This window comes from Oncorhynchus tshawytscha, unplaced genomic scaffold (genome assembly GCF_018296145.1).
Source record: "Oncorhynchus tshawytscha isolate Ot180627B unplaced genomic scaffold, Otsh_v2.0 Un_contig_6576_pilon_pilon, whole genome shotgun sequence".
Lineage (NCBI taxonomy): Eukaryota > Metazoa > Chordata > Actinopteri > Salmoniformes > Salmonidae > Oncorhynchus > Oncorhynchus tshawytscha.
The window spans coordinates 2,422-72,694 of NW_024608651.1; the positions used below are offsets into that span (position 1 = coordinate 2,422).

The following is a 70,273-nucleotide window of genomic DNA, read 5'->3' on the forward strand; positions in this document are numbered from 1 at the left end:
CTTAACTGACTTGCCTGGTTATACAGTGCCTTGCGAAAGTATTCGGCCCCCTTGAACTTTGTGACCTTTTGCCACATGTCAGGCTTCAGACATAAAGATATAAAACTGTATTTTTTTGTGAAGAATCAACAACAAGTGGGACACAATCATGAAGTGGAACGACATTTATTGGGTGATCAAACTTTTTTAACAAATCAAAAACTGAAAAATTGGGCGTGCAAAATTATTCAGCCCCCTTAAGTTAATACTTTGTAGCACCACCTTTTTGCTGCGATTACAGCTGTAAGTCGCTTGGGGTATGTCTCTATCAGTTTTGCACATCGAGAGACTGACATTTTTTCCCATTCCTCCTTGCAAAACAGCTTGAGCTCAGTGAGGTTGGATGGAGAGCATTTGTGAACAGCAGTTTTCAGTTCTTTCCACAGATTCTCGATTGGATTCAGGCCTGGACTTTGACTTGGCCATTCTAACACCTGGATATGTTTATTTTTGAACCATTCCATTGTAGATTTTGCTTTATGTTTTGGATCATTGTCTTGTTGGAAGACAAATCTCCGTCCCAGTCTCAGGTCTTTTGCAGACTCCATCAGGTTTTCTTCCAGAATGGTCCTGTATTTGGCTCCATCCATCTTCCCATCAATTTTAACCATCTTCCCTGTCCCTGCTGAAGAAAAGCAGGCCCAAACCATGATGCTGCCACCACCATGTTTGACAGTGGGGATGGTGTGTTCAGGGTGATGAGCTGTGTTGCTTTTACGCCAAACATAACGTTTTGCATTGTTGCCAAAAAGTTCAATTTTGGTTTCATCTGACCAGAGCACCTTCTTCCACATGTTTGGTGTCACCCAGGTGGCTTGTGGCAAACTTTAAACAACACTTTTTATGGATATCTTTAAGAAATGGCTTTCTTCTTGCCACTCTTCCATAAAGGCCAGACTTGTGCAATATACGACTGATTGTTGTCCTATGGACAGAGTCTCCCACCTCAGCTGTAGATCTCTGCAGTTCATCCAGAGTGATCATGGGCCTCTTGGCTGCATCTCTGATCAGTCTTCTCCTTGTATGAGCTGAAAGTTTAGAGGGACGGCCAGGTCTTGGTAGATTTGCAGTGGTCTGATACTCCTTCCATTTCAATATTATCGCTTGCACAGTGCTCCTTGGGATGTTTAAAGCTTGGGAAATCTTTTTGTATCCAAATCCGGCTTTAAACTTCTTCACAACAGTATCTCAGACCTGCCTGGTGTGTTCCTTGTTCTTCATGATGCTCTCTGCGCTTTTAACGGACCTCTGAGATTATCACAGTGCAGGTGCATTGATACAGAGACTTGATTACACACAGGTGGATTGTATTTATCATCATTAGTCATTTAGGTCAACATTGGATCATTCAGAGATCCTCACTGAACTTCTGGAGAGAGTTTGCTGCACTGAAAGTAAAGGGGCTGAATAATTTTGCACGCCCAATTTTTCCGTTTTTGATTTGTTAAAAAGTTTGAAATATCCAATAAATGTCGTTCCACTTCATGATTGTGTCCCACTTGTTGTTGATTCTTCACAAAAAATACAGTTTTATATCTTTATGTTTGAAGCCTGAAATGTGGCAAAAGGTCGCAAATTTCAAGGGGGCCGAATACTTTCGCAAGGCACTGTATATATATATTTTAAGTCATTTTGTTTCAGGTATTGTTGTCACCCTCACGTCACCTATATTGAGTGTTTAGTGCTTCACTGTATCCTGCTGTAACGTCCAATTACCCTGGTCTGTCTACTAATGGATCCCTGTCTCTCTGAGGCTGCGGTCCAAATGGCTCTGGACGCCCAGAGAGGTTCTGATCAATAGTAAAGGGGAAGGGAAAGGGGGGATACCTAGTCAGTTGTACAACTGAATGCATTCAACTGAAATGTGTCTTCGTGCACTATAAAGGAAACAGAGGGCTATTTGGGACGCAACCTAGATGTCCAGTGATATCACTGATGCCTAGATGATCAGTGCCAGTCGTGTCAGACTCAGTGGTCGTTATGTTGTTGAAACTATTAAAATGTTCAAATGGGCTGAAATTGGAGCTGGCTGACTAATGTTACCACTGACTGACTGACTTTGTCGTCCAGCGGAAATGGACCTGGAACATTCTGGAACATCACACGTCTACTTTATTTATTTATTCATTTTCTTAGGAGGTTTTTGTTCTTGTTGTTTTTCCAACAACCACACAACACACATTTCCATTTCCAGAATTGCGAGAGCCCATTGTCGAATTTCAAAACAGCCAATTAACCAACAACTGATACAACGTCAGTGCAGATCACACATCAAAATTATGACCTGAACTCGTCAGAAATATCAACATTAAATACTGTGTAATGAAGATCAAATTAGTTGGCATCTGTCTCACGGATCAACAAAACAACAATCACATTGTAATGGAGCAGTACAGATGAGAACATCCAGTGACATCCTGAAGAGTTGGAGTAACAGAGGGATGAGAGAGGGATGAGAGAGGGATGAGAGAGGGGTGAGAGAGGGATGAGAGAGAGGGATGAGAGAGAGGGATGAGAGAGGGATGAGAGAGGGATGAGAGAGAGGGATGAGAGAGGGATGAGAGAGGGATGAGAGAGAGGGAGAGAGAGGGATGAGAGAGGGATGAGAGAGGGATGAGAGAGAGGGATGAGAGAGAGGGATGAGAGAGGGATGAGAGAGGGATGAGAGAGAGGGATGAGAGAGGGATGAGAGAGGGATGAGAGAGAGGGATGAGAGAGGGATGAGAGAGGGATGAGAGAGGGATGAGAGGGATGAGAGAGGGATGAGAGAGGGATGAGAGAGAGGGATGAGAGAGGGATGAGAGAGGGATGAGAGAGGGAGAGAGGGATGAGAGAGGGATGAGAGAGAGGGATGAGAGAGGGATGAGAGAGGGATGAGAGAGGGATGAGAGAGGGATGAGAGAGGGATGAGAGAGGGATGAGAGAGGGATGAGAGAGAGGGATGAGAGAGGGATGAGAGAGAGGGATGAGAGAGAGGGATGAGAGAGGGATGAGAGAGAGGGATGAGAGAGGGATGAGAGAGAGGGATAAGAGAGGGATGAGAGAGAGGGATGAGAGAGAGGGATGAGAGAGAGGGATGAGAGAGAGGGATGAGAGAGGAATGAGAGAGGGATGAGAGAGAGGGATGAGAGAGGGATGAGAGAGAGGGATGAGAGAGAGGGATGAGAGAGAGGGATAAGAGAGGGATGAGAGGGATGAGAGAGAGGGATGAGAGAGAGGGATGAGAGAGAGGGATAAGAGAGGGATTAGAGGGGTGAGAGAGAGGGATGAGAGAGAGGAATGAGAGAGGGAAGAGAGAGGGAAGAGAGAGAGAGGGATGAGAGAGGGATGAGAGAGACAGAGACAAGAGACAGAGAGAGATCAAATCTTCAACTCTGTCCGCATCCCCCAAAAAGGGCCCTGTCAAATGGAAAAATCTAATTATATTTGGCACATGCTTCATAAACAACAGGTTTAGACAAACAGTGAAATGCTTGCTTACGGGCCCTTCCAAACAATGCAGAGAAAAAGCTAAAATAACCAACAGCTCTAGCCTTCAACCTCTGACCATCCAGCCCCACAGTTCACAGTGTGACTGGACACAACCTGTCTGCTTCATTGCCTCCCTCTGTGTCTCTTTGTCTTCACGGTGTGGGTCATTTCTGCTCTCCTGTCCAGTCTGACTGATGAAAAGTATTCTCTCATCATTGTCTGATGTGGTGTCAGACTGACTCAGACATTAGTGGAAATATGAGGTAGATTGACTCAGACATTAGTAGAAATATGAGGTCTGACTGTGGTGTCAGACTGACCCAGACATTAGTGGAAATATGAGGTCTGATGTAGTGTCAGATTGACTCAGACATTAGTGGAAAGGTATGATGTAGACTGACTCAGACATTAGTGGAAATATGAGGTCTGATGTGGTGTCAGATTGACTCAGACATTAGTGGAAATATGAGGTCTGATGTGACCTCAGACATTAGTAGAAATATGTCAGGTTGACCCAGACATTAGTGGAAATATGAGGTCTGATGTAGTGTCAGGTTGACCCAGACATTAGTGGAAATATGGGATAACTACTAACTTCAAAGTGGGCACAACACAGGAGGAGGAGCAGGGGAGGAGGACAGGAGGAGGAGCAGGGCAGGAGGAGCCAGACAGAAGGACAGAAGCAGGAGGACAGGAGGAGGAGCAGGGCAGAAGGGGAGGAGCAGGCCAGGAGGACAGGAGGAGGAGCAGGAGGACAGGAAGAGGAGCAGGCCAGGCGGACAGGAGCAGGAGGACAGGAGGAGGAGCAGGAGGACAGGAGGAGGACAGGAGGAAGGAAGGAGCAGGCCAGGGGGACAGGAGCATGCCAGGAGGACAGGAGGAGGAGCAGGCCAGGAGGACAGGAGGAGGATCAGGAGAACAGGAGGAGGAACAGGCCAGCAGGACAGGAGGAGGAGCAGGAGGACAGGAAGAGGAGCAGGAGGACAGGAGGAGGATCAGGAGGACAGGAAGAGGAGCAGGAGGACAGGAAGAGGAGCAGGCCAGGGGGACAGGAGGAGGAAGACAGGAGGAGGAGCAGGAGGACAGGAGGAGGAGCAGGAGGACAGGAAGAGGAGCAGGAGGACAGGAAGAGGAGCAGGCCAGGGGGACAGGAGGAGGAAGACAGGAGGACAGGAGCAGGAGGACAGGAGGAGGAGCAGGAGGACAGGAAGAGGAGCAGGAGGACAGGAAGAGGAGCAGGCCAGGGGGACAGGAGGAGGAGCAGGAGGACAGGAGGAGGAGGGGCAGGTGGGCGGGAAGAAGAGCAGGAGGACAGGAGGTTAAGCAGGACAATAGGGTTAGTGGAGCTGAGCACTTTCAATCTGCATTAGTGTAACACATAGTTAGCCAAATTCAAAACATACCTTGGTACAAAAATTGTTTCCCTCAAAGATGCACAATGGCACAGCAACACCGCAAAAACTCTACACAGGACCTACATGTGACAAAAGCACTCATCTGCATCAGTCTAAGGGATGTTTTCATCCATTCTGACATGGGAAACAATGATCAACACTATGGTTCCTACCCTGTCTGGTTATTAGGGTGCAACTCCATTACTACTGTCCATGGAACGTGGTCTATGAAGGTCAAAGGCCTGACTACATGGAACGTGGTCTATGAAGGTCAAAGGCCTGACTACATGGAACGTGGTCTAGAAAGGTCAAAGGCCTGACTACATGGAACGTGGTCTATGAAGGTCAAAGGCCTGACTACATGGAACGTGGTCTATGAAGGTCAAAGGCCTGACTACATGGAACGTGGTCTATGAAGGTCAAAGGCCTGACTACATGGAACGTGGTCTATGAAGGTCAAAGGCCTGACTACATGGAACGTGGTCTATGAAGGTCAAAGGCCTGACTACATGGAACGTGGTCTATGAAGGTCAAAGGCCTGACTACATGGAACGTGGTCTAGAAAGGTCAAAGGCCTGACTACATGGAACATGGTCTATGAAGGTCAAAGGCCTGACTACATGGAACGTGGTCTATGAAGGTCAAAGGACTGACTACATGGAACATGGTCTATGACTTCATGTTGTCCCCAATGATCACACATGAATGCTCTTTTCATGTTGTCCCCAATGATCACACATGAATGCTCTTTTCATGTTGTCAGTGATCAGTGTAGTGGTGGCTCATTGTGTTGGCTGGTGGGCAGGAAGGACGTGGAAGGGTAGGTGTGTGTGTGTGTGTGTGTGTGTGTGTGTGTGTGTGTGTGTGTGTGTGTGTGTGTGTGTGTGTGTGTGTGTGTGTGTGTGCGTGCGAGAGAGCGTCGCTCTCCACACTCAGAGAAAGAAAAGCATCCTGGCTTCTATCCTCCATCCCACAAGGTTTTCCATGATATGAGAGAGAACCATCACTCACCAGAACTCTGATGTTCTGCCAAGGAGAGATCACCTCTACCGCCACCCACTATGCAGCAGAGAGAGACAAACAGACAGACAGAGTTGGAGAGAGAGAGAGCCACTGAGAGATGCTGTAGAGATTACAACACGGTAGGTGGTTAGTTGTATTTAATTGAATGCATGAGAAGTATGGCTACTTTTGGTCTCTTTCTCTACTCGACCACAGGAAGACTAATATCAGCAGACACTGATGTTTTCTGTTTGGAGGATAACATTAGGAGAAACTATCAGAACCTACAGATACAACTGAAGGGGATGACAACAGAACAGAACAAAGCAGATCAGAGCAGAACAGAACAGAACAGAACAAAGCAGATCAGAGCAGAACAGAACAGAACAACACAGAGCAGAGCAGAACAGAGAAGAACAGAGCAGAACAGAGAAGAACAGAACAGAGTAGAACAGAGAAGAACAGAGAAGAACAGAGAAGAACAGAACAGAGTAGAACAGAGAAGAACAGAACAGAGCAGAACAGAGCAGAGCAGAACAGAGAAGAACAGAGCAGAACAGAGAAGAACAGAACAGAGCAGAACAGAGAAGAACAGAGAAGAACAGAGAAGAACAGAACAGAGAAGAACAGAACAGAGAAGAACAGAGAAGAACAGAACAGAGTAGAACAGAGAAGAACAGAGAAGAACAGAACAGAGTAGAACAGAGAAGAACAGAGAAGAACAGAACAGAGTAGAACAGAGAAGAACAGAGAAGAACAGAGTAGAACAGAGAAGAACAGAACAGACAAGAACAGAGAAGAACAGAGAAGAACAGAGAAGAACAGAGAAGAACAGAACAGAGTAGAACAGAGAAGAACAGAGAAGAACAGAGAAGAACAGAGAAGAACAGAACAGAGAAGAACAGAGAAGAACAGAGAAGAACAGAGAAGAACAGAGTAGAACAGAGAAGAACAGAGAAGAACAGAACAGAGTAGAACAGAACAATGCAGAACAGAGAAGAACAGAACAAAGCAGAACAGAGAAGAACAGAACAAAGTAGAACAGAACAATGCAGAACAGAACAGGGCAGAACAGAGAAGAACAAAACAGAGAAGAACAGAGCAGAACAGAGAAGAACAGAACAGAGTAGAACAGAACAATGCAGAACAGAACAGAGCAGAACAGAGAAGAACAGAGCAGAACAGAGAAGAACAGAACAAAGTAGAACAGAACAATGCAGAACAGAACAGGGCAGAACAGAGAAGAACAGAACAGAGAAGAACAGAGCAGAACAGAGAAGAACAGAACAAAGTAGAACAGAACAACGCAGAACAGAACAGGGCAGAACAGAACAGAACAGAACAGAACAGAGCAGAACAGAACAGAGCAGAGCAGAACAGAGCAGAACAGAGCAGATCAGAGCAGAGCAGAACAGAGCAGAACAGAGCAGATCAGAGCAGAGCAGAACAGAGCAGAACCGAACAGATCAGAGCAGAACAGAACAGAATAAATCAGAACAACGCAGAACAGAACAACGCAGAACCGAGCCAAGCAGTGATAGCTGTGATGATGTCACAGACCAAAACAGCTAGATGCTGAGGGACAGCATGACATATTGAGTTCTATACCAACCTACTGAGAGATGATGCTGAGGGACAGCATGACATATTGACTTCTATACCAACCTACTGAGAGAGGATGCTGAGGGACAGCATGACATATTGACTTCTATACCAACCTACTGAGAGAGGATGCTGAGGGACAGCATGACATATTGACTTCTATACCAACCTACTGAGAGAGGATGCTGAGAGGATGCTGAGGGACAGCATTACATATTGACTTCTATACCAACCTACTGAGAGAGGATGCTGAGGGACAGCATTACATATTGACTTCTATACCAACCTACTGAGAGAGGATGCTGAGGGACAGCATTACATATTGACTTCTATACCAACCTACTGAGAGAGGATGCTGAGGGACAGCATTACATATTGACTTCTATACCAACCTACTGAGAGAGGATGCTGAGAGGATGCTGAGGGACAGCATTACATATTGACTTCTATACCAACCTACTGAGAGAGGATGCTGAGAGGATGCTGAGGGACAGCATTACATATTGACTTCTATACCAACCTACTGAGAAAGGATGCTGAGAGGATGCTGAGGGACAGCATGATGCTGAGAGGATGCTGAGGGACAGCATTACATATTGAGTTCTATACCAACCTACTGAGAGATGATGCTGAGGGACAGCATTACATACTGACTTCTAACCAACCAACTGAGAGAGGATGCTGAGGGACAGCAATACATATTGAATTCTATACCAACCTACTGAGAGAGGATGCTGAGGGACAGCATTACATATTGACTTCTATACCAACCTACTGAGAGAGGATGCTGAGAGGATGCTGAGGGACAGCATTACTTACTGACTTCTATACCAACCTACTGAGAGAGGATGCTGAGGGACAGCATGACATATTGACTTCTATACCAACCTACTGAGAGAGGATGCTGAGGGACAGAATTACATATTGAGTTCTATACCAACCTACTGAGAGAGGATGCTGAGGGACAGCATTACATACTGACTTCTATACCAACCTACTGAGAGAGGATGCTGAGGGACAGCATTACATATTGACTTCTATACCAACCTACTGAGAGAGGATGCTGAGGGACAGCATTACATATTGAGTTCTATACCAACCTACTGAGAGAGGATGCTGAAGGACAGCATTACATATTGAGTTCTATACCAACCTACTGAGAGAGGATGCTGAGAGGATGCTGAGGGACAGCATTACATATTGAGTTCTATACCAACCTACTGAGAGAGGATGCTGAGAGGATGCTGAGGGACAGCAATACATACTGACTTCTATACCAACCAACTGAGAGAGGATGCTGAGGGACAGCATTACATACTGACTTCTATACCAACCTACTGAGAGAGGATGCTGAGAGGATGCTGAGGGACAGCATTACATACTGACTTCTATACCAACCTACTGAGAGAGGATGCTGAAAGGATGCTGAGGGACAGCATTACATACTGACTTCTATACCAACCTACTGAGAGAGGATGCTGAGGGACAGCATTACATACTGACTTCTTTACCAACCTACTGAGAGAGGATGCTGAGAGGATGCTGAGGGACAGATGACATATTGACTTCTATACCAACCTGCTGAGAAGGATGCAAGGGACAGCATTACATATCTAAATGAGAGAGGATTGAGAGGATGCTGAGGGACAGCATTACATACTGACTTCATACCAACCTACTGAGAGAGGATGCTGAAAGGATGCTGAGGGACAGCATTACATACTGACTTCTATACCAACCTAAAACCCCAAGGGACAGCATTACATACTGACTTCTTTACAGGTGAGAGAGGATGCTGAGAGGATGCTGAGGGACAGCATGACAAACTGACTTCTATACCAACCTGCTGAGAGAGGATGCTGAGGGACAGCATTACATACTGACTTCCTATACCAACCTACTGAGAAGGATGCTGAGGGACAGCATGACATATTGAGGAACCAGGCTACTGAGGATGCTGAGGGACAGCATTACATATTGAGTTCTATACCAACCTACTGAGAGAGCATGCTGAGGGACAGCATTACATATTGAGTTCTATACCAAAAAAGGATGCTGAGGGAAAAATATTGAGTTCTATACCAAAAAGAGGATGCTGAGGGACAGCATTACATATTGAGTTCTATACCAACTACTGAGAGAGCTGCTAGGGACAGCATTACAATTGAGTTCTATACCAACCTACTGAGAGAATGCTGAGGGACCATTACATATTGAGTTCTATACCAACCTACTGAGAGAGCATGCTGAGGGACAGCATGACATATTGACTTCTATACCAACCTCAAGGATGCTGAGGGACAGCATTACATATTGAGTTCTATACCAACCTCTGAGAGCATGTGAGGGACAGCATTACATATTGAGTTCTATACACACAGATGAGACATCTAACAAATCAAATCAAATCAAATGTATTTATATAGCCTGTACATCAGCTGATATCTCAAAGTGCTGTACAGAAACCCAGCCTAAAACCCCAAACAGCAAGCAATGCAGGTGTAGAAGCACGGTGGCTAGGAAAAACTCCTAGAAAGGCCAAAACCAAGGAAGAAACCTAGAGAGGAACCAGACTATGTGGGGTGGCCAGTCTTTGGCTGTGCCGGGTAGAGAAAAAAAAAAAAAAAAAAAAAAAAAATGTTGAAAAAGTTCCAGGCTCAACACTCTCTGTAATCAGTACAAACGACGGAATACCCTGAATAGTCTACCAACGACATAGCCAATCAAATAGTTGTCTGTGATTGTGATTAATAGCCAGAAGGCCAGTCCTGGTCCTGGAAGGTTCTAACACATCGCAAACGTGAAAAGTAAATAGTGGGAAAAGAATCAGGTTTCAACCCAGTCATTTGCTGTTGTGAAATAGGAAAGGCCAGGTGAACTACAATCATCAGGTTTTCAACCCAGTCATTTGCTGTTGTGAAATAGGAAAGGCCAGGTGAACTACAATCATCAGGTTTTCAACCTAAGGCCTTCAGAGAGTGTGGACAGAGTTCATTTCTCCTGTCTCTTCCTTCGTGTTCTTCTCTCCTAGCCAAGGAGTCAAGGAACTAGTCTGAGTGCCATCATCCCTATGGTTGGCATGACAACGAGTGACAAGGAGTTGCCATGATGTTAGCATACACAGACTGGCACTCAGGCTACCAAGGAAGCCTGGTGGGAAGCGTTTTAACCAGAAAGGGGACATAATTCACTTAAGACAACCAAGCGAGGGAATGGACAATAATCTATCCCGGTATTAAAGTGTATGTAAATGTCTATCTGTTGTGTCACCATGGAGATGACGTTCAGGTCTACTGTAGACTCTACCAGGGGTAGGCGACCGCGTTCCTGGGAGTACTGCAGGTACTGCAGTATTTCGTCCCAACTAGGCAGCACACTGAGCAACTGACTTAACTGATCAGTTCAGTGATTGACTAAATTCAACACACCTGGTCGTCCAGGTCAGTTCAATCAAAAACATGATGTGGTGGAAGTTTTTTCCCAATTGTCATATTTGAGTAAAAGTAAAGACACTTCAATAGAAAATGACTCAAGTGAAAGTGAGTCACACAGTAAAAGTGTATTTGAGAAAAAGTGTAAAAGTGTTTGGTTTTAAATATACTGAAGTATCAAAAGTAAAGGTATAAATAATTTCAAATTCCTTATATTAAGCAAACCAGACAGCACAAGTTTCTAGTTTTTTTATTTATTTACAGATAGCCAGGGACAAAGTTCAACACTCAGACATAGTTTACAAACTAAGCATTTGTGTTTTGTGAGTCCTCTAGATCAGAGACAGTAGGGATGACCAGGGATGTTCTCTTGATAAGTGCATGAATTTCATGAAAATGTTCCTGTCCTGCTAAGCATTCAAAATGTAACAAGTACTTTTGAGTAAAAGGGGAAATGTACAGGGTAAAAAGTACATTATTTTCTTTAGGAATGTAGTGAAGTAAAAGTTGTCCAAAATATGAATAGTAAAGTACAGATACCAACAAAAACTACTGAAGTAGTACTTTAAGGTATTTAAAGAGCTTGAGAGGATCTGCAGAGAAGAATGGGAGAAGCTTGTAGCGTCATACCCAAGAAGACTCGAGGCTGTAATCGCTTCCAAAAGGTGCTTCAACAAAGTACTGATTAAAGGGTCTGAATACTCATGTAAATGTGATATTTCCATTTTTTTAGTTGTAATAAATTTGCCAAAATTTCTAAAAACCACAGTCATTATTTTTGTCATTATGGGGTATTTTGTCATTATGGGGTATTGTGATGTCATTATGGGGTATTGGGTATTGTGATGTCATTATGGGGTATTGTGATGTCATTATGGGGTATTGTGATGTCATTATGGGGATTGATGATTGTGGGGAAAAAATGATTTAATCCATTTTAGAATAAGGCTGTAATCGTAACAACATGTGGAAAAAGTGAAGGGGTCTGAATACCTTCCAAATGTAAGTACTTTACACCACTGAAAAGATGAAGTACCTGCGGCCCTCCAGGACCAGGCCTGTAGAGGATGTCTGGCAAACAATGTTAATCACAATCACAGACAACTATTTGATTGGCTATGTCGTTGGTAGCCTATTCAGGGTATTCCATCGTTCGTACTTTCTGTGATTACAGAGAGCGTTGAGCCTCAAGGAACTTTTTCAACTTCTGTGTTTGAAGTGAACAAAAATAAACAACTTAAACTGCCAAAGAGTTTGGCTTGAAGCGTAATAAAACTATGGAACCATAAAACTATGGAACCATGAAAAAGCTTCTTTTTTTTTAATGCTCGAAGGGTCTTTTAGGGAAGACCTATTCTACCGTAGTTCAGTAAAACGCGTCGTCATGGAGATGCATTGTTTACCCGTTAAGGAAACGGCACTTTGAGAGAGACGGAGAAGGAAGTAGAAGAACTAGCTATTAGATCAACCTGTGTTCTGTTTCGCAGAGTGTCTGGGGGCTACTTCTATTCTAAGCATAAAAACTGTTCACTAAATTACAAGGTTTTATTGTTTCTCTCCTCAGGTAGAAACCTGAGCTAAGGACAGGAAACATTTCAGAGTGTGGTTACACTTGCTATGTTTCAAAGCTTGAAGCCGACACAAAACGATCAGTCAAGGGGTGGGACAAGGTGGAGAAGACCACCCAAAACAGAGTGTGATTGATGGACAGTCCGGATGGCCTATATGCTCCCTGGCCAGTGATCAACCAATCAATCACATTTATTTATAAAGCCCTTCTTACATCAGCTGATGTCACAAAGTGCTGTACAGAAACCCAGCCTAAAACCCCAAACAGCAAGCAATGCAGGTGTAGAAGCAGGGTGGCTAAGAAATACTCCCTAGAAAGGCCGGAACCTAGGAAGAAACCTAGAGGAACCAGGCTACGAGGGGTGGCCAGTCCTCTTCTGGCTGTGCTGGGTGGAGTTTATAACATAACATAGCCAAGATGTTCAAATGTTCATAGATGACAAGCATGGTCAAATAATAATAATCACAGTGGTTGTAGAGGGTGCAACAGGTCAGCACCTCAGGAGTAAATGTCAGTTATCTTTTCATAGCCGATCATTCAGAGTATCTCTACCATTAGCATGTCCGGTGAACAGGTCAGGGTTTTATAGCCGCAGGTAGAACAGTTGAAACTGGAGCAGCAGCACAACAAGGTGGACTGGGGACAGCAAGGAGTCATCATGCCAGGTAGTCCTGAGGCATGGTCCTAGGGCTCAGGTCCTCATCCGAGAGAGAGAGAGCGAGAGAGAGAGAGAAAGAGAGAGAGAGAGAGAAAGAAAGAAAGAAAGAAAGAAAGAAAGAAAGAAAGAAAGAAAGAAAGAAAGAAAGAAAGAAAGAAAGAAAGAAAGAAAGAAAGAAAGAAAGAAAGAAAGGAGAGAAAAAGAGAGAAAAAGAGAGAAATAGAGAGAGCATACTTAAATTCACACAGGATACCGGATAAGACAGGAGAAATACTCCAGATATAACAGACTGACCCTAGCCCCCCGACACATAAACTATTGCAGCATAAATACTGGAGGCTGAGACAGGAGGGGTCGGGAGACACTGTGGCCCCGTCCGACGATACCCCTGTACAGGGCCAAACAGGCAGGATATGACCCCACCCACTTTGCCAAAGCACAGCTCCCACACCACTAGAGGGATATCTTCAACCACCAACTTACCATCCTGAGGCAAGGCCGAGTATAGCCCACAAAGATCTCCCCCACGGCACAAACCCAAGGGGGCGCCAACCAGGTCAGGAAGATCACGTCATGGGCCTGGCTGAGTAAGGAAGTCATTTTTCAAATCTGGGTTTCTCTCACATCAATAACAATCTAGGAAGACAAGACACACAATGGCCTTTAGGGGAGTTGTTGAGTGCATCGTTGAAGGCACACATATTTATACCCAGCATTCCGTGCAACAGGGATTGACCTAGGAGACCACTCTTCTTCCATCAAGAAGGATCAGAGACTCCGTAGAACTAGAATGACCCACTCAATAGTGAGATAGACTGGGGGAAGAGAGGCTGTGTGTTTAAAAAAGGGATGTGGAGAGGAGGAACGAGTCTAAATCAAGAAGGATCAGAGACTCCGTAGAACTAGAATGACCCACTCAATAGTGAGATAGACTGGGGGAAGAGAGGCTGTGTGTTTAAAAAGGGATGTGGAGAGGAGGAACGAGTCTAAATCAAGAAGGATCAGAGACTCCGTAGAACTAGAATGACCCACTCAATAGTGAGATAGACTGGGGGAAGAGAGGCTGTGTGTTTAAAAAGGTATGTGGAGAGGAGGAACGAGTCTAAATGGAAGGTGGAAGACTTCTCAGTGTTCTTCTCACATCAACAACAACACAAGAAGACACAATGACTTATTGGGAAGATATTGATCATCAATGACCTATTGGGAAGACACACACACAATGACCTATTGGGAAGACACACACACAATGACCTATTGGGAAGACACACACACAATTACCAATTGAGAAGACACACACACAATGACCAATTGAGAAGACACACACACAATTACCTATTGGGAAGATATTGATCATCAATGACCTATTGGGAAGACACACACACAATGACCTATTGGGAAGATATTGATCATCAATGACTTATTGGGAAGATATTGATCATCAATGACCTGTTGGGAAGACACACACACAATGACCTATTGGGAAGATATTGATCATCAATGACCTATTGAGAAGACACACACACAATGACCTATTGGGAAGATATTGATCATCAATGACCTATTGGGAAGATATTTATCATCAATGACCTATTGAGAAGACACACACACAATTACCTATTTCTACCTAACCTCATCCCCACTAGTGTTTCAACCTAACCTCATCCCCACTAGTGTTTCTACTTCATCCCCACTAGTGTTTCAACCTAACCTCATCCACACTAGTGTTTCTACTTCATCCCCACTAGTGTTTCAACCTAACCTCATCCCCACTAGTGTTTCTACCTCATCCCCACTAGTGTTTCAACCTAACCTCATCCCCACTAGTGTTTCTACCTCATCCCCACTAGTGTTTCTACCTAACCTCATCCCCACTAGTGTTTCAACCTAACCTCATCCGCACTAGTGTTTCAACCTAACCTCAACCGCCCTAGTGTTTCAACCTAACCTCATCCCCACTAGTGTTTCTACCTCATCCGCACTAGTTTTTCTACCTAACCTCATCCCCACTAGTGTTTCTACCTAACCCCATCCTCACTAGTGTTTCTACCTCATCCTCACTAGTGTTTCTACCTCATCTTCACTAGTGGTTCTACCTCATCTTCACTAGTGTTTCTACCTCATCTTCACTAGTGGTTCTACCTCATCTTCACTAGTGTTTCTACCTCATCCCCACTAGTGTTTCAACCTAACCTCATCCTCACTAGTGTTTCTACCTCATCCCCAATAGTGTTTCTACCTCATCCTCACTAGTGTTTCTACTTCATCCTCACTAGTGTTTCTACCTCATCCTCATCCTCACTAGTGGTTCTACCTCATCCTCACTAGTGGTTCTACCTAACCTCATCCTCACTAGTGTTTCAACCTAACCTCATCCCCACTAGTGTTTCTACCTAACCTCATCCCCAATAGTGTTTCTACCTCATCCTCACTAGTGTTTCTACCTAACCTCATCCCCACTAGTGTTTCTACCAAACCTCATCCCCAATAGTGTTTCTACCTCATCCTCACTAGTGTTTCTACCTCATCCTCACTAGTGTTTCTACCTAACCTCATCCCCAATAGTGTTTCTACCTCATCCTCACTAGTGTTTCTACCTCATCCTCACTAGTGTTTCTACCTAACCTCATCCCCAATAGTGTTTCTACCTCATCCTCACTAGTGTTTCTACCTCATCCCCACTAGTGTTTCTACCTAACCTCAACTTCACTAGAGGTTCTACCTGATCTTCACTAGTGTTTCTACCTAACCTCATCCCCACTAGTGTTTCTACCTAACCTCATCCTCACTAGTGTTTCTACCTCCTCCTCACTAGTGTTTCTACCTAACCTCATCCTCACTAGTGTTTTTACCTCATCCTCATCCTCACTAGTGGTTCTACCTCATCCTCACTAGTGGTTCTACCTAACCTCATCCTCACTAGTGTTTTTACCTCATCGTCACTAGTGTTTCTACCTCATCCTCACTAGTGTTTCTACCTCATCCTCACTGGTGTTTCTACCTAACCTCATCCTCACTAGTGTTTCTACCTAACCTCATCCTCACTAGTGTTTCTACCTCATCCTCACTAGTGTTTCTACCTCATCCTCACTAGTGTTTCTACCTCATCCTCACTAGTGTTTCTACCTAACCTCATCCTCACTAGTGGTTCTACCTAACCTCATCCTCACTAGTGTTTCTACCTCATCCTCACTAGTGTTTCTACCTCATCCTCACTAGTGGTTCTACCTCATCCTCACTAGTGGTTCTACCTCATCCTCACTAGTAGTTCTACCTCATCCTTACTAGTGTTTCTACCTCATCCTCACTAGTGATTCTACCTCATCCTCACTAGTGTTTCTACCTCATCCTCATCCTCACTAGTGGTTCTACCTCATCCTCACTAGTGGTTCTACCTCATCCTTACTAGTGTTTCTACCTAACCTCATCCTCACTAGTGTTTCTACCTCATCCTCACTAGTGTTTCTACCTCATCCCCACTAGTGTTTCTACCGAACCTCATCTTCACTAGTGGTTCTACCTCATCTTCACTAGTGTTTCTACCTAACCTCATCCCCACTAGTGTTTCTACCTAACCTCATCCTCACTAGTGTTTCTACCTCCTCCTCACTAGTGTTTCTACCTAACCTCATCCTCACTAGTGTTTTTACCTCATCCTCATCCTCACTAGTGGTTCTACCTCATCCTCACTAGTGGTTCTACCTAACCTCATCCTCACTAGTGTTTTTACCTCATCGTCACTAGTGTTTCTACCTCATCCTCACTGGTGTTTCTACCTAACCTCATCCTCACTAGTGTTTCTACCTAACCTCATCCTCACTAGTGTTTCTACCTCATCCTCACTAGTGTTTCTACCTCATCCTCACTAGTGTTTCTACCTAACCTCATCCTCACTAGTGTTTCTACCTAACCTCATCCTCACTAGTAGTTCTACCTAACCTCATCCTCACTAGTGTTTCTACCTCATCCTCACTAGTGTTTCTACCTCATCCTCACTAGTGGTTCTACCTCATCCTCACTAGTGGTTCTACCTCATCCTCACTAGTAGTTCTACCTCATCCTTACTAGTGTTTCTACCTCATCCTCACTAGTGTTTCTACCTCATCCTCACTAGTGTTTCTACCTCATCCTCACTAGTGTTTCTACCTCATCCTCACTAGTGTTTCTACCTAACCTCATCCCCAATAGTGTTTTTACCTCATCCTCACTAGTGTTTCTACCTCATCCTCACTAGTGTTTTACCTCATCCTCACTAGTGTTTCTACCTCATCTTCACTAGTGTTTCTACCTCATCCCCACTAGTGTTTCTACCTCATCCCCAATAGTGTTTCTACCTCATCCTCACTAGTGTTTCTACCTCATCCTCACTAGTGTTTCTACCTAACCTCATCCCCAATAGTGTTTCTACCTCATCCTCACTAGTGTTTCTACCTCATCCTCACTAGTGTTTCTACCTAACCTCATCCTCACTAGTGTTTCTACCTCATCCTCACTAGTGTTTCTACCTCATCCCCACTAGTGTTTCTACCTAACCTCATCCTCACTAGTGTTTCTACCTCATCCTCACTAGTGTTTCTACCTAACCTCATCCTCACTAGTGTTTTTACCTCATCCTCATCCTCACTAGTGGTTCTACCTCATCCTCACTAGTGGTTCTACCTAACCTCATCCTCACTAGTGTTTTTACCTCATCGTCACTAGTGTTTCTACGTCATCCTCACTAGTGTTTCTACCTAACCTCATCCTCACTAGTGCTCCTACCTAACCTCATCCTCACTAGTGGTTCTACCTAACCTCATCCTCACTAGTGTTTCTACCTCATCCTCACTAGTGTTTCTACCTCATCCTCACTAGTGGTTCTACCTCATCCTCACTAGTAGTTCTACCTCATCCTCACTAGTAGTTCTACCTCATCCTCACTAGTGTTTCTACCTCATCCTCACTAGTGGTTCTACCTCATCCTCACTAGTGGTTCTACCTCATCCTCACTAGTAGTTCTACCTCATCCTTACTAGTGTTTCTACCTCATCCTCACTAGTGTTTCTACCTCATCCTCACTAGTGTTTCTACCTCATCCCCACTAGTGTTTCTACCGAACCTCATCTTCACTAGTGGTTCTACCTCATCTTCACTAGTGTTTCTACCTAACCTCATCCCCACTAGTGTTTCTACCTAACCTCATCCTCACTAGTGTTTCTACCTCCTCCTCACTAGTGTTTCTACCTAACCTCATCCTCACTAGTGTTTTTACCTCATCCTCATCCTCACTAGTGGTTCTACCTCATCCTCACTAGTGGTTCTACCTAACCTCATCCTCACTAGTGTTTTTACCTCATCCTCACTAGTGTTTCTACCTCATCCTCACTAGTGTTTCTACCTCATCCTCACTGGTGTTTCTACCTAACCTCATCCTCACTAGTGTTTCTACCTAACCTCATCCTCACTAGTGTTTCTACCTCATCCTCACTAGTGTTTCTACCTCATCCTCACTAGTGTTTCTACCTAACCTCATCCTCACTAGTGTTTCTACCTAACCTCATCCTCACTAGTGGTTCTACCTAACCTCATCCTCACTAGTGTTTCTACCTCATCCTCACTAGTGTTTCTACCTCATCCTCACTAGTGGTTCTACCTCATCCTCACTAGTGGTTCTACCTCATCCTCACTAGTAGTTCTACCTCATCCTTACTAGTGTTTCTACCTCATCCTCACTAGTGTTTCTACCTCATCCTCACTAGTGTTTCTACCTCATCCTCATCCTCATTAGTGGTTCTACCTCATCCTCACTAGTGGTTCTACCTCATCCTTACTAGTGTTTCTACCTAACCTCATCCTCACTAGTGGTTCTACCTCATCCTCACTAGTGGTTCTACCTCATCCTCACTAGTAGTTCTACCTCATCCTTACTAGTGTTTCTACCTCATCCTCACTAGTGTTTCTACCTCATCCTCACTAGTGTTTCTACCTCATCCTCACTAGTGTTTCTACCTCATCCTCACTAGTGTTTCTACCTAACCTCATCCCCAATAGTGTTTTTACCTCATCCTCACTAGTGTTTCTACCTCATCCTCACTAGTGTTTTACCTCATCCTCACTAGTGTTTCTACCTCATCTTCACTAGTGTTTCTACCTCATCCCCACTAGTGTTTCTACCTCATCCCCAATAGTGTTTCTACCTCATCCTCACTAGTGTTTCTACCTCATCCTCACTAGTGTTTCTACCTAACCTCATCCCCAATAGTGTTTCTACCTCATCCTCACTAGTGTTTCTACCTCATCCCCACTAGTGTTTCTACCTAACCTCATCTTCACTAGTGGTTCTACCTCATCTTCACTAGTGTTTCTACCTAACCTCATCCCCACTAGTGTTTCTACCTAACCTCATCCTCACTAGTGTTTCTACCTCCTCCTCACTAGTGTTTCTACCTAACCTCATCCTCACTAGTGTTTTTACCTCATCCTCATCCTCACTAGTGGTTCTACCTCATCCTCACTAGTGGTTCTACCTAACCTCATCCTCACTAGTGTTTTTACCTCATCGTCACTAGTGTTTCTACCTCATCCTCACTAGTGTTTCTACCTAACCTCATCCTCACTAGTGTTTCTACCTAACCTCATCCTCACTAGTGGTTCTACCTAACCTCATCCTCACTAGTGTTTCTACCTCATCCTCACTAGTGTTTCTACCTCATCCTCACTAGTGGTTCTACCTCATCCTCACTAGTGGTTCTACCTCATCCTCACTAGTAGTTCTACCTCATCCTTACTAGTGTTTCTACCTCATCCTCACTAGTGTTTCTACCTCATCCTCACTAGTGTTTCTACCTCATCCTCATCCTCACTAGTGGTTCTACCTCATCCTCACTAGTGTTTCTACCTCATCCTTACTAGTGTTTCTACCTAACCTCATCCTCACTAGTGTTTCTACCTCATCCTCACTAGTGTTTCTACCTCATCCCCACTAGTGTTTCTACCGAACCTCATCTTCACTAGTGGTTCTACCTCATCTTCACTAGTGTTTCTACCTAACCTCATCCCCACTAGTGTTTCTACCTAACCTCATCCTCACTAGTGTTTCTACCTCCTCCTCACTAGTGTTTCTACCTAACCTCATCCTCACTAGTGTTTTTACCTCATCCTCATCCTCACTAGTGGTTCTACCTCATCCTCACTAGTGGTTCTACCTAACCTCATCCTCACTAGTGTTTTTACCTCATCGTCACTAGTGTTTCTACCTCATCCTCACTAGTGTTTCTACCTCATCCTCACTGGTGTTTCTACCTAACCTCATCCTCACTAGTGTTTCTACCTAACCTCATCCTCACTAGTGTTTCTACCTCATCCTCACTAGTGTTTCTACCTCATCCTCACTAGTGTTTCTACCTAACCTTCTACCTACACTGCTGCTACTACCTAGTCAGTGTACAGGGGTACAGGTACCTAGTCAGTGTACAGGGGTACAGGTACCTAGTCAGTGTACAGGGGTACAGGTACCTAGTCAGTGTACAGGGCTACTGGTACCTAGTCAGTGTACAGGGGTACAGGTACCTAGTCAGTGTACAGGGGTACAGGTACCTAGTCAGTGTACAGGGGTACCGGTACCTAGTCAGTGTACAGGGGTACAGGTACCTAGTCAGTGTACAGGGGTACAGGTACCTAGTCAGTGTACAGGGGTACAGGTACCTAGTCAGTGTACAGGGGTACAGGTACCTAGTCAGTGTGCAGGGGTACAGGTACCTAGTCAGTGTGCAGGGGTACAGGTACCTAGTCAGTGTACAGGGGTACAGGTACCTAGTCAGTGTGCAGGGGTACAGGTACCTAGTCAGTGTGCAGGGGTACAGGTACCTAGTCAGTGTACAGGGGTACAGGTACCTAGTCAGTGTACAGGGGTACAGGTACCTAGTCAGTGTACAGGGGTACAGGTACCTAGTCAGTGTACAGGGGTACAGGTACCTAGTCAGTGTACAGGGGTACAGGTACCTAGTCAGTGTACAGGGGTACAGGTACCTAGTCAGTGTACAGGGGTACAGGTACCTAGTCAGTGTACAGGGGTACAGGTACCTAGTCAGTGTACAGGGGTACAGGTACCTAGTCAGTGTACAGGGCTACAGGTACCTAGTCAGTGTACAGGGGTACAGGTACCTAGTCAGTGTACAGGGCTACAGGTACCTAGTCAGTGTACAGGGGTACAGGTACCTAGTCAGTGTACAGGGGTACAGGTACCTAGTCAGTGTACAGGGGTACAGGTACCTAGTCAGTGTACAGGGCTACAGGTACCTAGTCAGTGTACAGGGCTACAGGTACCTAGTCAGTGTACAGGGGTACAGGTACCTAGTCAGTGTACAGGGGTACAGGTACCTAGTCAGTGTACAGGGCTACCGGTACCTAGTCAGTGTACAGGGCTACCGGTACCTAGTCAGTGTGCAGGGCTACCGGTACCTAGTCAGTGTACAGGGCTACAGGTACCTAGTCAGTGTGCAGGGGTACAGGTACCTAGTCAGTGTACAGGGCTACCGGTACCTAGTCAGTGTACAGGGGTACAGGTACCTAGTCAGTGTACAGGGGTACAGGTACCTAGTCAGTGTACAGGGCTACCGGTACCTAGTCAGTGTACAGGGGTACAGGTACCTAGTCAGTGTGCAGGGGTACAGGTACCTAGTCAGTGTACAGGGGTACAGGTACCTAGTCAGTGTACAGGGGTACAGGTACCTAGTCAGTGTACAGGGGTACAGGTACCTAGTCAGTGTACAGGGCTACAGGTACCTAGTCAGTGTACAGGGGTACAGGCACCTAGTCAGTGTACAGGGGTACAGGTACCTAGTCAGTGTACAGGGGTACAGGTACCTAGTCAGTGTACAGGGGTACAGGTACCTAGTCAGTGTACAGGGGTACAGGTACCTAGTCAGTGTACAGGGCTACAGGTACCTAGTCAGTGTACAGGGCTACCGGTACCTAGTCAGTGTACAGGGGTACAGGTACCTAGTCAGTGTACAGGGGTACAGGTACCTAGTCAGTGTACAGGGGTACAGGTACCTAGTCAGTGTACAGGGGTACAGGTACCTAGTCAGTGTACAGGGGTACAGGTACCTAGTCAGTGTACAGGGGTACAGGTACCTAGTCAGTGTACAGGGGTACAGGTACCTAGTCAGTGTGCAGGGGTAAAATGCTTTACTGACAAGCCCTTAACCAACAGTGTAGACCTCACAGTGAAATGCTTTACTTACAAGCCCTTAACCAACAGTGTAGACCTTACAGTGAAATGCTTTACTGACAAGCCCTTAACCAACAGTGCAGACCTCACAGTAAAATGCTTTACTGACAAACCCTTAACCAACAGTGCAGACCTCACAGTAAAATGCTTTACTGACAAACCCTTAACCAACAGTGCAGACCTCACAGTAAAATGCTTTACTGACAAGCCCTTAACCAACAGTGTAGACCTCACAGTGAAATGCTTTACTGACAAGCCCTTAACCAACAGTGCAGACCTCACAGTAAAATGCTTTACTGACAAACCCTTAACCAACAGTGTAGACCTCACAGTGAAATGCTTTACTGACAAGCCCTTAACCAACAGTGTAGACCTCACAGTGAAATGCTTTACTGACAAACCCTTAACCAACAGTGTAGACCTTACTGTGAAATGCTTTACTGACAAACCCTTAACCAACAGTGTAGACCTTACTGTGAAATGCTTTACTTACAAACCCTTAACCAACAGTGTAGACCTCACAGTAAAATGCTTTACTTACAAACCCTTAACCAACAGTGTAGACCTCACAGTGAAATGCTTTACTGACAAGCCCTTAACCAACAGTGTAGACCTCACAGTGAAATGCTTGACTGACCAACCCTTAACCAACAGTGTAGACCTCACAGTGAAATGCTTTACTGACAACCCTTAACCAACAGTGTAGACCTCACAGTGAAATGCTTTACTGACAAGCCCTTAACCAACAGTGTAGACCTCACAGTGAAATGCTTATTTACAAGCCCTTAACCAACAGTGTAGACCTCACAGTGAAATGCTTTACTGACAAGCCCTTAACCAACAGTGTAGACCTCACAGTGAAATGCTTTACTGACAAGCCCTTAACCAACAGTGTAGACCTCACAGTGAAATGCTTGACTGACAAGCCCTTAACCAACAGTGCAGTTCAAGAAGAGTTAAGAAAAAAATATACCAAAAAGACTGAAATAAAAAATAATTATAAAAAAGTAACACAATTAGAATAACAATAATGAAATGATGTACAGGGGTACAGGTACCTAGTCAGTGTACAGGAGTACAGGTACCTAGTCAGTGTACAGGGGTACAGGTACCTAGTCAGTGTGCAGGGGTACAGGTACCTAGTCAGTGTGCAGGGGTACAGGTACCTAGTCAGTGTACACTGGGGTACAGGTACCTAGTCAGTGTGCACTGGGGGTACAGGTACCTAGTCAGTGGACAGGGGTGCCCCTGCACACTGACTAGGTACCTGTACCCCTGTACACTGACTAGGTACCTGTACCCCTGCACACTGACTAGGTACCTGTACCCCTGCACACTGACTAGGTACCTGTACCCCTGCACACTGACTAGGTACCTGTACCCCTGCACACTGACTAGGTACCTGTACCCCTGCACACTGACTAGGTACCGGTAGCCCTGTACACTGACTAGGTACCTGTACCCCTGTACACTGACTAGGTACCGGTAGCCCTGTACACTGACTAGGTACCGGTAGCCCTGTACACTGACTAGGTACCTGTACCCCTGTACACTGACTAGGTACCGGTAGCCCTGTACACTGACTAGGTACCTGTACCCCTGTACACTGACTAGGTACCGGTAGCCCTGTACACTGACTAGGTACCTGTACCCCTGTACACTGACTAGGTACCTGTACCCCTGTACACTGACTAGGTACCGGTAGCCCTGTACACTGACTAGGTACCGGTAGCCCTGTACACTGACTAGGTTCCGGTAGCCCTGTACACTGACTAGGTACCGGTAGCCCTGTACACTGACTAGGTACCGGTAGCCCTGTACACTGACTAGGTACCGGTAGCCCTGTACACTGACTAGGTACCGGTAGCCCTGCACACTGACTAGGTACGTAGCCCTGTACACTGACTAGGTACCGGTAACCCTGTACACTGACTAGGTACCTGTACCCCGACTAGGTACCTGTACCCCTGTACACTGACTAGGTACCGGTAGCCCTGTACACTGACTAGGTACCTGTACCCCTGTACGCTGACTAGGTACCGGTACCCTTCACGCTGACTAGGTACCGGTAGCCCTGTACACTGACTAGGTACCGGTAGCCCTGCACACTGACTAGGTACCGGTAGCCCTGTACACTGACTAGGTACCGGTAGCCCTGTACACTGACTAGGTACCGGTAGCCCTGTACACTGACTAGGTACCGGTAGCCCTGTACACTGACTAGGTACCGGTAGCCCTGTACACTGACTAGGTACCGGTAGCCCTGCACACTGACTAGGTACCGGTAGCCCTGCACACTGACTAGGTACCGGTAGCCCTGCACACTGACTAGGTACCGGTAGCCCTGTACACTGACTAGGTACCGGTAACCCTGCACACTGACTAGGTACCGGTAGCCCTGCACACTGACTAGGTACCGGTAGCCCTGTACACTGACTAGGTACCGGTAACCCTGTACACTGACTAGGTACCTGTACCCCTGTACACTGACTAGGTACCTGTACCCCTGTACACTGACTAGGTACCGGTAGCCCTGTACACTGACTAGGTACCTGTACCCCTGTACACTGACTAGGTACCGGTACCCCTGCACGCTGACTAGGTACCGGTAGCCCTGTACACTGACTAGGTACCGGTAGCCCTGCACACTGACTAGGTACCGGTAGCCCTGTACACTGACTAGGTACCGGTAGCCCTGTACACTGACTAGGTACCGGTAGCCCTGTACACTGACTAGGTACCGGTAGCCCTGTACACTGACTAGGTACCGGTAGCCCTGCACACTGACTAGGTACCGGTAGCCCTGCACACTGACTAGGTACCGGTAGCCCTGCACACTGACTAGGTACCGGTAGCCCTGTACACTGACTAGGTACCGGTAACCCTGTACACTGACTAGGTACCGGTAGCCCTGTACACTGACTAGGTACCGGTACCCCTGCACACTGACTAGGTACCTGTACCCCTGCACACTGACTAGGTACCTGTACCCCTGTACACTGACTAGGTACCTGTACCCCTGCACACTGACTAGGTACCTGTACCCCTGTACACTGACTAGGTACCTGTACCCCTGTACACTGACTAGGTACCTGTAGCCCCTGTACACTGACTAGGTACCTGTACCCCTGCACACTGACTAGGTACCTGTACCCCTGTACACTGACTAGGTACCTGTACCCCTGTACACTGACTAGGTACCTGTACCCCTGTACACTGACTAGGTACCTGTACCCCTGTACACTGACTAGGTACCTGTACCCCTGTACACTGACTAGGTACCTGTACCCCTGTACACTGACTAGGTACCTGTACCCCTGCACACTGACTAGGTACCTGTACCCCTGTACACTGACTAGGTACCTGTACCCTCACTGTGAGGTCTACACTGTTGGTTAAGGGCTTGTCAGTAAAGCATTTCACTGTGAGGTCTACACTGTTGGTTAAGGGCTTGTCAGTAAAGCATTTCACTGTGAGGTCTACACTGTTGGTTGGTTAAGGGCTTGTAAATACAGCATTTCACTGTGAGGTCTACACTGTTGGTTAAGGGCTTGTCAGTAAAGCATTTCACTGTGAGGTCTACACTGTTGGTTAAGGGCTTGTCAGTAAAGCATTTCACTGTGAGGTCTACACTGTTGGTTAAGGGCTTGTCAGTAAAGCATTTCACTGTGAGGTCTACACTGTTGGTTAAGGGCTTGTCAGTAAAGCATTTCACTGTGAGGTCTACACTGTTGGTTAAGGGCTTGTCAGTAAAGCATTTCACTGTGAGGTCTACACTGTTGGTTAAGGGCTTGTCAGTAAAGCATTTCACTGTGAGGTCTACACTGTTGGTTAAGGGCTTGTCAGTAAAGCATTTCACTGTGAGGTCTACACTGTTGGTTAAGGGCTTGTCAGTAAAGCATTTCACTGTGAGGTCTACACTGTTGGTTAAGGGCTTGTCAGTAAAGCATTTCACTGTGAGGTCTACACTGTTGGTTAAGGGCTTGTCAGTAAAGCATTTCACTGTGAGGTCTACACTGTTGGTTAAGGGCTTGTCAGTAAAGCATTTCACTGTGAGGTCTACACTGTTGGTTAAGGGCTTGTCAGTAAAGCATTTCACTGTGAGGTCTACACTGTTGGTTAAGGGCTTGTCAGTAAAGCATTTCACTGTGAGGTCTACACTGTTGGTTAAGGGCTACACTGTTGGTTAAGGGCTTGTCAGTAAAGCAGTAAGCATTTCACTGTGAGGTCTACACTGTTGGTTAAGGGCTTGTCAGTAAAGCATTTCACTGTGAGGTCTACACTGTTGGTTAAGGGCTTGTCAGTAAAGCATTTCACTGTGAGGTCTACACTGTTGGTTAAGGGCTTGTCAGTAAAGCATTTCACTGTGAGGTCTACACTGTTGGTTAAGGGCTTGTCAGTAAAGCATTTCACTGTGAGGTCTACACTGTTGGTTAAGGGCTTGTCAGTAAAGCATTTCACTGTGAGGTCTACACTGTTGGTTAAGGGCTTGTCAGTAAAGCATTTCACTGTGAGGTCTACACTGTTGGTTAAGGGCTTGTCAGTAAAGCATTTCACTGTGAGGTCTACACTGTTGGTTAAGGGCTTGTCAGTAAAGCATTTCACTGTGAGGTCTACACTGTTGGTTAAGGGCTTGTCAGTAAAGCATTTCACTGTGAGGTCTACACTGTTGGTTAAGGGCTTGTCAGTAAAGCATTTCACTGTGAGGTCTACACTGTTGGTTAAGGGCTTGTCAGTAAAGCATTTCACTGTGAGGTCTACACTGTTGGTTAAGGGGTCTACACTGTTGGTTAAGGGCTTGTCAGTAAAGCATTTCACTGTGAGGTCTACACTGTTGGTTAAGGGCTTGTCAGTAAAGCATTTCACTGTGAGGTCTACACTGTTGGTTAAGGGCTTGTCAGTAAAGCATTTCACTGTGAGGTCTACACTGTTGGTTAAGGGCTTGTCAGTAAAGCATTTCACTGTGAGGTCTACACTGTTGGTTAAGGGCTTGTCAGTAAAGCATTTCACTGTGAGGTCTACACTGTTGGTTAAGGGCTTGTCAGTAAAGCATTTCACTGTGAGGTCTACACTGTTGGTTAAGGGCTTGTCAGTAAAGCATTTCACTGTGAGGTCTACACTGTTGGTTAAGGGCTTGTCAGTAAAGCATTTCACTGTGAGGTCTACACTGTTGGTTAAGGGCTTGTCAGTAAAGCATTTCACTGTGAGGTCTACACTGTTGGTTAAGGGCTTGTCAGTAAAGCATTTCACTGTGAGGTCTACACTGTTGGTTAAGGGCTTGTCAGTAAAGCATTTCACTGTGAGGTCTACACTGTTGGTTAAGGGCTTGTCAGTAAAGCATTTCACTGTGAGGTCTACACTGTTGGTTAAGGGCTTGTCAGTAAAGCATTTCACTGTGAGGTCTACACTGTTGGTTAAGGGCTTGTCAGTAAAGCATTTCACTGTGAGGTCTACACTGTTGGTTAAGGGCTTGTCAGTAAAGCATTTCACTGTGAGGTCTACACTGTTGGTTAAGGGCTTGTCAGTAAAGCATTTCACTGTGAGGTCTACACTGTTGGTTAAGGGCTTGTCAGTAAAGCATTTCACTGTGAGGTCTACACTGTTGGTTAAGGGCTTGTCAGTAAAGCATTTCACTGTGAGGTCTACACTGTTGGTTAAGGGCTTGTCAGTAAAGCATTTCACTGTGAGGTCTACACTGTTGGTTAAGGGCTTGTCAGTAAAGCATTTCACTGTGAGGTCTACACTGTTGGTTAAGGGCTTGTCAGTAAAGCACTGTTTTCACTGTGAGGTCTACACTGTTGGTTAAGGGCTTGTCAGTAAAGCATTTCACTGTGAGGTCTACACTGTTGGTTAAGGGCTTGTCAGTAAAGCATTTCACTGTGAGGTCTACACTGTTGGTTAAGGGCTTGTCAGTAAAGCATTTCACTGTGAGGTCTACACTGTTGGTTAAGGGCTTGTCAGTAAAGCAGTAAAGCATTTCACTGTGAGGTCTACACTGTTGGTTAAGGGCTTGTCAGTAAAGCATTTCACTGTGAGGTCTACACTGTTGGTTAAGGGCTTGTCAGTAAAGCATTTCACTGTGAGGTACACTGTTGGTTAAGGGCTTGTCAGGTCTACACTGTTGGTTAAGGGCTTGTCAGTAAAGCATTTCACTGAGGTACACTGTTGGTTAAGGTCATTTACACTGTTGGTTAAGGGCTTGTCAGTAAAGCATTTCACTGTGAGGTCTACACTGTTGGTTAAGGGCTTGTCAGTAAAGCATTTCACTGTGAGGTCTACACTGTTGGTTAAGGGCTTGTCAGTAAAGCATTTCACTGTGAGGTCTACACTGTTGGTTAAGGGCTTGTCAGTAAAGCATTTCACTGTGAGGTCTACACTGTTGGTTAAGGGCTTGTCAGTAAAGCATTTCACTGTGAGGTCTACACTGTTGGTTAAGGACTTGTCAGTAAAGCATTTCACTGTGAGGTCTACACTGTTGGTTAAGGGCTTGTCAGTAAGCATTTCACTGTGAGGTCTACACTGTTGGTTAAGGGCTTGTAAGTCAGCATTTCACTGTGAGGTCTACACTGTTGGTTAAGGACTTGTCAGTAAAGCATTTCACTGTGAGGTCTACACTGTTGGTTAAGGACTTGTCAGTAAAGCATTTCACTGTGAGGTCTACACTGTTGGTTAAGGGCTTGTCAGTAAAGCATTTCCCTGTGAGGTCTACACTGTTGGTTAAGGGCTTGTCAGTAAAGCATTTCACTGTGAGGTCTACACTGTTGGTTAAGGGCTTGTCAGTAAAGCATTTCACTGTGAGGTCTACACACTGTTGGTTAAGGGCTTGTCAGTAAAGCATTTCACTGTGAGGTCTACACTGTTGGTTAAGGGCTTGTCAGTAAAGCATTTCACTGTGAGGTCTACACTGTTGGTTAAGGGCTTGTCAGTCAGCAGTTTATTCGTTCTGTGTGTTCTGTGGCTTGGCTGTGTGAGAGAAATGTGTTGGAAACGACAATTGACAAAGACAGTCTGTTTAAAACTAATAACACATAAACAATTATACATTTTCATTACTTTATTGAACACACCATGTAAACAATCACAGTGCAGGGTGGAAAAAGTCTGTGAACCCCTAGGCCAATGACTTCTCCAAAAGCTAATATTAATGTGATTAATATTAACCCCAGACTGGAGGGTAATCACATTAGTATTAACCCCAGACTGGAGGGTAATCACATTAATATTAACCCCAGACTGGAGGGTAATCACATTAGTATTAACCCCAGACTGGAGGGTAATCACATTAGTATTAACCCCAGACTGGAGGGTAATCACATTAATATTAACCCCAGACTGGAGGGTAATCACATTAGTATTAACCCCAGACTGGAGGGTAATCACATTAATATTAACCCCAGACTGGAGGGTAATCACATTAGTATTAACCCCAGACTGGAGGGTAATCACATTAATATTAACCCCAGACTGGAGGGTAATCACATTAGTATTAACCCCAGACTGGAGGGTAATCACATTAGAATTAACCCCAGACTGGAGGGTAATCACATTAATATTAACCCCAGACTGGAGGGTAATCACATTAGAATTAACCCCAGACTGGAGGGTAATCACAGAATTAACCCCAGACTGGAGGGTAATCACATTAATATTAACCCCAGACTGGAGGGTAATAACATTAGTATTAACCCCAGACTGGAGGGTAATCACATTAGTATTAACCCCAGACTGGAGGGTAATCACATTAATATTAACCCCAGACTGGAGGGTAATCACATTAGTATTAACCCCAGACTGGAGGGTAATCACATTAGTATTAACCCCAGACTGGAGGGTAATCGCATTAGTATTAACCCCAGACTGGAGGGTAATCACATTAGTATTAACCCCAGACTGGAGGGTAATGTGATTGTGCTCCCATGTATTACCTCTGAATTGTGAAGACCAGACCACACACCACGAGCATAGAGAGATAGAGGTTCTCTCATTCTCCAGCCATATTTCCATGTCCAGGTCCGTATTGAGAGAAAAAAAGAGACGCAAGAGAGAGAGAGAGAAAAAGTAGTGAGTTGACCTCTGTGGTATTTTGTATCCAAATTCAACTTTGGACATTCTCATGTATTTTATCTGCCATAGAGTGCTTGATAAAATACAAACCACAAATAATAACCTGCTTCACTGTGACTGGGATTTGGGGAATGAATGAATATAAACTTTTTGCCAATGAGGCACGTTATCTACTTCCCATGAGTCACGTTATCTACTTCCCATGAGGCACGTTATCTACTTCCCATGAGGCACGTTATCTACTTATCTACTTCCCATGAGGCACGTTATCTACTTCCCATGAGGCACGTTATCTACTTCCCATGAGGCACGTTATCTACTTCCCATGAGGCACGTTATCTACTTCCCATGAGGCACGTTATCTACTTCCCATGAGTCAGATGAACGTGTGAATACCATTTCTATGTCTTTGTGTCCAGTATGAAGAAAGTTAGAGGTTGTTTCGTGAGCCAATGCTAACCAGCGTTAGCACAGTGACTGACTGGAAGTCTATGTGTATCTGCTAACATGCTCAGTCAGACTTTCTCCCCTCAGATCTGAGTCACACCGTGGGGCTACTGCACGTTTCTATATCAAGCCCCCACTCCCGTAAAACACAAGCCACAGATGTAAGACCTGCCACAGTGGCCAGGCTCAGAGGAGGAGAGGAAGGCAATCAGTCCAGGAATCAACTGTCTCAGTGGCCAGGCTCAGAGGAGGAGGAGAGGAAGGCAATCAGTCCAGGAATCAACTGTCTCAGTGGCCAGGCTCAGAGGAGGAGGAGAGGAAGGCAATCAGTCCAGGAATCAACTGTCTCAGTGGCCAGGCTCAGAGGAGGAGGAGGAGAAGGCTATCAGTCCAGGAATCAAATGTCTCAGTGGCCAGGCTCAGAGGAGGAGGAGGAGAAGGCAATCAGTCCAGGAATCAACTGTCTCAGTGACCAGGCTCAGAGGAGGAGGAGAGGAAGGCAATCAGTCCAGGAATCAAATGTCTCAGTGGCCAGGCTCAGAGGAGGAGGAGGAGGCTATCAGTCCAGGAATCAACTGTCTCAGTGACCAGGCTCAGAGGAGGAGGAGAGGAAGGCAATCAGTCCAGGAATCAAATGTCTCAGTGGCCAGGCTCAGAGGAGGAGGAGAGGAAGGCAATCAGTCCAGGAATCAAATGTCTCAGTGGCCAGGCTCAGAGGAGGAGGAGAGGAAGGCAATCAGTCCAGGAATCAAATGTCTCAGTGGCCAGGCTCAGAGGAGGAGGAGAGGAAGGCAATCAGTCCAGGAATCAACTGTCTCAGTGGCCAGGCTCAGAGGAGGAGGAGAGGAAGGCAATCAGTCCAGGAATCAACTGTCTCAGTGGCCAGGCTCAGAGGAGGAGGAGAGGAGGCAATCAGTCCAGGAATCAACTGTCTCAGTGGCCAGGCTCAGAGGAGGAGGAGAGGAAGGCAATCAGTCCAGGAATCAACTGTCTCAGTGGCCAGGCTCAGAGGAGGAGGAGGAGAAGGCAATCAGTCCAGGAATCAACTGTCTCAGTGGCCAGGCTCAGAGGAGGAGGAGGAGAAGGCAATCAGTCCAGGAATCAAATGTCTCAGTGGCCAGGCTCAGAGGAGGAGGAGGAGAAGGCAATCAGTCCAGGAATCAAATGTCTCAGTGGCCAGGCTCAGAGGAGGAGGAGGAGAAGGCAATCAGTCCAGGAATCAAATGTCTCAGTGGCCAGGCTCAGAGGAGGAGGAGAAGGCAATCAGTCCAGGAATCAAATGTCTCAGTGGCCAGGCTCAGAGGAGGAGGAGGAGAAGGCAATCAGTCCAGGAATCAAATGTCTCAGTGGCCAGGCTCAGGAGGAGGAGAAGGCAATCAGTCCAGGAATCAAATGTCTCAGTGGCCAGGCTCAGAGGAGGAGGAGGAGAAGGCAATCAGTCCAGGAATCAAATGTCTCAGTGGCCAGGCTCAGAGGAGGAGGAGGAGAAGGCAATCAGTCCAGGAATCAAATGTCTCAGTGGCCAGGCTCAGAGGAGGAGGAGGAGAAGGCAATCAGTCCAGGAATCAACTGTCTCAGTGGCCAGGCTCAGAGGAGGAGGAGGAGAAGGCAATCAGTCCAGGAATCAACTGTCTCAGTGGCCAGGCTCAGAGGAGGAGGAGAGGAAGGCAATCAGTCCAGGAATCAAATGTCTCAGTGGCCAGGCTCAGAGGAGAGGAGGAGAAGGCAATCAGTCCAGGAATCAAATGTCTCAGTGGCCAGGCTCAGGAGGAGGAGGAGAAGGCAATCAGTCCAGGAATCAAATGTCTCAGTGGCCAGGCTCAGAGGAGGAGGAGGAGAAGGCAATCAGTCCAGGAATCAAATGTCTCAGTGGCCAGGCTCAAGGAGGAGGAGGAGAAGGCAATCAGTCCAGGAATCAAATGTCTCAGTGGCCAGGCTCAGAGGAGGAGGAGGAGAAGGCAATCAGTCCAGGAATCAAATGTCTCAGTGGCCAGGCTCAGAGGAGGAGGAGGAGAAGGCAATCAGTCCAGGAATCAAATGTCTCAGTGGCCAGGCTCAGAGGAGGAGGAGGAGAAGGCAATCAGTCCAGGAATCAACTGTCTCAGTGGCCAGGCTCAGAGGAGGAGGAGGAGAAGGCAATCAGTCCAGGAATCAACTGTCTCAGTGGCCAGGCTCAGAGGAGAAACAGAAGGATTTAATCAGTCCAGGAATCAACTGTCTCAGTGACCAGGCTCCAAGGAGAAACAGTAGATGGATTTAATCAGGCCTGGAATCAACTGTCTCAGTGGCCAGGCTCCAAGGAGAAACAGCAGATGGATTTAATCAGGCCAGGAATCAACTGTCCCAGTGGCCAGGCTCCAAGGAGAAACAGTAGATGGATTTAATCAGACCTGGAATCAACTGTCTCAGTGGCCAGGCTCCAAGGAGAAACAGCAGATGGATTTAATCAGGCCAGGATCCAATTATTACTTCCCAGAAAGCTCTTTCAGAAGTGTTTGATTTGAACAACATGTTTTTTATTTTTTCCCCCCCAGTACAATTCAACATCGTTGTACGTCCTGGGTGGAGGGAGTTGACAGTTGATATTGAAAATGTCAGTCTTGTGTACACTGTATGAGTTCTCATCCAGAACTGAACAGGTCACGCCATGAGTCTTAAAGTTTCTAAATCAAGTGATAACTCCCCTCTATGCTGCTGGGAATTAAATGGACTTCTGAGAGAACTGGAAATATGGAACCCCTCCACTGTCTAACATTGACTTAATCCCAGCCACAATCTCATCTAATTGGGCCTCAAGAGAGACTAGGAGGACTTCTCTGGCCTGCATCCCATTGACAACCCAACTAGCCATCTGACCCTTTCCTTAACCCTAACCTAGGGAGGGTAATCAGTTTTCCCCGGGCATTGACTCGGTAGGCTGGACTGCAGATGACAGAACTATAGACCGGTGCCACTGCCAGCTACAATACTGTGAGAAAGCAGACGGACTGTATACTGTGTCACGTGGTCCTGTATGCTTGTGAGGCAGAGGATTCCTAGTCAGAGCCCTGCAAAGGGACTGAGAAGGAGGCTATACTGCACAATGACGCCTGTTACACCACCGAACAGAGCGTTGGTTCATGTCGACCCTGTTACACCACCGAACAGAGCGTTGGTTCACGTCGACCCTGTTACATCACCGAACAGAGTGTTGGTTCATGTCGACCCTGTTACATCACCGAACAGAGTGTTGGTTCACGTCGACCCTGTTACATCACCGAACAGAGCGTTGGTTCATGTCGACCCTGTTACACCACCGAACAGAGCGTTGGTTCATGTCGACCCTGTTACATCACCGAACAGAGCGTTGGTTCATGTCGACCCTGTTACACCACCGAACAGAGCGTTGGTTCACGTCGACCCTGTTACATCACCGAACAGAGCGTTGGTTCATGTCGACCCTGTTACATCACCGAACAGAGCGTTGGTTCATGTCGACCCTGTTACATCACCGAACAGAGCGTTGGTTCATGTCGACCCTGTTACATCACCGAACAGAGCGTTGGTTCATGTCGACCCTGTTACACCACCGAACAGAGCGTTGGTTCATGTCGACCCTGTTACACCACCGAACAGAGCGTTGGTTCATCGACCCTGTTACACCACCGAACAGAGCGTTGGTTCATGTCGACCCTGTTACACCACCGAACAGAGCGTTGGTTCACGTCGACCCTGTTACACCACCAAACAGAGCGTTGGTTCATCACCCTGAACAGAGCGTTGGTTCATGTCGACCCTGTTACACCACCGAACAGAGCGTTGGTTCATGTCGACCCTGTTACACCACCGAACAGAGCGTTGGTTCATGTCGACCCTGTTACACCACCGAACAGAGCGTTGGTTCATGTCGACCCTGTTACACCACCGAACAGAGCGTTGGTTCACGTCGACCCTGTTACACCACCGAACAGAGCGTTGGTTCATGTCGACCCTGTTACACCACCGAACAGAGCGTTGGTTCACGTCGACCCTGTTACATCACCGAACAGAGCGTTGGTTCATGTCGACCCTGTTACACCACCGAACAGAGCGTTGGTTCATGTCGACCCTGTTACACCACCGAACAGAGCATGCTAATGTGAACGGAATGCACAGTAATGGGCCAGGCAGGCTAACCATCCCTTAACACCATCTCAGTGTTGAGTCAACATACACTCCAGAGCTTTGACTGTTTGACATTTACTTAGCCCCCGTAGCGTGTAGTCTTCTAGCCCCGTAGCGTGTAGTCTTCTAGCCCCCGTAGCGTGTAGTCTTCTAGCCCCTGTAGCGTGTAGTCTTCTAGCCCCCGTAGCATGTAGTCTTCTAGCCCCGTAGCGTGTAGTCTTCTAGCCTCTGTAGCGTGTAGTCTTCTAGCCCCTGTAGCGTGTAGTCTTCTAGCCCCCGTAGCATGTAGTCTTCTAGCCCCGTAGCGTGTCTTAATCTTCTAGCCCCTGTAGCATGTAGTCTTATAGCCCCGTAGCGTGTAGTCTTATAGCCCCGTAGCGTGTAGTCTTATAGCCCCGTAGCGTGTAGTCTTATAGCCCCGTAGCGTGTAGTCTTCTAGCCCCCGTAGCGTGTAGTCTTCTAGCCCCGTAGCGTGTAGTCTTCTAGCCCCCGTAGCGTGTAGTCTTAGCGTGTAGTCTTCTAGCCCCGTAGCGTGTAGTCTTCTAGCCCCCGTAGCGTGTAGTCTTCTAGCCCCCGTAGCGTGTAGTCTTCTAGCCCCTGTAGCGTGTAGTCTTATAGCCCCCCGTAGCGTGTAGTCTTATAGCCCCGTAGCATGTAGTCTTATAGCCCCGTAGCGTGTAGTCTTATAGCCCCGTAGCGTGTAGTCTTCTAGCCCCCGTAGCGTGTAGTCTTCTAGCCCCCCGTAGTGTGTAGTCTTATAGCCCCGCAGCGTGTAGTCTTATAGCCCCGCAGCGTGTAGTCTTATAGCCCCCGTAGCGTGTAGTCTTATAGCCCCGCAGCGTGTAGTCTTATAGCCCCGCAGCGTGTAGTCTTATAGCCCCGCAGCGTGTAGTCTTCAAGCCCCGCAGCGTGTAGTCCTCAAGCCCCGCAGGGTGTAGTCTTCAAGCCCCGTAGCGTGTAGTCTTCTAGCCCCGTAGTGTGTAGTCTTATAGCCCCGCAGCGTGTAGTCTTCTAGCCCCGTAGCGTGTAGTCTTCTAGCCCCGTAGCGTGTAGTCTTCTAGCCCCCGTAGCGTGTAGTCTTCTAGCCCCCGTAGCGTGTAGTCTTCTAGCCCCTGTAGCGTGTAGTCTTATAGCCCCATAGCGTGTAGTCTTCAAGCCCCGTAGCGTGTAGTCTTATAGCCCCGCAGCGTGTAGTCTTCAAGCCCCGCCCCAGCGTGTAGTCTTCAAGCCCCGTAGCGTGTAGTCTTCAAGCCCCGTAGCGTGTAGTCTTCAAGCCCCGCAGCGTGTAGTCTTATAGCCCCTCCGCGTGTAGTCTTCAAGCCCTGTAGCGTGTAGTCCTCAAGCCCCGTAGCGTGTAGTCTTCAAGCCCCGTAGCGTGTAGTCTTCAAGCCCCTGTATAGTCCTGCATTGCAGAAGCACCAAGCCAGGCGTTTGACGTTCAGTCAGCCTTGTATAGTCCTGTACGGCAAGAAGCCCAGAGCCAGCTAGACCGAGGCAGAGCTGCAGGTTAAATATGTGGGATGGCAAATTATCAACACCATCTGACAGCAGAACTCTATATAGTGCACACTCATGCAAAACCATATCCAGACGACCCCCCCCACCACACACACACACACACACACACACACACACAGGAATTAGAACACTGTCTAACAGCTGTGAATGTTGGCAGAAAAGGAACTAGAACCACAACATTCAGCATCAAGTTTGAAAATCATCTCTGAAGCTCTCTAACATTTATTATAACAACAAGAGAAATTAAAGGGACTTGACTATACAGGTAACTAGGTGTTGCAAGCTGTCCGTCACTGAAGTGTTGATCCAGTCCAGAGATGCCAGTGTTTGAAAGAGTTGGAGAACTATGAAATGACATCAGTGGGTAATGTAAAACAGAGAACATTAAAACGCAGCCAGACACCTAACCTTGTGGGAGACTTATACAGTCACTGAATACGAGAGGGAAATCTATTACCATATAGAACAGAGGCAGGCAGGAGGGAGGCAGACATTAAATCATCTCTGTAACAAGCATATTTATTGACATATTGGTATTGATCACTATACAGGTAATCATTTATTCATCAGTCCATTCATTAGCCCAATGAAACATTCTTCCTGCTGTTGTCGTTTTGACAGTCAATGAAACAGGAAGTAGCCATCATCAATGTAAAATATGTCATCTACAATACAAAAAAACATATGGACCTTCAGCGGTGGCGTGAATAACAATAAACTCCACATTAAGTGGCACGCTCCCATACAACCAACCCACTTATACACGTTAAGACCTGGTACAGCGGCCGTGGACGTCTGCAGAGTAGGCCTACATCATAACCACAGTGTAACAGCGCCCTCTAGCAGCCATTACCATAACTAAAGACTTGTGGGTCAAAGTTCATTCTACAGAGGCTGTTCCATGTTCAGATGGATTACTTAAATCGGTATCCCAAATGGCAGTCTATTCCCTCTATAGTGCACTGGGCTCTGGTCAAAAGTAGTGCACTACATAGGGAATAGGGCACTGGTCAATATAGTATTCCACTATATCCAGAACCCCCCTTCAGTCAGTCAGTAGGCTGTATCCAGAACCCCCTTCACTCAGTCACTAGGCTGTATCCAGAACCCCCCGTCAGTCAGTTACTAGTCTGTATCCAGAACCCCCCGTCAGTCAGTAGTCTGTTACTAGTCTGTATCCAGAACCCCCCCGTCAGTCAGTAACTAGGCTGTATCCAGAACTCCCCCATTCAGTCAGTCACTAGTCTGTATCCAGAACTCCCCCATTCAGTCAGTCACTAGTCTGTATCCAGAACCCCCCCCTTCAGTCAGTCACTAGTCTGTATCCAGAACCCCCTTCAGTCAGTCACCTGTATCCTCCTCCTTCAGTCAGTCACTAGTCTGTATCCAGAACCCCCATTCAGTCAGTCACTAGTCTGTATCCAGAACACCCCCTTCAGTCAGTCACTAGTCTGTATCCAGAACCCCCATTCAGTCAGTCACTAGTCTGTATCCAGAAACCCCCTTCAGTCAGTCACTAGTCTGTATCCAGAACCCCCATTCAGTCAGTCACTAGGCTGTATCCAGAACTCCCCATTCAGTCAGTCACTAGTCTGTATCCAGAACTCCCCATTCAGTCAGTCACTAGTCTGTATCCAGAACCCCCCCCTTCAGTCAGTCACTAGTCTGTATCCAGAACCCCCCTTCAGTCAGTCACTAGTCTGTATCCAGAACCCCCTTCAGTCCTCCTCCTTCAGTCAGTCACTAGTCTGTATCCAGAACACCCCTCCTCCTTCAGTCAGTCACTAGTCTGTATCCAACCCCCCTTCAGTCAGTCACTAGTCTGTATCCAGAACCCCCATTTAGTCAGTCACTAGTCTGTATCCAGAAACCCCCTTCAGTCAGTCACTAGTCTGTATCCAGAACCCCCATTTAGTCAGTCACTAGTCTGTATCCAGAACCATCCCCCCCTTCAGTCAGTCACTAGTCTGTATCCAGAACCCCCATTCAGTCAGTCACTAGTCTGTATCCAGAACCCCCCATTCAGTCAGTCACTAGTCTGTATCCAGAACCCCCCTTCAGTCAGTCACTAGTCTGTATCCAGAACCCCCATTCAGTCAGTCACTAGTCTGTATCCAGAACCCCCCTTCAGTCAGTCACTAGTCTGTATCCAGAACCCCTCCTTCAGTCAGTCACTAGTCTGTATCCAGAACCCCTCCTTCAGTCAGTCACTAGTCTGTATCCAGAACCCCCCTTCAGTCAGTCACTAGTCTGTATCCAGAACCCCCCCTTCAGTCAGTCACTAGTCTGTATCCAGAAGTCTGTATCCAGAACCCCTTCAGTCAGTCACTAGTCTGTATCCAGAACCCCCAGTCAGTCACTCCTGTATCCTCCTTCAGTCAGTCACTAGTCTGTATCCAGAACCCCCCTCCTCCTCCACCTTCAGTCAGTCACTAGGCTGTATCCAGAACCCCTCCTTCAGTCAGTCACTAGTCTGTATCCAGAACTCCCCCTTCAGTCAGTCACTAGTCTGTATCCAGAACCCCCATCCAGTCAGTCACTAGGCTGTATCCAGAACCCCCTTCAGTCAGTCACTCCAGAACCCCCCTTCAGTCAGTCTGTATCCAGAACCCCCGTCAGTCAGTCACTAGTCTGTATCCAGAACCCCCTTCAGTCAGTCACTAGTCTGTATCCAGAACCCCCCTTCAGTCAGTCACTAGTCTGTATCCAGAACCCCCCTTCAGTCAGTCACTAGTCTGTATCCAGAACCCCCCTTCAGTCAGTCACTAGTCTGTATCCAGAACCCCCCTTCAGTCAGTCACTAGTCTGTATCCAGAACCCCCCCCTTCAGTCAGTCACTAGTCTGTATCCAGAACCCCCGTCAGTCAGTCACTCAGTCTGTATCCAGAACCCCCCGTCAGTCAGTCACTAGTCTGTATCCAGAACCCCCCCCCCGTATCAGTCAGTCACTAGTCTGTATCCAGAACCCCCCCCGTCAGTCAGTCACTAGTCTGTATCCAGAACCCCCCCCCAGTCAGTCAGTCACTAGTCTGTATCCAGAACCCCCCGTCAGTCAGTCACTAGTCTGTATCCAGAACCCCCCCGTCAGTCAGTCACTAGTCTGTATCCAGAACCCCCCCCGTCAGTCAGTCACTCAGTCTGTATCCAGAACCCCCCCGTCAGTCAGTCACTAGTCTGTATCCAGAACCCCCCGTCAGTCAGTCACTAGTCTGTATCCAGAACCCCCCCGTCAGTCAGTCACTAGTCTGTATCCAGAACCCCGTCAGTCAGTCAGTCAGTCAGAACCCCCCCGTCAGTCAGTCACTAGTCTGTATCCAGAACCCCCCCCGTCAGTCAGTCACTGGTCTGTATCCAGAACCCCCCCCGTCAGTCAGTCACTGGTCTGTATCCAGAACCCCCCCCCAGTCAGTCAGTCACTAGTCTGTATCCAGAACCCCCCCCCGTCAGTCAGTCACTAGTCTGTATCCAGAAACCCCCATCCAGTCAGTCACTAGTCTGTATCCAGAACCCCCCTTCAGTCAGTCACTAGTCTGTATCCAGAAGGTGGGGTTTAGGATGGGGGAGGTTGCAGGTGGATTAAAGTTTCCTGCTCACATAGAACAGAACAGGGAACAAAGGGAATGGGCGTGGCCTGGCAGTCCTGACACAGAGGTCACATTTCAGACTACTCAATAGCTGATCAGGTGGTGACCCCTGACCCCTCTCAGGTGACGATCCTGATGCCGCAGCAGGTTCTGAGCTGCTCCAGGAAGATGAACGTGAGGACCGTGTGAGGGATGAGACGGATCCCTGCTGGAACCAGACCCTAAAGAGGAGAGAGACCATAAGTTTACCAGTCTGTATGGCAGGTAGAATTAAAGTGATGCACTATGTGTGTTTTTTCAAGCTGAGCATTGTGTTTAATGTAGAGACCAGCTCTCCTCCTAGAGAGGACTGGGTGTTATAAGGGCTTTGTCTCCAGTCTTTGCTGTGACACTCCTGATTCAGGTCAGTCAATGTCATAAACCCCACCACAGACTGTGCGATTGCAGCCGTTTCATACAAAAATGTTCACGTCGTGGGCAAATTCTTCGGCGGTAAACGATTGTCGGATGTCTTGGCTCGTTCAGCGTGACAGGGTCTAGGTCTGCGGATTCAGTACCACTAGGTCTTGGCTCTTTCAGTGTGACAGGGTCTAGGTCTGCGGATTCAGTACCACTAGGTCTTGGCTCGTTCAGTGTGACAGGGTCTAGGTCTGCGGATTCAGTACCACTAGGTCTTGGCTCGTTCAGCGTGACAGGGTCTAGGTCTGCTGATTCAGTACCACTAGGTCTTGGCTCGTTCAGCGTGACAGGGTCTAGGTCTGCTGATTCAGTACCACTAGGTCTTGGCTCGTTCAGCGTGACAGGGTCTAGGTCTGCTGATTCAGTACCACTAGGTCTTGGCTCGTTCAGCGTGACAGGGTCTAGGTCTGCTGATTCAGTACCACTAGGTCTTGGCTCGTTCAGTGTGACAGGGTCAGGTCTGCTGATTCAGTACCACTAGGTGACAGGGTCTAGGTCTGCTGATTCAGTACCACTAGGTCTTGGCTCGTTCAGTGTGACAGGGTCTAGGTCTGCTGATTCAGTACCACTAGGTCTTGGCTCGTTCAGTGTGACAGGGTCTAGGTCTGCTGATTCAGTACCACTACGTGCGGTCGTAAGCGCCGACAAAGTTCTTTATCGTGCAGTGTGGCTGGTGTCACGAGCCAATCCCGGTGACTGACCAATAGGAACACGGCCGGCACATGAGTAGGCACACAATAATATGATTATTGTGAATAGTCAGATTAATATAATAGTTTGATTTAAACATTTACATGCTTTGTATACTTTCAGTTTGTCCCGAACACACTTCTCTCGAAGCTAACGCAAATAATCTACCAAAAAAACACCAAATCCTATGATTTACAGTGTTCAATAATGAGAACAATATTTATTGTAAACAAAAGTTTCATTTTGTCGTTATAACAAGCTTGGTAGCAACATTAAAATCTTTGTGGAAATCGGTTGCAGCTCAAGTCGAATACAAAACCCACAATGCAATGCTCTCTCTCTCTGGGCTGGCTAGGTAGCTAGCTATGTAGCTACACACACAATAATAACAAAGTCAATGTCAGCACGTGTATTCGCTAGTTCGCTGTAAAATTGCCTGATTTCACAGACGGACCACTTTGAAGTCAAGTCGTGGTGAAAATAGTTATTTTATCCACTGAGAGAAGACACCAAACTGACAGGAGTTTCCTGATTTGTATTATCCCTATAAGCTCCAGCTGGCAAGCAGAACCAGGTGTTAAATTAACAAAAGAACAACATCCTGCAGGAGGATGGCTCTCAAGGAGAAAGGGTTGAACACCGCTGGTTTAAGGCCATGTCAACTACGCTACTTCATTGTCAATGATATTAAACAACAGTTACCTTGTAGAAGGCATTGGGCCCCAGTTTAGCTGTATCTCTCACACAGTGTAACAGGCCCTGGAACAGAAGAAACACAATCCAAGACAACAAAAGACGCTTCTTAAAGCAGCTCATGGTTGATGGTTGAAAACAACCCATTTCTAACTCCCTCCATACCTCCGTCCCTCATTTACCCTCATTTCCCCGCCGTTCCTCATTTACCCTCCGTCCCTCATTTGCCCTCATTTACCCTCCGTCCCTCATTTACCCTCCGTCCCTCATTTACCCTTCGTCCCTCATTTACCCTCATTTGCCCTCCGTCCCTCATTTGCCCTCATTTACCCTCCGTCCCTCATTTACCCTCCGTCCCTCATTTACCCTCCGTCCCTCATTTACCCTCATTTGCCCTCCGTCCCTCATTTGCCCTCCGTCCCTCATTTGCCCTCATTTACCATCCATCCCTCATTTACCATCCATCCCTCATTTACCCTCATTTACCCTCCGTCCCTCATTTACCCTCCATCCCTCATTTACCCTCCATCCCTCATTTACCCTCATTTACCCTCCGTCCCTCATTTACCCTCCATCCCTCATTTACCCTCATTTACCATCCATTCCTCATTTACCATCCATTCCTCATTTACCCTCATTTACCATCCATTCCTCATTTACCCTCCATCCCTCATTTACCCTCATTTACCATCCATTCCTCATTTGCCCTCCGTCCCTCATTTGCCCTCATTTACCCTCCATCCCTCATTTACCCTCCATCCCTCATTTACCCTCATTTACCCTCCATCCCTCATTTACCCTCATTTACCATCCATTCCTCATTTACCATCCATTCCTCATTTACCCTCATTTACCATCCATTCCTCATTTACCCTCCATCCCTCATTTACCCTCATTTACCATCCATCCCTCATTTACCCTCCGTCCCTCATTTACCCTCCGTCCCTCATTTATCCTCATTTACCCTCCGTCCCTCATTTACCCTCACCCTCTTCCCTCCGGCCCTCATTTGCCCTCCGTCCCTCATTTACCCTCCATCCTCATTTACCCTCATTTACCCTCCATTCCTCATTTACCCTCCATCCCTCATTTACCCTCATTTACCCTCCATCCCTCATTTACCCTCCGTCCCTCATTTACCCTCCGTCCCTCATTTATCCTCCGTCCCTCATTTACCCTCCTCATTTACCCTCCGTCCCTCATTTACCCTCATTTCCCTCCGTCCCTCATTTGCCCTCCGTCCCTCATTTACCCTCCATCCCTCATTTACCCTCATTTACCCTCCGTCCCTCATTTACCCTCCGTCCCTCATTTACCCTCAATTTACCCTCCATCCCTCATTTAACCTCCATCCCTCATTTACCCCCATCCCTCATTACCCTCCATCCCTCATTTACCCTCCGTCCCTCATTTGCCCTCCGTCCCTCATTTGCCCTCCGTCCCTCATTTGCCCTCCGTCCCTCATTTGCCCTCCGTCCCTCATTTTACCCTCATTTACCCTCCATCCCTCATTTACCCTCATTTACCCTCCATCCCTCATTTACCATCCATTCCTCATTTACCATCCATTCCTCATTTACCCATCCCTCATTTCCCTCATTTACCATCCATTCCCTCATTTGCCCTCTCATTTGTCCCTCATTTACCCTCCATCCCTCATTTCCCTCATTGACCCTCCATCCTCATTTACCCTCATTTACCCTCCGTCCCTCATTTTGTCCCTCCGTCCCTCATTTGCCCTCCGTCCCTCATTTGCCCTCCATCCCTCATTTACCCTCATTTACCCTCCGTCCCTCATTTACCCTCCGTCCCTCATCCCTCATTTACCACCCTCCATCCCTCATTTACCTCCATCCCTCATTTACCCTCATTTACCCTCCATCCCTCATTTGCCCTCCGTCCCTCACCCTTTGTCCCTCATTTACCCTCCGTCCCTCATTTACCCTCCGTCCCTCATTTACCCTCCATCCCTCATTTACCCTCCATCCCTCATTTACCCTCCATCCCTCATTTACCCTCCGTCCCTCATTTGCCCTCATTTACCATCCATCCCTCATTTACCCTCCGTCCCTCATTTACCCTCATTTACCCTCTGTCCCTCCGGCCCTCATTTGCCCTCCGTCCCTCATTTACCCTCCGTCCCTCATTTACCCTCATTTACCCTCCATCCCTCATTTACCCTCATTTACCCTCCGTCCCTCATTTACCCTTTCCGTCCCTCATTTACCCTCATTTACCCTCCATCCCTCATTTACCCTCCATCATCCCTCATTTACCCTCCGTCCCTCATTTGCCCTCCGTCCCTCATTTACCCTCCGTCCCTCATTTACCCTCCGTCCCTCATTTACCCTAATTTACCCTCCATCCCTCATTTACCCTCATTTACCCTCCATCCCTCATTTACCCTCCGTCCCTCCGTCCCTCATTTGCCCTCATTTACCATCCATCCCTCATTTACCCTCCGTCCCTCCGTCCCTCATTTGCCCTCCGTCCCTCATTTACCCTCATTTACCCTCCGTCCCTCATTTACCCTCCGTCCCTCATTTACGTCCCTCCGCCCTCATTTACCATCCATCCCTCATTTACCCTCCGTCCCTCCGTCCCTCATTTGCCCTCCGTCCCTCATTTACCCTCATTTACCCTCCGTCCCTCATTTACCCCCCGTCCCTCACCCTCATTTACCATCCGTCCCTCATTTACCCTCCGTCCCTCATTTACCCTCATTTACCATCCGTCCTCATTTGCCCTCCGTCCCTCATTTGCCCTCCGTCCCTCATTTACCCTCCGTCCCTCATTTACCCTCCGTCCCTCATTTACCCTCCGTCCCTCATTTACCCTCATTTACCATCCGTCCATCATTTACCCTCTGTCCCTCATTTACCCTCCGTCCCTCATTTACCATCATCCCTCATTTACCCTCCGTCCCTCATTTACCCTCCATCCCTCATTTACCCTCATTTGCCCTCCGTCCCTCATTTGCCCTCATTTACCCTCATTTGCCCTCATTTACCCTCATTTGCCCTCCGTCCCTCATTTACCCTCATTTGCCCTCCGTCCCTCATTTACCCTCATTTGCCCTCCATCCCTCATTTGCCCTCCGTCCCTCATTTGCCCTCCGTCCCTCATTTGCCCTCCGTCCCTCATTTGCCCTCCGTCCCTCAACAACATCTACACCGGCATTGTCCTCAGTCCTGGGGAGTCAGAACCCACCGTGAATACACATGTTAACTCTATCCCTGTAGCAACACCCCTGACTCAATGAATCATCTAGCCCTTAACTAGTTGTATCAGGGGTGGTACAGTGTTAGGCTTACAGTCCTGCAAATACCTAGGACTGGAACTGACAAGCCTTGATCTACAGTACACACGCACACACACACTTACCACATATTCCCCTTTTGAGTTCATCAGCCTGGTCTTCAAGACATCGAGTGGTTGGCACAGGACAGTGGCACAGCCTCCCTACACAGAGAAGCAGAGGGCATTATACACCACTAACCCACAGCTCCTGTGTCTCCACTAACCCACAGCTCCTGTGTCTCCACTAACCCACAGCCCCTGTCTCTCCACACACCACTAACCCACAACCCCTGTCTCTCCACACACCACTAACCCACAACCCCTGTCTCTCCACACACCACTAACCCACAACCCCTGTCTCTCCACACACCACTAACCCACAGCCCCTGTCTCTCCACACACCACTAACCCACAACCCCTGTCTCTCCACACACCACTAACCCACAGCCTCCTGTCTCTCCACACACCACTAACCCACAGCTCCTGTCTCTCCACACCACTAACCCACAGCTCCTGTCTCTCCACACACCACTAACCCACAGCCCCTGTCTCTCCACACACCACTAACCCACAGCTCCTGTCTCTCCACACACCACTAACCCACAGCTCCTGTCTCTCCACACACCACTAACCCACAGCTCCTGTCTCTCCACACACCACTAACCCACAGCTCCTGTCTCTCCACCACACCACTAACCCACAGCTCCCACACCACTAACCCACAGCTCCTCCTCCACACCACTAACCCACAGCTCCTGTCTCTAACCCACAGCTCCTGTCTCCACACCATTAACCCACAGCTCCTGTCTCTCCACACACCACTAACCCACAGCTCCTGTCTCTCCACACACCACTAACCCACAGCCCCTGTCTCTCCACACACCACTAACCCACAACCCCTGTCTCTCCACACACCACTAACCCACAGCTCCTGTCTCTCCACACCACTAACCCACAGCTCCTGTCTCTCCACACCACTAACCCACAGCTCCTGTCTCTCCACACCACTAACCCACAGCTCCTGTCTCTCCACACCACTAACCCACAGCTCCTGTCTCTCCACACCACTAACCCACAGCTCCTGTCTCCACACCACTAACCCACAGCCCCTGTGTCTCCACACCACTAACCCACAGCCCCTGTGTCTCCACACCACTAACCCACAGCCCCTGTGTCTCCACACCACTAACCCACAGCCCCTGTCTCCACACCACTAACCCACAGCCCCTGTGTCTCCACACCACTAACCCACAGCCCCTGTGTCTCCACACCACTAACCCACAGCCCCTGTGTCTCCACACCACTAACCCACAGCCCCTGTCTCCACACCACTAACCCACAGCCCCTAACCCACGGCCCCTGTGTCTCCACACCACTAACCCACAGCCCCTGTGTCTCCACACCACTAACCCACAGCCCCTGTGTCTCCACACCACTAACCCACAGCCCCTGTGTCTCCACACCACTAACCCACAGCCCCTGTGTCTCCACACCACTAACCCACAGCCCCTGTGTCTCCACACCACTAACCCACAGCCCCTGTGTCTCCACACCACTAACCCACGGCCCCTGTGTCTCCACACCACTAACCCACGGCCCCTGTGTCTCCACACCACTAACCCACAGCCCCTGTGTCTCCACACCACTAACCCACGGCCCCTGTGTCTCCACACCAATAACCCACGGCCCCTGTGTCTCCACACCACTAACCCACGGCCCCTGTGTCTCCACACCACTAACCCACGGCCCCTGTCTCTCCACACACACCACTAACCCACGGCCCCTGTGTCCCACACCACTAACCCACAGCCCCTGTGTCTCCACACCACTAACCCACAGCCCCTGTGTCTCCACACCACTAACCCACAGCCCCTGTGTCTCCACACCACTAACCCACAGCCCCTGTGTCTCCACACCACTAACCCACAGCCCCTGTGTCTCCACACCACTAACCCACAGCCCCTGTGTCTCCACACCACTAACCCACAGCCCCTGTGTCTCCACACCACTAACCCACAGTCTCCACACCACTAACCCACAGCCCCTGTGTCTCCACACCACTAACCCACAGCCCCTGTGTCACACCACTAACCCCACTAACCCACAGCCCCTGTGTCTCCACACCACTAACCCACAGCCCCTGTGTCTCCACACCACTAACCCACAGCCCCTGTGTCTCCACACCACTAACCCACAGCCCCTGTGTCTCCACACCACTAACCCACAGCCCCTGTGTCTCCACACCACTAACCCACAGCCCCTGTGTCTCCACACCACTAACCCACAGCCCCTGTGTCTCCACACCACTAACCCACAGCCCCTGTGTCTCCACACCACTAACCCACAGCCCCTGTGTCTCCACACCACTAACCCACAGCCCCTGTGTCTCCACACCACTAACCCACAGCCCCTGTGTCTCCACACCTAACCCACAGCCCCTGTGTCTCCAGCTAACCCACAGCCCCTGTGTCTCCACACCACTAACCCACAACCCCTGTGTCTCCACACCACTAACCCACAGCCCCTGTGTCTCCACACCACTAACCCACAGCCTGTGTCTCCACACCACTAACCCACAGCCCCTGTGTCTCCACACCACTAACCCACAGCCCTGTGTCTCTCCACACCACTAACCCACAGCCCCTGTGTCTCCACACCACTAACCCACAGCCCCTGTGTCTCCACACCACTAACCCACAGCCCCTGTGTCTCCACACCACTAACCCACAGCCCCTGTGTCTCCACACCACTAACCCACAGCCCCTGTGTCTCCACACCACTAACCCACAGCCCCTGTGTCTCCACACCACTAACCCACAGCCCCTGTGTCTCCACACCACTAACCCACAGCCCCTGTGTCTCCACACCACTAACCCACAGCCCCTGTGTCTCCACACCACTAACCCACAGCCCCTGTGTCTCCACACCACTAACCCACAGCCCCTGTGTCTCCACACCACTAACCCACAGCCCCTGTGTCTCCACACCACTAACCCACAGCCCGTCTCGTTGCCTTTCTAATGTGTAGACTGGACACTCACTGCGATGAGGCTGGCCAGGAAGTGAGTTAGAATGTTATCTTGCATGGCTCCAGTCCCCAGAACAAGCTGCTTGGCCTGATCATAACAGGCCAGCTACAGAGAAATAAAATAGAAGTTAAATCTAAATCTATTTTGGACAAAGACACACACGTTAACACCCCCCCCCCACAGACACAAACCCACCATAGGACCTTACCTGTCCAACAGTGACCAGTGCTCCTCTAGAAGATGCCATTGTGGCTCCAGAGAACAGCTTCTTCATTCCCTCTATGGAGAAATACTGTGTCATGAGTGCAACTGCGTCCCTTCGAATCGTCCAGTGACTTCAACCTCGCCCTGATCCCAACGATCCACCATCAATCAACCCTTACTTACCCTCTTTCCATACCCGGAACAGTCCATCTAGTGCATGAGCATAACTGGAAGAGATGGAGAAAAACAACACGTATGAAGGTCAACATCTCTCCAAAGATGATCCTTAACAGTGTTATGTAGGTTATCATATTATTACTTTACTATACTTAACTCACATACTCACTTTCTCCTGAGTTCTAGTGGTACTTTAACGTCATTCTGCATTCTGGATCGGGGGGGGAATGTGTCAAGTATGAATGTTTTGCCCTGTACATTTGTTTACTGAGTTGAAAGGACGGGCAACTCCAGTCCTCTGGGGCCTGATTGGTGTCATATTTTGGACACACACACACACACTCTGGACACACAATCTGGACACACACACAAACACTCTGGACACACAATCTGGACACACACACAAACACTCTGGACACACAATCTGGACACACACAAACTCTGGACACACACACACTCTGGACACACACACACTGGACAAATACACACACACACAAACACACACAGGACACACACACACACTGGACACACACACACACACACACACACACACTGGACACACACACACACACACACACACACACTGGACACACACACACACACACACACTGGACACACACACTGGACACACACACACACACACACACTGGACACACACACTCAGGACACACACACACTCATGAATGTTTTGCCCTGTACATTTGTTTACTGAGTTGAAAGGACGGGCATCTCCAGTCCTCTGGGGCCTGATTGGTGTCATATTTTGTCCCCAGCTAACACATCTGACTCCAATAATCAACTAGTCATGATCTTCAGTTTCAAACACAATCAGTTTAATCAGCTGTGTTTGCTAGGGATGATGGGGGAACAGTGTGAAACCACTCCAGTCTCCCTGAAGGCTGTTGTCCAGTCCTGATCTATTGAATGGTTGAGTAAAACAATACAGAGCCTTGTAAAAGAATTCATCCCCCTGAGGTGTTTTTCCTATTTGGTTGCATTACAACCTGTAGTAATATAAATGGATTTTTATTTGGATTTCATGTAAATGAAAATATACAAAATAGTCAAAATTGGTGAAATGAAATGGAAAAAAATGAAGTGGTGCCTGCTTATGTATTCACCCCCTTTGCTATGAAGCCCCTAAATAAGATCTGTTGCAAACAATTACCTTCAGAAGTCACATAGTTAGTTAAATAAAGTCCACCTGTATGCAATCTAAGTGTCACATGATCTCAGTATATGTACATACACCTGTTCTGAAAGGCCCCAGAGTCTGCAACACCACTAAGCAAGGGGCACCATGAAGACCAAGGAGCTCTCCAAACAGGTCAGGGACAAAGTAGTGGAGAAGTACAGATCAGGGTTGGGTTATAAAAAAAGATCAGAAAATTTGAACATCCCACAGAGCACCATTAAATCCATTATTAAAAAATGGAAAGGATATGGCACCACAACAAGCCTGCCAAGAGATGGCCGCCCACCAAAACTCATGGACCAGGCAAGGAGGGCTTTAATCAGAGGCAACAAAGAGACCAAAGATAACCCTGAAGGAGCTGCAAACGTCCACAGCGGAGATTGGAGTATCTGTCCATAGCACCACTAAGCCGTGCACTCCACACAGCTGGGCTTTATGGAAGAGTAGCCAGAAAAAAGCCATTGCTTAATAAATTAAAAAAATAAGCAAACACATTTGGTGTTCGCCAAAAGGCATGTTGGAGACTCCCCAAACTTATGGAAGAAGGTATTCTGGTTAGATGAGACTAAAATTTTGATTTTTGGCCATCAAGGAAAACGCTATGTCTGGCGCAAACCTCTCATCACCCCAAGAACACCATCCCCACAGTGAAGCATGGTGGTGGCAGGATCATGCTGTGGGTATGTTTTTCATCGGCAGGGACTGGGAAACTGGTCAGAATTGAATGACAGGTAAATTCTTGAGGGAAACCTGTTTCAGTCTTCAAGAGATTTGAGACTGGGACAGAGGTTCACCTTCCAGCAGGCCAATGACCCTAAGCATACTGCTAAAGCAACACTCAAGTGGTTTAAGGGGAAACATTTAGATGTCTTGGAATGGCCAAGTCTGTGGTATGACTTAAAGATTTCTGTACACCAGCGGAACCCATCCAACTTGAAGGAGCTGGAGCAGTTTTGCCTTGAAGAATGAGCAAAACTCCCAGTGGCTAGATGTGCCAAGCTTATAGAGACATACCCCAAGAGACTTGCAGCTGTAATTGCTGCAACACGTGGCTCTACAAAGTATTGACTTTGGGGGTGAATAGTAATGCACGCTCAAGTTCTGTGTTTTGTCTTATTTATTTCACAAAAAATATTACGAATTTTCAAAGTGGTGGGTATGTTGTGTGAATCAAATTATACAACCTCCAAAAAAATATATTTTAATTCCAGATTGTAAGGCAACAAAATAGGAAAAATGCCAAGGGGGGTGAATACTTTCACAAGCCACTGTATACTGCATGTCATCACTGACATCTAGTGGACATTATCAACCATGGACAACTGCAATACAATTCTTAAAATATACAATTCAGTAATCTTATTTCTAGATTTGACTCACCTGACATTAACCATGTCTGCTGGGGTCCCAATGAATCCCCCGGCAAATCCTACAGACAGACAGACAGATCTGAACCATACTGCTGTGGTCACTATAAATCCACAGACAAAGGTGAGAGACTTATACACAGTATTGTGGTGACCTGTACAGTGGGGAGGACAGGCTCGCGGTAATGGCTGGAGCGGCATTAGTGAAATGATATCAAACCGTTTTCCAGGTGTTTTATACTATTCCATTTACTCCGTTCCAGACTTTATTATGAGTCGTCCTCCCCTCAGCAGCCTCCTGTGATACGTTCCACCCAGCACGGTTCCAGCAACTATAGTGGATGTGTAATCTTGGCCCAGTTCGGTAGTGTGAAAAGGTGTACGACAGAGCATTACAGAACTAATCATGTTGTCATTAGAGCCAGCTGGGTTTAGGTCTGTGTAGCAACAGACTGTGGTTAAAACACAGTGTGAAGACAGTGTGTACCTCCAAACAACCCCAGAAGGACCTTCTGGTAGAAGGGCATGGGACCATGGGTCCTGTCCTTCATCTGATCACTCACTGTCTCATAGATGGCGAAGCGGGACAGAGAATACGTCATCTGGGGGGCAGAGATAATATTTGATTAATTCACCTTTATTTAACCAGGTAGGCCAGTTGAGAACAAGTTCTCATTTACAACTGCGACCTGGGCAAGATAAAGCAAAGCAGTCCGACACAAACAACACAGAGTTACACATGGAATAAACAAACGTACAGTCAATAACACAATAGAAAAAGTCTATATAAAGGGTGTGCAAATGGCATAAGGAGGTAAGGCAATAAATAGGCCACAGTAAGGAAGTAAATACAATTTAGCAAATTAACACTGGAGTGATAGATGTGCAGATGATGAAGTAGAAATACTGGTGTGCAAAAGAGCAAAAAAAGTAAATGAAACCCATATGGGGATGTAGTAGGTAGTTGGATGGGCTATTTACAGATGGACTGTGTACAGCTACAGCGATCAGTAAGCTGCTCAGATAGCGGATGCTTAAAGTTAGTCAGGGAGATAGAAGTCTCCAATTTCAGGGATTTTTGCACTTTGTTCCAGTCATTGGCAGCAGAGAACTGGAAGGAAAGGCGGCCAAACATGTGTTGGCTTTGGGGATGACCAGTGAGATATACCTGCTGGAGCGCGTGCTACGGGTGCGTGTTGTTATGGTAACCAGTGAGCTGAGATAAGGCAGAGCTTTACCTAGCAAAGACTTATAGATGGAGCCAGTGGGTCTGGCAACGAATATGTAGCGAGGGCCAGCCGACGAGAGCATACAGGTCGCAGTGGTTGGTAATATATGGGGTTTTGGTGACCAAACGGATGGCACTGTGATAGACTACTCAGCAAATTGGATGTAGAATGTTGTGGTCTATTTTGTAAATGACGTCGCCGAAGTCAAGGATCGGTAGGATAGTCAGTTTTACGAGGGTATGTGTGGCAGCGTGAGGAAAGGAGGCTTTGTTGCGAAGCCGATTCTAGATTTCATTTTGGATTGGAGATGGTTAATATGAGTCTGGAAGGAGAGATTACAGTCTAGCCAGACACCTAGGTATTTGTAGCTGTCCACATATTCTAAGTCAGAACCGTCCAGTGTAGTGATGCTAGTTGGCCAGGCGGGTGCGGGCAGCGATCGGTTGGAAAGCATGCATTTAGTTTTACTAGCGTTTAAGAGCAGTTGGAGGCCACGGAAGGAGTGCTGTATGGCATTGAAGCTCGTTTGGAGGTATGTTAACACAGTGTACAAAGAAGGGCCAGATGTATTCAGAATGGTGTCGCCTGCATAGAAGTGGATCAAGGAATCACCCACAGCAAGAGCGACATCGTTGATATATATAGAGAAGAGTCGGCCCGAGAATTGAACCCTGTGGTACCCCCATAGAGACTGCCAGAGGTCCAGACAACAGACCCTCCGATTTGACACACTGAACTCTATCTGAGAAGTAGTTGGTGAACCAGGCGAGGCAGTCATTTGAGAAACCAAGGCTGTTGAGTCTGCCGATAATAATACGGTGATTGACAGATTCGAAAGCATTAGCCAGGTCGATGAAGACGGCTGCACAGTACTCTTTTATCGATGGCGGTTATGATATCACTTAGTACCTTGAGCGTGGCTGAGGTGCACCCGTGACCAGCTCGGAAACCGGATTGCACAGCAGAGAAGGTATGGTGGGATTTGAAATGGTCAGTGATCTGTTAACTTGGCTTTTGAAGACTTTAAAAAGGCAGGGCAGGATCGATATAGATCTGAAACAGTTTGGGTCTAGAGTGTCACCCCCTTTGAAGAGGGGGATGACCGCGACAGCTTTCCAATCTTTAGAGATCTCGGGTGATACGAAAGAGAGGTTGAACAGACTGGTAGTAGGGGATGTAACAATGGCGGCGGATCATTTTAGAAAGAAGGTCCAGATTGTCTAGATTTGTACAGGTTCAGGTTTTGCAGCCCTTTCAGAACATCTGCTATCTGGATTTGGGTGAAGGAGAAGCTGGGGAGGCTTGGGCAAGTAGCTACGGGGGGTGTGGAGCTGTTGGCCGGGGTTGGGGTAGCTAGGAGGAAAGCACAGCCAGACATAGAGAAATGCTTATTGAAATCACCGATAAATCCACGATAATCGGGAGTGAGTGTTTCCTAGCCTCAGTGCAGTGGGCAGCTGGGAGGAGGAGGTGCTCTTATTCTCCATGGACTTTCCAGTGTCCCAAAACTTTTGGAGTTACAGCTACAGGATGCAAATCTGTGTTTGAAAAAGCTAGCCTTTGCTTTCCTAACTGACTGCATGTATTGGTTCTTGACTTCCCTGAAAAGTTGCATATCACGGGGCCTATTCGATGCTAGTGACACTGACTATTGATCATAGAGACATTAGAACATACAGAATATGACAAGAAGTGTATTTAACATAACGCTCTTGGAGGCGATGGTGGTGTGCGTATCTACCCACCTGTCTGCAGAGGGAGGCGCTGAGGCCACTGTACAGAGCCAGAACACCTTCTCTCTGCACCACACTCATGGTCATTCCCACCATCCTCATCCTCACCTCGTGCTGTGTCTGGAGGTGCACCTGGAGGAGAACAGATATCAAAAACCAGGAAGAGACACAGTAGAGAGGAGTCAATGTAACATTTTAGTATTACTGTTTAAAAATGAATAAATAGCTACATTGTGATGTTGATAATGCATCAACTGGAAGTCAAAGTTCACACAGAACAACAACAGTCAAAGACCAAGGTCTAAATGTTTACATGACAACCAGTGGACGTGATGATGTCAGAGTCCCAACTCCCACTTTCTCCACCACCGAGATAAGGAACCATCAAGAAGACTCAACACAAATATTACAACCAGTAAAGTGAACTGTAGAATTCACTAGTATTAAATATTGGGCTAGGTAGGAGAGCCGATGAAGTGAACTATTAGGCTTAATTCATAGAAACATCATACCATTGGTACAATTTCAGCCCATTTGTCCTGAAGGCCAAGGAAGAAGAAAAGAAATGTAGAGACTTAGTATCTAGTCTGAACGACTTAGTATCTAGTCTGAACGACTTAGTATCTAGTCTGAACGACTTAGTATCTAGTCTGAACGACTTAGTATCTAGTCTGAACGACTTAGTATCTAGTCTGAACGACTTAGTATCTAGTCTGAACGACTTAGTATCTAGTCTGAACGACTTAGTATCTAGTCTGAACGACTTAGTATCTAGTCTGAACGACTTAGTATCTAGTCTGAACGACTTAGTATCTAGTCTGACGACTTAGTATCTCTAGTATCTAGTCTGAACGACTTAGTTATTATATCTTTTTTTTTTTACTAAGTCATTCAAACCTGAAACCTGATACTAAGTCACAACTTACTATTTTGTTCAAAAGACTTAAATTGTTATTTTGTCTAATTAGGCCTCATTTGTTATGCAGTGCCAGTTGTGCTCGTCGGGCCGTTGTTGCAGCCATTCATTTACTGATTCCATCCATTGATATGATTATTTATCGCCAGCTATTTGATAGCCAGCTATTTGATAGCCTAAAGCAGGGCTGCTTTTGGATGCCAGAGCATGTAAGTGAGCCAACAAAATCTCACGATTTTACAAATTTTACTTCAGATTTTGATGTTTACTGACGTTGCTCCAAACGATATGCTTTCGACATCTGGGGTTGTTCCTTAGTGCTCAGCATAGGAGGTTGTGTGTTCAATCCCAGTGGTATATATATATATATATATATACACACACACACACACACACACACACACATTTAAATATATATCATGTTTTAACCCTATCCAAAACCTTAACCCTTAAATTAACCATTTAGAATGAATAAAGAATGATGCTGAGCAGGAGGAGCAACCCAGGCTGTCAAAAAACACTTTGAAATGTGATGTTTGGAGAAACGTGGATAAGCATCAGAATCTGAAGTCAAATTAGTCAAACTGATAGCTCGTTGGTCCACTCACATGCTCTGGCATTCAAACGCAGCTTTATCAAAAACAGTCAATGAATAATAATATCATTCACCTGTATTTACCCACCCCAAAAAATGAATATGCTTTTTAGCAGCTAATGTGGCTATCTTAAAGAACTAGAAATAACATGATGATCTAGACCAGACTGACAAATCGAGACAAAGGTAAGAATCTCTGGATTAACTGTCTATTGTTAGCAAAATGTTGCAATGAATAAATTGGCTACATTTCTTTAAATGGACAATTATGTGAACTGTCTTGTGCAAGTTTTAAATTGATACAAAACCTGTTAGCAAATGTGTCAGCTAGAGAAGACATGCAGAAACTTGTAGGGATTAGTAGTCTTGCATGAAGTCTACTTTGATGCTAATTAGCATGTTCAAATCTGAGAGTAAATAGAGGCGAAAATATCGACAAAAGTCACCTTGTGCGAGAGAGAGGTTTACATGGTTATCGTAACTTTACGCCAGGGTAAACCGACACGAAACACAGCACTTATTTTAAGTGATTCTAAAATCCCCCATGGGGAAAAATTCATGGTGGAAAAACTATTTTTTATGTGTATTATGACGCCTCCACTGTGGGGCTCTATAAATGCAGATATTGACTCCGCAAATCAAGCATACTTTAGTGGCAAAGTCAATTGCGCGCTGGGCTTCGGGACAGAATCACTCATTCATTGCATGTTTCATTACAATATCTTGCCTTGATCAGATCTCCTCTACATGTCTTACCTTGATCAGATTCCCTCTAGATATCTTACCTTGATCAGATCTAAGGGGTGTGTAATACAGGCGGCAGCACTTGAGGAAAGTCCACCGAAATACCATCGCGACCGGCGTTTCTCCGACATGTTTCCAAGTGTCCTGTTGGTTAATCAAACCAGAGAAACCTTGTCTGGGCCGTCTTGTGTTAGCCTATCCAGTGACACCTGCTTGGACTCACACTACCTTATTTCAACTCCCTAGCTAGAGAATTATTGGCATGTGTCAGATAATGTCCAAAACTGGTGACTGGCGATTGGTGGAAAATGTTTCCAGGTTCTTGCACCGTTCTTTCCGCGGCATTTCATACAAAACGCATGGCAAAACGTTGCCAATATTATATATGAAGACTGCTAGCCTGGTTGACGCAACTCACGAGTTTAGTGTTAACAGGCTGCACCAAAGTCTTTTAAACTAGTATGGACCTACTATGGAACGAACATACATCTAGACCAATGAGGCGATTCGATTCATCTGGCCCGGGTAAGCGTGTTTTCAACCGGGAGAAAGTTGATTTCATTCCTTTTGGAACCGGGCTGAGCCAGTTGCCCTGTTCAAAGCCCACGACTAAATCGGCTCAAAACAAAAAGTGACGTATTTAGCACGTGGAGTTAACAGTATTTGCACATGCAAAAGTGATTGCTTTTGAAAAAACGCTTCATCTGCCTTCCGAAAATTAGAACATATATTTAATGGAAAAGGGATGCGTGTTTCTAGCTGATGCAAAATGCTACATTGTGGACATGCTCGAGCTGTGCAGATTATTGCCATAGACCGGTGCCCCGCGGCTCAGCATAATCGAATCCGCCCGGTATCTCGTTTCGCAACAGCTGTGTTGAAGTAGCCATTCAAAAGCCTCCCTAGTTACACAACTACTCCTCTAAGAACCAAACATCTGATTTTCTTTCTATATCTGATCTTTTTTTACTGACTGTCCACACTCAGTTTTACATCTGACCCATATTAGATGTGCGCATTTTCACTGACGTAGCCTCTGACGTAACAAACAGACGCCATGTTCATTTCAAATCACCAAATGTCGGGGTGGTTGTCATGATAATGGCAGGTCGTGAAATAAAAACAGATCAAAAGAATCTGATCTGAGCATCCAGACAGAGATCACATATGGAGGATAGGGTTTGTATCAGGGTTGAGATCCACTTAGGCTGTGTTCAAACAGGCAGCTCAATTCTGAATCTTTTTTTCCACTAATTAGTCAAAACAAAAAAAGTACCCAATTTTTCTCCCCAATTTCGTGAAAACGCTGCAACTCCCCAACGGACTCGGGAGAGAAGGCCAAGTTATCCGTCCTCCAAAACATGTGTAATCTTTATTTAAACTAGACAAGTCAGTTAAGAACAAATTGTTATTTACAATGACAGCCTACACCGGCCAAACCCGGACGACGCAGTGCCAACTGTGCGCCGCCCTATGGGATTCCCAATCACGGCCGGTTGTGATACAGCCTGGGTGTCCGTAGTGACGCCTCTAGCACTGAGATGCAGTGCCTTAGACCTCTGCGCCACTTGGGAGACCCGCCAAACCGCGCTTCTTAACACCCACTTGCTTAACCTGGAAGCCAGCTGCACTAATGTGTCAGAGGAAACATGTACAACAAACGATCGAAGTCAGCCTGCAGACGCCCGGCCCACCACAAGGAGTCGCTAGAGCACGATGAGCCAAGTAAAGCCCCCCCGGCCAAACTCTCCCCTAACCCGGGCGACGCTGGGCCAAACTCTCCCCTAACCCGGGCGACGCTGGGCCAAACTCTCCCTAACCCGGGCGACGCTGGGCCAAACTCTCCCTAACCCGGGCGACGCTGGGCCAAACTCTCCCTAACCCGGGCGACGCTGGGCCAAACTCTCCCTAACCCGGGCGACGCTGGGCCAAACTCTCCCTAACCCGGGCGACGCTGGGCCAAACTCTCCCTAACCCGGGCGACGCTGGGCCAAACTCTCCCTAACCCGGGCGACGCTGGGCCAAACTCTCCCTAACCCGGGCGACGCTGGGCCAAACTCTCCCTAACCCGGGCGACGCTGGGCCAAACTCTCCCTAACCCGGGACGCTGGGCCAAACTCTCCCCTAACCCGGACGACGCTGGGCCAAACTCTCCCCTAACCCGGACGACGCTGGGCCAAACTCTCCCCTAAACGCTGGGCCAAACTCTCCCCTAACCCGGACGACGCTGGGCCAAACTCTCCCTAACCCGGACGACGCTGGGCCAAACTCTCCCTAACCCGGACGACGCTGGGCCAAATGTGCGCCGGCCTATAGGACTTCCGGTCACAGCCAGTAATGACACAGTCTGGGATTGAATCCCAGGCTGTAGTGATGCCTCAACAGGCAACCACTCGGGAAGCCGACTAATTGGTCTTTTGACCAATCACATCAGATCTTTTTCAGAGCTTATCTGATTGGTCAAAAGACCACTTAGTGGGAAAAAAATGTCAGAATTTGGTCTGCTTGTGTAAACGCAGGTATAAATCGGAAGTCAAAAGATGAGATTCCATGTGTTTTGTTGCTGTTTACACATTAAGGTAAAGACCAAATAGGTATCAGATATGCAAATAACTGTCAAACGATCAGAATTGGGCTGCCTGTGTAATAGCAGTCTAATTTGCCTTGTCAGCTGGTGTTCAAGTGGGTGTGCTCTTTTTAGAAACTAGCGCGCACTGGAAACATGATTCTACGTAGGCACGTAGTCTTTCCACAACTTTGATATACAGCATGGGCCCAGCCTGCACTGCCAAAATAACCAGGAAAATAGGCTTTAGTTTTGTGCCAATCTTCCCAGCATGGAAAACAACTGCACGTCACTGAACGTGTTGTGCCTCATGATGGCCACTGACCATTTCTGATCCAACTCAGTAGACAAGGTTATACGAGTATCTGGAGGTTTTCTCAACTACTCTGTAATAAATATTCCTCTGTACAAATACTTGTTAGAATAGACACTAGATCAGAATGATCTTTACTGTGCAGGAGGATACGTCTGCTGGTCAAACATTACCCATGTGTCTTGAGGGTGGGAGAGAATTCTACTTTGCTCTACCATCTCGTGCCAAGACTGGACGCAGCTGGTTCCACCCTGAGTGGAAGTGTGGCCTACGTGACTGATGTAAAAATAGTAGCCAAGACCCCTCCCTGCTTACTGTAGTGTTGTGGAATACAGCTGACCTCTACATAGCTGTAGATGACCTACGGTACTGGGCTCTGACCTGTAAGAGGGCTTCAATAGAACCTAAACCTAGGAACCACTTTTGGTTTCCGGTCAGACTGGCAGACAGTGGACCCAAAGATGTCAGGGTTCAGAAAAACATTCAGAACCCGGCTTGACAGAGGTCAAATGGACAAAGGTTTTCACAAACAACAACAACAACGTCATTTCTCACGTTATTACACAGCTATGATTATATTGTGTTGAGATATAACACAAGTGCAACATGTCATGGATCCGTGTTGAACTGGGCCTGGAGCCCATCTGGTTAAGACCAGCATGGTTTTCATAAGCTGTCAGTGGTATGTGTGGTAACAGGGCAGCAGACAGAGAAGATACACAGAAACACATGGTGCAAGAGATCGTAAGGAGACACCCACTCCTTCTCTCCCTCCTGACTGTCTGACACCCACTCCTTCTCTCCCTCCTGACTGTCTGACACCCACTCCTTCTCTCCCTCCTGACTGTCTGACACCCACTCCTTCTCTCCCTCCTGACTGTCTGACACCCACTCCTTCTCTCCCTCCTGACTGTCTGACACCCACTCCTTCTCTCCCTCCTGACTGTCTGACACCCACTCCTTCTCTCCCTCCTGACTGTCTGACACCCACTCCTTCTCTCCCTCCACTGACTGTCTGACACCCACTCCTTCTCTCCCTCCTGACTGTCTGACACCCACTCCTTCTCTCCCTCCTGACTGTCTGACACCCACTCCTTCTCTCCCTCCTGACTGTCTGACACCCACTCCTTCTCTCCCTCCTGACTGTCTGACACCCACTCCTTCTCTCCCTCCACTGACTGTCTGACACCCACTCCTTCTCTCCCTCCTGACTGTCTGACACCCACTCCTTCTCTCCCTCCACTGACTGTCTGACACCCACTCCTTCTCTCCCTCCTGACTGTCTGACACCCACTCCTTCTCTCCCTCACTGACTGTCTGACACCCACTCCTTCTCTCCCTCCTGACTGACTGTCTGACACCCACTCCTTCTCTCCCTCCACTGACTGTCTGACACCCACTCCTTCTCTCCCTCCTGACTGTCTGACACCCCTCCTTCTCTCCCTCCTGACTGTCTGACACCCACTCCTTCTCTCCCTCCTGACTGTCTGACACCCACTCCTTCTCTCCCTCCTGACTGTCTGACACCCACTCCTTCTCTCCCTCTCCTGACTGTCTGACACCCACTCCTTCTCTCCCTCCCTGACTGTCTGACACCCACTCCTTCTCTCCCTCCACTGACTGTCTGACACCCACTCCTTTCTCCCTCCTGACTGTCTGACACCCACTCCTTCTCCCTCCTGACTGTCTGACACCCACTCCTTCTCTCCCTCCTGACTGTCTGACACCCACTCCTTCTCTCCCTCCCTGACTGTCTGACACCCACTCCTTCTCTCCCTCCTGACTGTCTGACACCCACTCCTTCTCCACTGACTGTCTGACACCCACTCCTTCTCTCCCTCCACTGACTGTCTGACACCCACTCTTCTCTCCCTGACTCTGACACCCCTCCTTCTCTCCCTCCTGACTGTCTGACACCCACTCCTTCTCTCCCTCCCTGACTGTCTGACACCCCTCCTTCTCTCCCTCCTGACTGTCTGACACCCACTCCTTCTCTCCCTCCTGACTGTCTGACACCCACTCCTTCTCTCCCTCCTGACTGTCTGACACCCACTCCTTCTCTCCCTCCTGACTGTCTGACACCCACTCCTTCTCTCCCTCCTGACTGTCTGACACCCACTCCTTCTCTCCCTCCCTGACTGTCTGACACCCACTCCTTCTCTCCCTCCTGACTGTCTGACACCCACTCCTTCTCTCCCTCCACTGACTGTCTGACACCCACTCCTTCTCTCCCTCCTGACTGTCTGACACCCACTCCTTCTCTCCCTCCTGACTGTCTGACACCCACTCCTTCTCTCCCTCCTGACTGTCTGACACCCACTCCTTCTCTCCCTCCACTGACTGTCTGACACCCACTCCTTCTCTCCCTCCTGACTGTCTGACTCCCTCCTGACTGTCTGACACCCACTCCTTCTCTCCCTCCTGACTGTCTGACACCCACTCCTTCTCTCCCTCCTGACTGTCTGACACCCACTGACTGTCTGACACCCACTCCTTCTCTCCCTCCTGACTGTCTGACACCCACTCCTTCTCTCCCTCCTGACTGTCTGACACCCACTCCTTCTCTCCCTCCTGACTGTCTGACACCCACTCCTTCTCTCCCTCCTGACTGTCTGACACCCACTCCTTCTCTCCCTCCCTGACTGTCTGACACCCACTCCTTCTCTCCCTCCTGACTGTCTGACACCCACTCCTTCTCTCCCTCCTGACTGTCTGACACCCACTCCTTCTCTCCCTCCTGACTGTCTGACACCCACTCCTTCTCTCCCTCCTGACTGTCTGACACCCACTCCTTCTCTCCCTCCCTGACTGTCTGACACCCACTCCTTCTCTCCCTCCACTGACTGTCTGACACCCACTCCTTCTCTCCCTCCTGACTGACTGTCTGACACCCACTCCTTCTCTCCCTCCACTGACTGTCTGACACCCCTCCTTCTCTCTTCCTCCACTGACTGTCTGACACCCACTCCTTCTCTCCCTCCTGACTGTCTGACACCCACTCCTTCTCTCCCTCCCTGACTGTCTGACACCCACTCCTTCTCTCCCTCCTGACTGTCTGACACCCACTCCTTCTCTCCCTCCTGACTGTCTGACACCCACTCCTTCTCTCCCTCCTGACTGTCTGACACCCACTCCTTCTCTCCCTCCTGACTGTCTGACACCCACTCCTTCTCTCCTCCTGACTGTCTGACACCCACTCCTTCTCTCCCTCCTGACTGTCTGACACCCACTCCTTCTCTCCCTCTGACTGTCTGACACCCACTCCTTCTCTCCCTCCTGACTGTCTGACACCCACTCCTTCTCTCCCTCCCTGACTGTCTGACACCCACTCCTTCTCTGACACCCTCCTTCTCCTGACTGTCTGACACCCACTCCTTCTCTCCCTGACTGTCTGACACCCACTCCTTCTCTCCCTCCTGACTGTCTGACACCCACTCCTTCTCTCCCTCCTGTCTGACACCCACTCCTTCTCTCCCTCCTGTCTGACACCCACTCCTTCTCTCCCTCCACTGGCTGTCTGACACCCACTCCTTCTCTCCCTCCTGACTGTCTGACACCCACTCCTTCTCTCCCTCCACTGGCTGTCTGACACCCACTCCTTCTCTCCCTCCACTGGCTGTCTGACACCCACTCCTTCTCTCCCTCCTGACTGTCTGACACCCACTCCTTCTCTCCTCCACTGGCTGTCTGACACCCACTCCTTCTCTCCCTCCTGTCTGACACCCACTCCTTCTCTCCCTCCTGACTGTCTGACACCCACTCCTTCTCTCCCTCCTGTCTGACACCCACTCCTTCTCTCCCTCCACTGGCTGTCACTGCATGAAGAGCAGTGACCCCCTCCTCCTCCTCCTAGCCTGGGGGCTGGTCTAAAGAAACACATGAAGAGCGGTGACCCCCCCCCTCCTCCTCCTCCTAGCCTGGGGGGCTGGTCTAAAGAAACACATGAAGAGCAGTGACCCCCCCCTCCTCCTCCTCCTAGCCTGGGGGGCTGGTCTAAAGAAACACATGAAGAGCAGTGACCCCCCCCCTCCTCCTCCTCCTAGCCTGGGGGCTGGTCTAAAGAAACACATGAAGAGCAGTGACCCCCTCCTCCTCCTCCTCCTAGCCTGGGGGCTGGTCTAAAGAAACACATGAAGAGCAGTGACTTAAAGAAACCCCCCCCCTCCTCCTCCTCCTAGCCTGGGGGGCTGGTCTAAAGAAACACATGAAGAGCAGTGACCCCCCCCTCCTCCTCCTCCTAGCCTGGGGGGCTGGTCTAAAGAAACACATGAAGAGCAGTGACCCCCCCCCTCCTCCTCCTCCTAGCCTGGGGGGCTGGTCTAAAGAAACACATGAAGAGCAGTGACCCCCTCCTCCTCCTCCTCCTAGCCTGGGGGCTGGTCTAAAGAAACACATGAAGAGCAGTGACCCCCCCCTCCTCCTCCTCCTAGCCTGGGGGGCTGGTCTAAAGAAACACATGAAGAGCAGTGACCCCCTCCTCCTCCTCCTAGCCTAGCCTGGGGGGCTGGTCTAAAGAAACACATGAAGAGCAGTGACCCCCCCCTCCCCTCCTCCTCCTCCTAGCCTGGGGGCTGGTCTAAAGAAACACATGAAGAGCAGTGACCCCCCTCCCCTCCTCCTCCTCCTAGCCTGGGGGCTGGTCTAAAGAAACACATGAAGAGCAGTGACCCCCCTCCTCCTCCTCCTAGCCTGGGGGGCTGGTCTAAAGAAACACATGAAGAGCAGTGACCCCCTCCTCCTCCTCCTCCTCCTAGCCTGGGGGGCTGGTCTAAAGAAACACATGAAGAGCAGTGACCCCTCCTCCTCCTCCTAGCCTGGGGGCTGGCTGGTCTAAAGAAACACATGAAGAGCAGTGACCCCCCCCCCCCCTCCTCCTCCTCCTAGCCTGGGGGGCTGGTCTAAAGAAACACATGAAGAGCAGTGACCCCCTCCTCCTCCTCCTCCTAGCCTGGGGGGCTGGTCTAAAGAAACACATGAAGAGCAGTGACCCCCCCCCTCCTCCTCCTCCTAGCCTGGGGGGCTGGTCTAAAGAAACACATGAAGAGCAGTGACCCCCTCCTCCCTCCTCCTAGCCTGGGGGGCTGGTCTAAAGAAACACATGAAGAGCAGTGACCCCCCCCCCTCCTCCTCCTCCTAGCCTGGGGGGCTGGTCTAAAGAAACACATGAAGAGCAGTGACCCCCCTCCTCCTCCTCCTCCTAGCCTGGGGGGCTGGTCTAAAGAAACACATGAAGAGCAGTGACCCCCCCCCCTCCTCCTCCTAGCCTGGGGGGGGCTGGTCTAAAGAAACACATGAAGAAAATGTGTTTCAGAGGAACAGAATATGAGTGCTGTGTTCCATACCACAGGCTGTAGGCCTGTTCATTTATCTGACAGGATAGGCTTATAAGGCCCATGTCATTTTATATTATACCATTTTATATTAAAAAGAATATTACTGAATATTTTTTACATTCCAGAGGAGGTGTATATATGAAGTGGCTATGTTGAGCGTAAAAGTGATCATTTGAAACAGGTCCTATACATTAGATTTAGAGTTATTTGGCAACTTTAGTGGTGAATGATACAAACCTTAGAATGTGTTAGAAATCAACACAAACAGGCTGCATGGTGCGACTACAGGATACTGACGATTTGAGAAGGTCTTGCACTCAGTTACGTGCATCAGGCTACACACCCTCTTCTCTAATCAAGTGATCATATTTTCACCCATCAGACTATCCTCAATTTAATCTGGCTTTTGCTAATATTTCAAGTTAGTTTAGATTTAGAATGGCCCGCTTTCCCGCGGGTTCCTTTTCAATCGTGCCTGGTTCGCTCCTCCGGTTAGGTCACTCAACGCATCAACCTCCACGGGTTCTCTAACGTTGATCCTGAAACTACCCAGTGCTTCATTAGGAAAACCAAGTGGAATCTGTTCAGGAACATCGATAAGTAAAAATGTTTTCACAAAACATAATTAAACTGTTGACAACCCCTCTCTCTGCGAGCTGAAACAAGCAATGAAGGAGAGGAGATGGAAACACACGGAGGTGAGATAGTTAAAAGGTGATGTCAGCCTATTAATTATGGACATATCATAAAATACCCTATAACTAGGCTATTATAAAATCAAATAGAAATTCACAATAATTGTAGTCTAACTGATAGACAGAATGTCTGGAGGGTAGCATAAGGTAACCAGTCCATCCAACAGCATCTCCTATATGTTCTCTCCCAGACTGATAGAGAGGATGTCTGGAGCGTATCAGAAGGTAACCAGTCCATCCAACAGCATCTCCTATACGTTCTCTCCCAGACTGATAGACAGGATGTCTGGAGCGTATCAGAAGGTAACCAGTCCATCTCCTATACGTTCTCTCCCAGACTGATAGACAGGGTGTCTGGAGCGTATCATAAGGTAACCAGTCCATCACCTATATGTTCTCTCCCAGACTGATAGACAGGATGTCTGGAGTGTATCATAAGGTAACCAGTCCATCACCTATATGTTCTCTCCCAGACTGATAGAGAGGATGTCTGGAGCGTATCATAAGGTAACCAGTCCATCACCTATATGTTCTCTCCCAGACTGATAGAGAGGATGTCTGGAGCGTATCAGAAGGTAACCAGTCCATCCAACAGCATCTCCTATATGTTCTCTCCCAGACTGATAGAGAGGATGTCTGGAGTGTATCATAAGGTAACCAGTCCATCCAACAGCATCTCCTATATGTTCTCTCCCAGACTGATAGAGAGGATGTCTGGAGGGTATCATAAGGTAACCAGTCCATCCAACAGCATCACCTATATGTTCTCTCCCAGACTGATAGAGAGGATGTCTGGAGGGTAGCATAAGGTAACCAGTCCATCACCTATATGTTCTCTCCCAGACTGATAGACAGGGTGTCTGGAGCGTATCAGAAGGTAACCAGTCCATCACCTATATGTTCTCTCCCAGACTGATAGAGAGGATGTCTGGAGGGTAGCATAAGGTAACCAGTCCATCACCTATATGTTCTCTCCCAGACTGATAGAGAGGATGTCTGGAGGGTAGCATAAGGTAACCAGTCCATCACCTATATGTTCTCTCCCAGACTGATAGAGAGGATGTCTGGAGGGTAGCATAAGGTAACCAGTCCATCACCTATATGTTCTCTCCCAGACTGATAGAGAGGATGTCTGGAGGGTAGCATAAGGTAACCAGTCCATCACCTATATGTTCTCTCCCAGACTGATAGACAGGGTGTCTGGAGTGTATCCGAAGGTAACCAGTCCATCCAACAGCATCTCCTATATGTTCTCTCCCAGACTGATAGACAGAATGTCTGGAGTGTATCCGAAGGTAACCAGTCCATCCAACAGCATCTCCTATATGTTCTCTCCCAGACTGATAGAGAGGATGTCTGGAGTGTATCATAAGGTAACCAGTCCATCACCAGTTCTCTCCCAGACTGATAGAGAGGATGTCTGGAGGGTAGCATAAGGTAACCATCCATCACCTATATGTTCTCTCCCAGACTGATAGAGAGGATGTCTGGAGTGTATCAGAAGGTAACCAGTCCATCACCTATATGTTCTCTCCCAGACTGATAGAGAGGATGTCTGGAGGGTAGCATAAGGTAACCAGTCATCCAACAGCATCACCTATATGTTCTCTCCCAGACTGATAGAGAGGATGTCTGGAGTGTATCATAAGGTAACCAGTCCATCACCAGTCCATCCAACAGCATCTCCTATATGTTCTCTCCCAGACTGATAGAGGATGTCTGGAGTGTATCAGAAGGTAACCAGTCCATCACCTATATGTTCTCTCCCAGACTGATAGAGAGGATGTCTGGAGGGTAGCATAAGGTAACCAGTCCATCACCTATATGTTCTCTCCCAGACTGATAGACAGAATGTCTGGAGTGTATCCGAAGGTAACCAGTCCATCCAACAGCATCTCCTATATGTTCTCTCCCAGACTGATAGAGAGGATGTCTGGAGGGTAGCATAAGGTAACCAGTCCATCACCTATATGTTCTCTCCCAGACTGATAGACAGGGTGTCTGGAGTGTATCAGGTGTTAATGAATCATCACCTTAGAAAGCAATGCTGTATTAAGGTGTTAAAACAACATCGACAAGGACCATGTTTTGGTACTTACCAAGGCATGTCCAGAGTGCACAAGAGGAGATTACTGTGACTCAGATTACTGTGTGACTCAGATTACTGTGTGACTCAGATTACTGTGTGACTCAGATTACTGTGTGACTCAGATTACTGTGACTCACATAGAATGTGACTGTGGTCTCGTTGACTCGTGACTGCTGGTGTGGCGGTAATATGGTCAACACAACAGCCCAAGCTGGAGAGAAAAATGTGCCGTTTTAAAAGCTAATTTCCTGCAGTTCTACACATTTTGTCAATAGGGAGGAGAGAAATGTTTGCTGTCCCCAGCTGGTAATTTTTCATTTTATTTTACCTTCATTTAACGAGGCAATTCAGTTAAGAACAAATTCTTATTTTCAATGACGGCCTAGGAACAAACAGTGTGTTAACTGCCATGTTCAGGGGCAGAATGACAGATTTGTACCTTGTCAGCTTGGGGATTTGAACTTGCAACCTTCCGGTTACTAGTCCAACACTAACCACTAGGCTACGCTGCCGACCCATGATTTGACCATGTTTGCTAGCTGGCCTCTAGACTAATTTACCAATCTAAATGTTTAGTTGACATGGCTAATTGAGTGACAGTCAGTGGCTGGCATAAAGAGAAAAGCTGCTGATGTAAAATCACGTTTCTAAATTGCACCTTGGTGTATTCTACTATTATAACTCTCAACAGTAAGTTGAGATCCCATAGGACTTACCTTTTGGGGGAGGGATTGATCCATGGGCCGACAGAATCAGGCAGGGCTGCCAGTTGCCCTGGTCTGGGAGAATCAGCACCGCTCTCTTCTGCCCCCTAGTGTCTCTTTTACATATTCAAATGCACTTTGTTTCAAATTCTAATGAATTCAAAATATAGGATGTAGAACACCAAACATAGCTTTACATAAAATATAAATATGTAATCACATCATTATGAATACATTTCACATGGGTACTATTTAATAATCGTTCATAGTCTTTACAGCACAATCTAATCTGTCAAAATGTGATCCAATGTAAGATTATATTCAACCAACCAAAGAAATGTAACTTGTATTTTTTATTTATTTTAATCACTTCATCATTGATCCTATATCAGCCATACAGTATAAAGACCAGGGGTTGGAACCAAAATTAATTTTTCCAATTGTTTCGTTCTGAACAGGAAAATACAAATTTAACTGTTACGTTCCACTGTTCCGACCAGCAAAATAACGTTCTGAACCGGTTCAAACCAAACAAAAGTACCGGTTTATAGCGTTCCTCTCTCTTCCTTTTTAACCTTTAAAATCAACCCCCTTCACATTTAGCTAATTAAATGACTTCACCAATCAGTGCGGATAGAGCAGGGGGAGCCTAAACATGCACACACACTGGTAAAGACTTTCAGCTTGCAGGCAGATACTGGAATATGTTTTGAGTGACAGAGTGAGGGCTTTGCCTTGGCTTGGCACATTGTTGCGTTTTTTTGTGAGTAGAAACAACACCTGGAATGTAAAAGAACGTTATTAACCGGTTCCCATGCTTTTAAAATAATGGTTCTGTTCCGGAACAGTACGGATCACTTTCGTTCCAGGTTCTGTTTCTGCTACTTGAAAATTACATTATTTTCCGGCTTTTCAGTTCTGTTCGGTTCCAACACGTAATGAGGACACAGCTCCGTTCTCCTGGTTCTAGATAACACGGCAGTCTTACCAGTCAGGGGAGGGTTTCTAAAAAAGCTTGGTTGCCAACGTGGTACCTCCCAGTCCTCTTGATGACCCAGACTCACACCACTCATAGAACAACCAGCAAAATGTCCATTTGACAAATTTGGTTCATTAACGCACATAAAATACAAGTGGAGGCTGGTGGGAGGAGCTATAGGAGGACAGGCTTATTGTAAATGGCTGACATGGAATTAATGGAATGGCATCAAATGGAAACCACCTGTTCGACTCCGTTCCATAATTCCATTCCAGCCATTACAACGAGCCTGTCCTCCTATAGCTCCGCCCCACCAGCCTCCTCTCTGAGAATACAGACAGTCAAACATAGATATTTCAATGGTCACCGTGAGGCTGGGTTGTCAGGGGAAATAACATGCCACGTTAGTTACAAGGCTTTCAGGGAAACTCACCCCAGACGAATACAGACAGGGAGGCCAAGTCCAGCTTGAATGCAGCACCAATGGGCAAAAGTACCAGACTGATAGATGGGCAAAGTACCCATTATCCACCTTCTCCTGTACTGTACCTCATATTCCCAGTCGTGGACTTTTAAACACAGGGCTGATGTAAACATTGGCTTGAGGGAGTTGAGTTTCCACCGTTGTTAAACCAATGTGAGAAAGAACCTAAGAGAAGTGCACACTTCAGGAGAAGGGTGGAGGATCGGGACAGAGCCAGACAGACAGACAGACGAACAAGACAAATGGGCGAGGGAACTGACGAGCGCCCGGGCGGTGGGGCGGGTGCGTTCAGGCTTGAGCCTGGGAGGAGTTCAGTCTGCCTGCTAGTTTCTTCCCGCCTCACCCTCCAGTTGGTAGCTAGTACAGCAACGTTGTCAAAAAGGCTAGGTTTTAGTTTCTTTTCCAAGGCATTGGGTTCCTTTGTTCTTTTCCTGCTGTATACAACAGAAAGATAGAAGACACGTGTAACAGCAGCCCGACGGTGGATGGGGTCAGTCGGGTGGAGGCAGGGAGAGAGGTGGGACGGTCTACTCCAGCACCACAGTGCCTCCTGCTGTCTCCAGGGCTGTCTTCAGCTTCTCCGCCTCCTCTTTGGACACATTGGCTCTGATCTCCTGGGGGGAGGGACTCAACCAACTTCTTAGC

At 47.6% G+C, this 70,273-nt stretch overlaps 1 protein-coding gene across 2 annotated transcripts; it reads right to left on the reverse strand.

Moving 5' to 3' along the window:
* Positions 1-39,989: 39,989 nt before the first annotated feature.
* Positions 39,990-57,497, reverse strand: LOC112267104 (mitochondrial dicarboxylate carrier-like). Of its 2 annotated transcripts, XM_042313474.1 has the most exons (11): positions 56,507-57,494; positions 54,223-54,342; positions 51,736-51,850; positions 51,262-51,310; positions 48,856-48,897; positions 48,693-48,736; positions 48,514-48,584; positions 48,318-48,410; positions 45,361-45,438; positions 41,986-42,042; positions 39,991-40,355 (listed from the first exon to the last, which is right to left on the reverse strand). In XM_042313474.1, exons 1-11 carry the CDS (start codon positions 56,594-56,596, stop codon positions 40,254-40,256), a joined length of 861 nt encoding a protein of 286 aa, XP_042169408.1. In that variant the 5' UTR covers positions 56,597-57,494; the 3' UTR covers positions 39,991-40,253. The 2 variants fall into 2 exon arrangements, with proteins under 2 accessions (XP_042169409.1, XP_042169408.1); XM_042313475.1 differs by lacking the exon at positions 48,856-48,897 and having other exon boundaries at positions 39,990-40,355; positions 56,507-57,497.
* Between the last annotated feature and the right edge of the window lie 12,776 nt (positions 57,498-70,273).

Bases quoted from the DNA above. Each gene is read 5' to 3' on its own strand.
- LOC112267104 (XM_042313474.1), bottom strand. From the start codon at position 56,596: ATGTCGGAGAAACGCCGGTCGCGATGGTATTTCGGTGGACTTTCCTCA. The intron at 51,851-54,222 runs GTGGGTAGATAC...TCTGCCCCCCAG, and splicing joins GCGCCTCCCTCTGCAGACAG to ATGACGTATTCTCTGTCCCG. The intron at 48,411-48,513 runs GTAAGGTCCTAT...ATTTCTCTGTAG, and splicing joins CACTGGTCACTGTTGGACAG to CTGGCCTGTTATGATCAGGC.